This window comes from Humulus lupulus, chromosome 2, assembly GCF_963169125.1.
Source record: "Humulus lupulus chromosome 2, drHumLupu1.1, whole genome shotgun sequence".
Taxonomy (NCBI): Eukaryota; Viridiplantae; Streptophyta; class Magnoliopsida; order Rosales; family Cannabaceae; genus Humulus; species Humulus lupulus.
The window spans coordinates 46460530-46532618 of record NC_084794.1 but is presented as its reverse complement, the minus strand read 5'-3'; the positions used below and the strand labels follow the sequence as shown (position 1 = coordinate 46532618).

General features: G+C 36.7%; 4 protein-coding genes across 6 annotated transcripts; 1 reads left to right on the top strand and 3 right to left on the bottom strand.

Annotated features, from left to right (window-relative positions):
- Positions 1-36606: 36606 nt before the first annotated feature.
- On the bottom strand, positions 36607-37194 carry LOC133817753 (small polypeptide DEVIL 3-like). Its single transcript, XM_062250351.1, has one exon. The coding sequence runs from the start codon at positions 36914-36916 to the stop codon at positions 36764-36766; it is 153 nt and encodes a 50-aa protein (XP_062106335.1). The 5' UTR covers positions 36917-37194; the 3' UTR covers positions 36607-36763.
- A 6573-nt stretch (positions 37195-43767) lies between these two features.
- Positions 43768-47816, top strand: LOC133817751 (uncharacterized). 2 transcript variants are annotated; one of them, XM_062250349.1, is made up of 9 exons: positions 43773-44210; positions 44301-44347; positions 44438-44540; positions 44824-44910; positions 45770-45853; positions 46811-46864; positions 47202-47282; positions 47415-47460; positions 47600-47816. In XM_062250349.1, the coding sequence occupies exons 1-9, from the start codon at positions 43887-43889 to the stop codon at positions 47668-47670; spliced, it is 897 nt and encodes a 298-aa protein (XP_062106333.1). In that variant the 5' UTR covers positions 43773-43886; the 3' UTR covers positions 47671-47816. The 2 variants fall into 2 exon arrangements, 1 of the variants encoding a protein (XP_062106333.1); XR_009885708.1 differs by lacking the exon at positions 47600-47816 and having other exon boundaries at positions 43768-44210; positions 46696-46864; positions 47415-47457.
- A 759-nt stretch (positions 47817-48575) lies between these two features.
- LOC133817752 (uncharacterized) lies at positions 48576-52136 on the bottom strand. The gene is made up of 5 exons (XM_062250350.1): positions 51742-52136; positions 51608-51652; positions 51129-51434; positions 50867-51048; positions 48576-49383 (listed from the first exon to the last, which is right to left on the bottom strand). Exons 1-5 carry the CDS (start codon positions 51953-51955, stop codon positions 49183-49185), a joined length of 948 nt encoding a protein of 315 aa, XP_062106334.1. The 5' UTR covers positions 51956-52136; the 3' UTR covers positions 48576-49182.
- A 2574-nt stretch (positions 52137-54710) lies between these two features.
- LOC133817750 (uncharacterized) lies at positions 54711-59741 on the bottom strand. 2 transcript variants are annotated; one of them, XM_062250347.1, is made up of 8 exons: positions 58675-59741; positions 56894-57202; positions 56499-56624; positions 56269-56349; positions 55761-55819; positions 55580-55654; positions 55370-55497; positions 54711-55227 (listed from the first exon to the last, which is right to left on the bottom strand). In XM_062250347.1, exons 1-5 carry the CDS (start codon positions 59552-59554, stop codon positions 55791-55793), a joined length of 1425 nt encoding a protein of 474 aa, XP_062106331.1. In that variant the 5' UTR covers positions 59555-59741; the 3' UTR covers positions 54711-55227; positions 55370-55497; positions 55580-55654; positions 55761-55790. The 2 variants fall into 2 exon arrangements, with proteins under 2 accessions (XP_062106331.1, XP_062106332.1); XM_062250348.1 differs by having other exon boundaries at positions 56894-57187; positions 58675-59729.
- Between the last annotated feature and the right edge of the window lie 12348 nt (positions 59742-72089).

Below are 72089 nucleotides of genomic sequence, written 5' to 3'. Positions count from 1 at the left end.
TACAAGGAACTAAGTGTTTTAAGGATACAATACAATGAGGGTGTTTACCCAAAAATCGCTGCTGATGACGTGGCAATGATTTCTCACACGTGGATGACACGTGGCAGAATTGAAATAAAGTGGTGTTGTTCGGTTATCGACCAGCTACACATTGCTTCATCAAGCCTGACTATTAGTTACGACCAGGCTGGTCGTATGGTTCAATTTATTCCCTTATAAGATTGTGATCTTGTAATAAATACATTTATTATTTCATCTTTATTACCTTGATACTCGGATATTAAGGAGAGTTAAGGCCCAATGGCCCATGTAACCCCCCTTGAGCCTATAAATATGCATGAAATAGCTCAAGGAGGGGACTTTTGATCTTTGAAGCTTTTTTCTGAATATTGAAAGAGAGAGCGTATAGTGCGATTATCCATCATCTTATTGTAATTCTCCCCAGATTTGTGAAACTCATGAACCCTAGTTCTTTGATCACGGTATTGGGATTCAATTTTAATAATAGCACTAAGTGGACGTAGGTCATTACCATCCATTCGGGCCGAACCACTATAAATTGTTGGTGTTTCCTCTTTACCATTAGATTAAACTCTTAATTGTCGTCTCATTTCCTGTCGTATCTTTGACTCCGCGTCGTTGGCAAAATCGAGGGTCAACAGAGGGGTAAAACAGTATTTTAGTCCTATCTCATTATAGACCGTCTATAGAGGATTGAGTGACAATTATGGTTGTAACAATGGATAATTAATAGCGTATCTATATTTGTTATAGAGCCTTCTATGAATTCAAGAGTGCAATTCCGAGTCTATAGTGGAGTCACGAGGAATTAATAAGTTAGTAAATTTATTTGTTAGATTTATGATAACTTAATGGAGCTTGATTTCATAGGCCCATGGTCCCCATTGTACCTTGGATAAAATCATCTAGATAGTCTCAATTAATTGATTTAATTATCAATTAGAATTATCAAAGTTGACCAGGTCAATTTTGGATAGTTTCACAGAGTTGTGTAATTTTGAGAAGAAAAGGGAAATCATGGCAGATTTATTAATTAAGATAAATTGGTATCTAAATTAATAAATAATTTTAAATCAAGATTCAATTATAAATAATTAATTTGATAAAGGATTTAAATAATTATTTAATTAATTAAATCAATAGAAAATAATGCAGTCCTTGATTTTAAGTCCAATGGGCTTATAATCAAATGGGAAATTTCACGAGCCTAAAGCCCATGATAATTTCAACCTACAGCTATTAATTGGCTATTATTTCATTGATTTTTTAATTAAATTAAATGGCCTAATTGAGTCTATAAAATGAGTGCTTAGAGAGAAGTCAAGACAGAAGTTTAATCACTGGTTTTCTGATAGTCTTAGATTCTCTCTAAACACAAGTCATTTTTCTAAGCCTCTTTGTTATTTTCTCTTCTTCTCTCTATATCTATCTCATGTGTTGAGAATTGCCCACACTAGTCTAGGTGATTCTAAGGATACATTGGAAGATTGTGAAGAAAATAGAAGATCGGTTCAGTTTCTTGAGAATACTCTGCGACATAAAGGATACAAGAGTTAAAGAAACTGAAAGAATGACTCTTTAATTCCGCTGCATATACTGTAAGTATTCTATTCATTGCTTCTCTTTTAATTCAATTTTAAAAACATGTTTTAGGCTATCTCATATTAATTTGTTTAATATTAGATATACATGAAAATAAATAAAGATCATGTATAAGTTTTCCTAACACCCTATCGATCAAGCCAAGTCAGTTATCCTCTTGAAGCCCATCTAAATAGGAATTCAGCGTCTGGCTAAATGACGTTAATGGCAGCGCCTTTGGGAGGCATCCCATACCCTTTGCTTGCTTTCTTTACTTTTTGCTTATTTATGAACAATTTTTAAGTTTGAATTTTTTACTTGTAATTTTAAAAATTTTGAATTCTTTTTGTAAATTTCGTACCGTGGAAAGCGTGAAAACTATAATATATATATATATGAAAAAAAAGGACTTAAGGGCCACGACACAACTCTGGGGGGTTGCGGCTAGCCTAGTACAGAGAGTTGCATGATTTTTTTCGAAGCAACATAGGTCGCGACACAGCCTTGGAGGGTCGCGGTGCTCAAGCCCAGAAAAATCCTAGGAATTTGAGGCGGGTTGCTGTGCTACTTCGGGCATGGTCATTAAATCCCTAAAATTCCAAAAAAAATTCCCATTCTCTCATCCTCACCACCATAAAAACCTCATCCACACTCATTAATCATTTCCCCTACATACAATCAACACCCACAACCTTTTACCCATCATTATTTCTACTTTCTTTCTCCTCCACCCATTCCCATAGCCTAACCCTAAAATCCAAAAATTGTTGCTTGGAAAGGGAGGAGAAGTGTAATACAAGTGTATCTCACACAAGTAAGTCAAATTTCATCATTCTTTGTGAAGGTTTTGTGCTAAGTTTGAAAGTTTTGGATTAATTGTTGTGTGGAGAATTTTGGAGAAATTTTGTGGGATTGTTGATTTTTTGGTGTGCAATTGGAGTACTCTTGGTGACATTTTGTTGTGGGAAACCAAGAAAAACATTGGGAAGTGCTGGCCAAATTTCTTTTGCGGGGTTTGGTAAATGAAGACAATTGTGGAAGTTTGCTATGGGTCCTAAAAGGAATCCCCCACGCGTTGCCCATTCCAAAAAGGCGTCCAACGCCTCATCCTCCCAAAATGTGCCTCCACCTCCTCCGCCACAAGTTGACTTTAATACAGCCAATTTTAAAACCAAGGAAGCCTCGAATTCGTTTAAAAGATTGAATGGGATATCAATTGTGTTGGAAAGGGGAATGGAATATCAAGCAGATTCATATACGAATGACCCCACATATGAGACAATTCAAGCTGAGATTGCGAGGCGAAATTGGCGGCTACTTTGTGAGCCATTGCAAGTGGACAGTGTAAATTACTCTCAATTGTATGAGTTCCACGCCAATTTCACTAGTCAAGACGAAGAGTACAAAGTCTTCATCCGAGGGAAAGATGTACCATCGAACATTGGTTCATTTAATTCTCTTCTTCAACTACCTGCTCTTTCGGCGCTTGAAGATGAGTATCATCAGTTGACACATTTTATTGAATTTGATTATGTAGAGGTGGTTGAAACATTGAGCATGATTGGGGCTCAGTTCACTTATGCCCATGGGGAGGCCAAACACATGTTCCGGTGGTAGTTGAATCCCATTGCTCGTTCCTGAGCTTAGTTTGTAAGTGCTTGTCTCTTACCTATTACTCATTTATCCTCTATTTATTGGGAGAGGTTATTGCTTGTGTATGTCATTATGAAAGGTATGATAATGAATGTGGGAAGGGTGATCCGGTACAGTATCTGGAATATTTGTAGGCTTAATACAACTAGTGGTCTAGGGCATGGAACATTTATTACTGATTTCTGCAAAGTTTATGAGGTGCCCGTCATTGAAGGAGACCTCATTTGGAAAGTCATGAAACCGATCACCCAAGCTATGGTTCATCAATTTCCCACGACCTCTCTAGAACCACCACAACCTGGCAATGTGCCTAAGTGCCAGCGGGATGAAGAACAAGAAGAGAATTCTCCTTTGGGCATTATTGAAACTGATGAGGTTGGGTTGAGTCGTGGTGCGCACTCTTTGGCTCTTGGTGGGCCTATTGACTCTCATACTCAGCAAACTCATGATCGATTGGATTATATTATTCAACAATATCAATATACGATCCAATCACATCATGCTCAGAATCAACATTAGAATAAGTACATGGAGAAAAGAATCATGAGGTTCATCATGTGGATCAACTCAGTCAATTGTTGTATCGTTGGACGATGAATGATGATCAGCTGAATTATTTTGGCTATCCTCCGCAGCACTCGCCATACCAACTGCAACCGCCGCCACCACCATTTTGAGATAGATTGTTGGGATTTTGGCAAGTCTTTTTTTTCTTTCTTTATTTTACACATTAGGGACAATGTGTTAATGAAGTGAGGGGGAGGAGTCTTATTTATTTGTGTTATTAGTGTTTAGTTGTTTGTTTGTTGTTAGTGTCTTAGTTGGGTAATTAACTTTAATGTCATGTTGTTTTTGTGTAGGTTGTGTTGTGTCTAGGGTGTTTAGAGTGTCTGTTCATTCAAGTTGATAACAATTAACCGATGATAAGTAATGAATGAATTGTTTGTATAGTTTGATGAAATGAAAGCCATAAAATATATAAAATATGTGTGCTTGGTTGAATGTTTCTTTGAGTTGCTTGGGTCCATTTAAATATTTGAGAGCTTGATCATGATTTTTGAATACATTTTGTGCATTTTATGACATTTATGCTTGCTAAATATTGGTTCAGGGAAAAGATGTATGATTATTCTTAGAACTTGCCTGCTTGCTACTTGAGACGAAATCCTAAATGATGCATGTTTAGGAAGATAATTTAGGCAATTTTTGGAACGATTGAACCTTTCAAGCCAACCTTGATTAATTTAATCCCTAGTTACCTTTTTCGAGCTTAAAGTGAATTTCTTTGTTGTTGACACCTATTTTGAGCCTACTTGAAACACTTCACTATTTTTCCTTCCCTTGGATTTTACCATAAGCATATAAGTATTTGATTGAGGATTGGTTTTGCAATGGGGTGTATTTTGGATTGGGTGTTATCAATAAATGATTGAGAAAAATTCAAAAGAAAAAAATAAATGAAAAAAAAAAATAGAAAAATAGAAAGAAAAAAAAAAGTTAGATATTGAAAGTAAACTACATTCTCTTTGTACATACATTGAAAAACAAGTTTGGAAGAGTGTAGTTTGGAAAAAATAATTTGTAAGTGTGAATTTTCTCAATCTTAGAAAAGAAAAGAAAAAAAATTGGGATTGTCTTTGGGTTGTAATGTGGATATCAAGTTTGGTTTGTGTAGTTTGTATGCTTATGGTAATTTTGAGCTTAAATGACATTTTATATCCTACGCTTATCGCTATAACCTATAAAAGTCTTATTGATTATTGAGCATGTGTTGTCTACAATAGTGGAGAGTAGTCAGTGATGCAAACATATGAGATAATAAAATTTGATGGTTTGTGGTGAGTAATTTGGTAAGTTTAAATGGATTGAAATGCATGCTATTTATTGATCATGATTAGGAGAGCATATATTTGTTTGGACCTGAGTGAGTTAAAGATATATTTTGACCAAAATTATGGATTATCATGATGGATACACTTTTGAATACTATATGAGCATGACAGACATAATTTGGAGGTTTGATTTGTTGTTGTCAACTTGATTCGTCTTTGTTTGGTTGTTTTTTTTATTTTATTATTATTAGGATTGTTTAGAGTTCTTTACTCGAGAGTGAGTAAATGTTAAGTTTGGGGGAGTTTGTTGAGTCTAGTTTTGTGTTGTTTTTAAGTCATGTTTTAGGTAGTTTTTATTAATCTTTTTAGTTGTTTAGTGTAGTATTATGCTTTGTTTTTGCTTGTTTACAGGTTTTAGCTTTCAAATAAAGGAAAAGAGCAATTGGAGCAAATTGGTGAAAAAGATGACAAAATCTGGCTTTTTGGTGTTGAATCCATATTAGGATGGACTCTGAGTCATTTAACGGCTTCGGTGAATTTTTGGACTCAGAAATGTAAAAATTGGGAAAGTTCTTAAGGGTCGCGGCCAGGTCCAAGGCAGAAAGCTTGTCTTTTTTTCAAGGGTCTACACGGGCTGCGGCACAGGGATGAAGAGTCGCGGCGCTGAAGGCTTTGTCTACCCAGAAATTGATCCAAAGTCGCGGCGCTGAAAAGGTTGGGTCCCTAACATCCACACGAAGCCCAAATGACACAGGCCGCGGCACTTAAAGTTCTGGGTCGCGGCCCGCATTGCTTTTGAAGTAAAAAAATTAGGTTTTAATCCTAATTTTGAAAGGAGAGAAGCAGACAAAAAGGAGAATGAAAATTAGAAGTGGAGAACACCTCGGAGAGCATCTCAATTCGTTCTAAACAGTTTTCATTCTTATGTTTAGCTTAAGTGCTTTTGATAATTTTAGAATGATGTTGAACTAAATCTTTTGTCAGGGTTTTTAATGGATTCACTTGAACTCCTATCATGAGATAATGCAATGTTAATCTTCTTCTTAATTTATTGATTTTGTTTCAATTTGTGCTTATTGCATGAAATATGATTGGCCATGTATTGTCATTATTTGTTTGTGTTTGAATCAAAATTCTGAAAGGTGAGTTTTAAACAAGCTTTGATTGAATCAATACAAATTTAATCTAGAATGAAAGTATTAATATTATTTGTGTAGCATCTAGGTTGTGTATTCATTGCCTCCTAACTATTGAATTTATCATAGAAATATAGAAAATTCGCACTTAGGTTGCGTTTTATAATTCCTAATTCGATTATGAGATGTATTTTTCTACTTTGGTAGTTTAATAAGAAGAAGAATTGTTGATATTGCGTTAGTAATTGGTAGGAGGGAGAGTTGATGAAATTAAAGTCCCAAATTATTTTATTTCTTGAAATTTATTCTTATTTATTCATTTACTAGTTTGCATTATTTTAAATAGTGTTATTTTAATTATCAAAGAACGAAACCAAATTTCGTTAGCCAAATAGAAACCAAGAATTAATTATTTGATAATTGATAATTCAGTCATTGTGGGATGATACTTAGTCTTGCCAACAAATTTATTACAAATTGCAATTGTGTAGACTTGCCTAGCATAAAAATTCGCAATAGTAACATAGTTACTATTTTAAATTGTATTTATGTTATACAATTATATATATATATAAATATATATATTTCATTATGTTTTTTAAATTTATAGTCTCTAAATTATATATGACATATTAAAGACATTATAAAATAATTACTATTATAAAATTACTACTAGAGGCCAAACACAACTATAATGTTTCTAAAACTTTATAATTAAATATGAAAAACAAACTACTGAATTAAAATTGTATTACAACAAACATATATCAAGTATTGTATTGTGACAAAATTTGTTCTTTACATGTATTTTATTTTTATTTTTCCTCTGATTGATCATGAGGTATTGTTGGATCTTGGAAATATCTTGTTTGGCTTGAAGCTCCTTGATATTGTATTCCTTTGATTGAATGTTGAATCTGATTACAACAAAAATATATTTTGCAATTCCATTTTTAAACATACGTATGTATATAATATACATAACAAAAATAATAATTACCATGAGTATTGTATATAACCGGGTTCCAAAAACTGGTCTAAAGTTGTAAAATTCTAATAACTCAAAGTAAGTTTCATCTAATTGTTTCACACATATTACTTCACTTAAAAGTGATATATAAAGTGTAGCCGTTTGTAGATGCTACTACTAGAAGAGTTATATTATAAATAAATTTCGATGTAAACATATATTGAAAAATGAATTTGGAATAATTATTCACCTTCAAGGTAAATTTTTCTTGCTTATTATCTACAATACTTTTTTTGGTAGAAATTAAGGAGACTTCTTTTCTTTTTTTAGCTATATCATCAAGAACCCATTCTTCACTTATAATAACCTTTAAGAAAATTACAAAACAAAAGTTAGTGTATTTCAGTTTATAAATATAAATTAAAAAGTTCACAAATATTTGGTTTTCTCTAATTTTCTACACAAATACTATGTAATGTAATGAGGTAAAAAGAAAATAAATAAAAAAAGACAAATGAAAAAAAGACAAAAGTTACTTATAAGTTTTCTTCTACGACTTCAATGGAATCCCTCTGTGATACATATTAGACCAGAAAAAAAAAAACAAAAATAAAAGGAAAGAAATATAAACCCAACAATATCACTGGGTGCGTGGGATAATAAATAATGAATAAAATATTAAAAATATAAATTACACTCACTTACATATTAAATATGAAATTAAAATGGCATTTATTGATTTTTGGCATTTAGAGTGCCACCTGATAGGGTGTGCACCTGTAGTACAATACTCCATAAGTATAGTCCAATGGTAATACAATTTTCTTCATACAAAAAGATGTCAAATTCAAATTCTCATCCCCTATAAAAAAAAAAAACTATTCTTGTTTTGATGCTAATATTATTTTTAGTCGTTCTTCTATTGTCTCCTACAAAATATAGGTTTGATTTCCTTGTCTTCATATAATTTCTCTTGTGGAATTTCAAACTAATCACATATTTAAGGAGAAAAATTGTGTGGTTGTACGCCTGTCTCTAATGCTTCTTTTCTAGTTTCTAGTTTCCCGTGAATTTACTTTTTATTCTTTTGTTGATAATATACATATGGATATCCACAATTATACTAGTTTTCTACTTTTTTTCCTCAGCCCAACATGGCTTTATGGTTTGGTTATTTGGGCTTGCTTAATTATCCAACTTGTATGTTTTGTCTTTTATGATATTTTACTATATAAAAAAATTTAAGTGTCTTTTTAAAAACATTATTTTATCTCATATTTTGGCATTTAGATAACACTAGTGACTTATATACTATCAAAGATAAATATTCATTTGATATCTTGTGTTTTATCAAAATACACACTTGGCACCTTATGTTTAAAATAATGATCATTTAGTACCCTCTATTTACAACTCGTACCAATTTAGTACCAATCTGGTCAACTCATATTTCAAATATGACCATATCGTCTCTCTTTTTAATGAATTATTTGATTTTCTTTTTCTTTTTGTTATTTTAAAATGCTTTAAAAATAGTTTTTCAATTAATGAAGCAAAAAAATGTATCATTAAAACTTTAAAATACTTTTAATAAACAAAAATAAAAAATTAAATCTAACCCCTAAACTTAAACCAAAAAATTAAAAACAACACCCTAAACTTAAAAGCCAAAGTTTAAACTAAATTCAAATAAAAATAGTTTAATTAAAACTTAAAAAATTTATTAGAGTTTTAATTTGCTTTAATTAATTTAAAAACATTGATTTTAATTTTTTTAAATTTATATTTGAAATTAAACATATCTATGTTTATTTAATTAATTAAAATAGTTTTATTAAATATTTTTATTTTTAAATTAATTTATATTATTTTTTATTTAAAAATATACATTTAATTGATTAATTTTCTTAAAACAATTTTTGTTTCTTTATGTTATATCAATTCAAAAGTATTCTTGAATCATTTTAAAATAATAAAAAAAATTAAATAAATTATTAAAAAGAAATGTAACATGGTCATATTTGAAATATGAGTTGACCATATTCTAACGAAGTGTACCAAACTAATACGAATTGCAAACAAAAAGTACAAAATTATCATTATTATAAATATAGAGTACCAAATATATATTTCTATAAAACACATAATATCAAATGTGTATTTAATATATTATTGAAATGTGATATAATTGAGTTGAGAATACATATCAAGCTAATATATGAGTGTGTGTAAAATAAAGTTTTGCTGGTGCTCCTCAATGGACTACTTATTTTTTCTTTGTTTGTATCTTTTTATGGGTTTTTATTTTCTTTCTTTCTTCATTACATGATTAATGGCTTGAAATTAAAATACGAATTATTGAAAACAAATAGAGAGGTTAGGATTCCGAAGAATAATGGAGAACCAACACTCTTTTGTCTTGCTCTTAAAATCTTAAGCCCAGTCAGTCCAATGTATCTTTGCTGGGCCTATAGTTCCACTCCTTTTTGCAGTTTCGTCATATAGGAAAAAAACAACAACAAAAACAATTTCAGGTTTGATACAGTTTTATACAATTAACAAAGAATTACTTGAATATCTGACTAATCAAAATAATTATTTTCACTAACATTAAATACCAAGTTATTTTTTGTTACATTGTTATTAATGTTATTACTATCCAGTTACAAATCTGTATAATGAAAACTTGTTTTTTTATTGAAAAATGAATAGTTTTTTTTAGAAAGAAAAATTAATAGTTCAAAATTGAAAAAAGGATATCGGTAAGAATATTGCAATGAGACATTCTATGGTACCTAACACCATTTGGCGCTGCATGTCGTCATTGGTGTAATATGATATCGAGTCCTCTTAATTTAAATTGGAATATATGGCCCCTAATATTTAATTACAACAATCACGTTATGGAACTTCAAGTGGTGTTGAACACCATAGAGTGTCTTACAACAATACTCATTTCATTATGGGAATTGGTGGCTAAACTCCATGTTCTTTCAAGACTGATGCAGTTAAGTCCCCATTCTTTTTTTTTTTTCAACAAATAGTCCACTTCATCACTATTTTGGTTCAACCGTCCCCCTTTGATCGTTAAATTTGACTACTAATCCACGTGGCAAAATCCTATTCTAACATAATTTTTAATTTAAAAATTAGAAAAATTAATAAAAAATCAACAAAAAAAATATAAAATTATTTCTAAATATATATTTTTTGAATGTGAGTTTGGACCTAAGTTTGGCTTGTAGATTTGTGAAGAAGAAGAAGAAGAAGAAGATGATGATGATGATGATGATGATGATGATGATGATGATGAAGAAGGGATGAGAACTTTTTAAAGGAGAAGGATGATGATGTTGATGATGAATTTATGTTTTATATATTTTTAAATTAATTCATATATTTATTAACTAAATACATTTTTTATTAATATTTTTATTTTAAGATCAATTAAAATTATTTTTTTAAAATAATTAATGAGTTGGACCAATTTTTTATACGTAGATGCTGAATCAACATTTAGGAGATTTGTTAATGAGTGACTATATATGTAATGCCCTGGACAACCAAGACTGTTACACTGTGTATTTTAAAATAATGCAAGACTTGCTGTTATCCCGAAAATCAGAAGTGAGTGACATGGCAGGCATTAATTACACGTGGCTGACACCTGGCAGAATCTGTGTTCGACTATCGACCAGGAAGACATCCAGTATCATGCGATCGGTTTCTTCATACGACCAGCCTGGTCGTACGCATATTATACACAGAGGAAATCTTAGGCAGTTATGATGGAATCCGAAATTATCTCCCATGATTTCTTGAGTATCCGATTATTTAGGAAAGAATATCTGTAACAAATCAATGTAAATCTTCCCTGAGCTTATAAATAGAGGAAGAGGGCTCAGGGAAGGGGATCCTTTTCTTTTGGGCAAAAAAGATCATTTGAGATTAGAGAGAGATTACACGAGAATAATTGTATTTTCTTCTTCAGAGGATAGTGAAACTCATTGAACCCCAGTTCTTTGATCACCCCTTTGAATCTTATTTCAATAACAATTCAAGTGGATGTAGGTTATTACCAGATCCTGGGGCCGAACCACTATAAAATCTTGTGTTCTTATTATTTTCGTCATCACATTATTTTCAACGTATTCATTCACATCAAGCGTATTTTGACTCCGTGTCAGTTGGCCAAAATCTAGGTCAACATTCTAGTGCTTTCATTGAGAGCTTGATATAGCATCGTTGAGAAAACCAATGGAGAAAACTACCAGGAAAACTGGACAGGCGGCCGGCGCTGCACCATCTAACCCGCCTCCGCCTCCTCCTCCAAACGCGGCTGAAGATGAGCAACATTTGGAATTTGATGAGGAAGAAATGGACGACGCGACGCTGAAGAGTACCCTAGGGGCACTACATGAGGAGCTGGCCAATCTGAGGGCCAGCCAGGAAAGTGCCACCGAAATCATGGCGCGGCAACAGCAGGAAATTGAGCGGCAGCGCCTGGAGCTGAGTGAAAGGCAGGCGGAGATGGACCGCCGTTAGAGGGAAGCCATGTCAGCCCTCGAAGCAGCCCTACAGTTGGCTAGGAATCAGGCTACACCTGCCTCGCAGCCTGATCAACCCACGGATGGGCCACCCCAGAGGGGTCCCAATCCTAGCCCGCCTATCCAACCCTCGAGCCCACAAAGGCCCGAGTAGCCGACTGTGCCTCAGGAACATCTCTCGCCAAGGGATACTGAAGCACAGCCTATCTCGCAGGCTGGTCGCGGAAATCCCCCGCAGCAGAGGCAGAATAGGACCAGGCAGCAGCCTCGTAGTCCTAGACGCCATAGGGGCGATGAGCCAAACCTTCCGAACAAAGGACAGCATCCTCCTAGTAACAGGAGGAACTCAGAGTTAGGCTCTGCGGTCCGAGGCCCCCCACGGCATGATAATGCACGGGGACCTAACGACCAACGCAGACCACCCTCTAATGCTCGGGAGGTTCCAGCCCGAGAGGGCAATCGAGGGAACAGTCGATCCTACCATAGCCAATCAAGATTTAGAGATGGCCATGGTTATAATGAGGCCGACTCAGGCAGAGGGAATGCCGGTCGGAGAAATGAAGAAAAAGGTGGAGGCAGGAGCCAGCTACCTCAGGATGACCAGCCCGACAGACGGGACGCTGGGGGGCAGCCCAGACAAAATAACGTCTTCAACCGGCTCGGAGCTAGCGAGCAGCGAAGACGAGAAGAGGACTTGAGAGATGTACTCAACGATCGCCGCGAGCGGCACGATGAGTACGTCCCCCCAACAGTAGAGGCCCTGGCAATTCCTAGCGTCGTGCAGGCTCAGATAGATGCCCTTAACCAGGCAGTGCAGCAGCTGATCGGGGGAAGAACATCTTATATCGACCATGATAGGAGAAAAGGTACTCCTTTCATCCAGAGGATAGCCATGGCGGAAACTCCTAGCAAGTTTAAGATGCCTACGCTTCCAAAATTTGACGGGTATGGTGACCCGGTATCTCATGTCAATAAGTTTGAGATACAAATGGACATTCAGAAAGTGTCTGAAGATGCTCGGTGCAGGATCTTCCCTGCAACACTTTCTGACACTGCATAGGAGTGGTTTTTTAAATTCCCTCCTGCAAGTATAATTTCCTGGGAAATGTTCGTGAAAGATTTTTACGGGCAGTTCTATGCGGGTCGCGTGCACCCTACCGAGGCAAATCAGCTGGTCGAGATATGCCAGCAAAATGGAGAATTGCTGAAAGACTACGTTCAGCGTTTTATGCGAGCAGCCGCCAGAGCAAAAATGGTGGGTGATGAAGGCAAAATGATGGCCATAACGGCAGGAGTTAAGCGTCGTACCCCTCTCTGGGAGAGCCTCAGAAAACATGGGGTTAGAATTACCCAGGAATTCTTAGATCGAGCTGATCACTACATCAAGCTCAAAGACGCCATCGCCAATGAAGGAAAGCCCCCAGGCAAAGATAAGGAGACAGCCAAGCCCGCCAAAGCCGCCAATGGGTCCAAGCCCAACGGCAACGGCAATGGCAAGAATGGTGGAAAACGGCCACACAACGAGCCTTCCACCTCTGACAACAAAAGGACCAAGGGTAATCGTTATGAACCTCGGTTCACTAAGTATACTGCCCTTATTGAGTCTCGGGGAGAGGTATATTAGGCCACGAGTTCCAATGTGCCTTACAAGAAGCCTGCCCCCATTCGAAAGGATATTTCGAGGAGAGACACTACCAAATTCTGTCGTTATCACAACGACTACGGACATGACACCAATGAATGCAACCAGTTGAAGGATGAGATCGAGTTCCTTATCAGACAAGGACACTTGAGAAGATATATACGGGCCTCGGAAAATTCCCAACGAGAAGCTCCAGGTGGCAACGAGCAAGCGCCCACATGCCAACGCTCGCCACCTTTGCAGCCTGATCCCGTAGCCGGCACCCTATTAACCATCTGTGGAGGCCCGCACCTCGCGGGAAACAGCGACAAGGCCAGGGAACGATATGCTCGGACCCTACGCCACGACCAGGACATCGAGATGATTGATGTGGAGGACCGCGCGCCGAAAAAGGCTCGATCAGAAGAGGGCGAGATAACCTTCTCTGATAGCGATGCCCAGCATGTCCGGTTCCCACACTCCGATCCGCTAGTCGTGGACATCCAAATGGGCAATATGATGGTGAAGAGAGTGCTAGTTGATACAGGAAGTTCAGTGAACATCCTGTACAAATCTTCTCTGGAACGCATGAAGTTGTCCGTTAAGGACTTGGAGCCTTGCAACCAAACAATATATGGCTTCTCTGGCGAGGGACTCGCCCCCGCAGGGTCAATCAGACTTCCAATAACAGCAAGTACAGCGCCTGCTACCAGGACATTACTCGCTACTTTCATAGTGGTCGATTGTCCATCGCGCGTACAATGCCGTCATTGGAAGACCCATACTGGTTGACCTATGGGCCCTCACCTCCATATGGCACTTAGCCATGAAATTCCCGACAGATGCAGGGGTAGGACACGTGTTAGGAAACCAGAGGGAAGCCAAGGAATGCTACAACGCCTCAATCACAAAGGCGAAGAAGGGAACGTCAAAAAGCACTCCCTCTGAAAGGTTGCAGATGGAAATTGATATGCAAGCCCAATCCGGTGAAGGAGTCACCAAATAGGGTGTTGCCCAAAGTGAGGATAGAGATTTGGATCCTCGGTTTGGGGATTTTGAGGAAAATGTTGGACCTGTCGAGGACCTGGAAGAGGTCCAACTTGACGAGAAGGACCCGACTAGAGTCGTGAAGGTCGGGAAAAACTTAGAGCCCACTACGAAACATGCACTGGTGGAATTTTTGCGGAAGAACCAGGAAGTCTTCGCCTGGTCGCACAAAGACATGGCTGGGATAGATCCTGCAGTCATAAGCCATGTCCTGAATATAGACAAGAGTTTTTCGCCCGTGCAACAGAAAAAAAGGCTTCTCAATAAGGATCGGTCGAGAGCCTTAAAAGAAGAAGTTGAGAGATTAAAGGAGAATGGGTTCATCAGGGTGGCGTTTTATCCATCGTGGGTCTCCAATCCAGTACTGTTTCCCAAGCCTAACGGCAAGTGGCGAACCTGTGTGGATTTTACAGACCTCAATAAAGCCTGCCCGAAGGATTGTTTCCCACTCCCAAGGATCGACCAGTTGGTCGATGCTACTGCAGGACACGAGATCCTCTCTTTCATGGATGCATATTCGGGCTACAATCAGATCAGCATGCATCCCCCTGACGAGGATCACACCAGCTTTCGGGCCGATACGGGATTATACTGTTATAAAGTAATGCCCTTCGGACTGAAAAACGCAGGTGCTACTTACCAGCAACTAGTTAACCACATGTTTAAAGAGTTGATCGGCGTAAACATGGAGGTATACGTGGACGACATGCTGGTAAATTCGAAAAAGGTGGAAGGACATGTGAAGGATTTACAAGAGTGTTTCGATGTATTGAACAAGTACCAGATGAAACTAAATCTTCTCAAATGTTCCTTCGGAGTTGGATCAGGGAAGTTTTTGGGGTTTATTGTTAATTCAAGAGGAATTGAGGCCAACCCCGACAAGATAAAAGCCCTGATCGATATGAAATCGCCAGAAAAGATCAAGGATGTACAAAGTTTGACTGGGAGAATTGCGGCCCTAAGTAGATTTATTTCCAAATCAACGGAAAAGTGTGTCCCTTTCTTCAATCTACTTAAGGGCAACAAGAAATTTGAATGGACAGGAGACTGCGAGCAAGCTTTTCAGGCCTTGAAAGCCCATATGGCACAACCTCCTATTTTATCGAAACCTATCGAAGGAGAAACTTTGTTCATTTACCTGGCGATCACTGAAGTTGCTGCTAGTGCGGTCCTAGTACGAGAAGAAGAAGGCGTGCAAAAGGCAGTTTACTATGTAAGCAAGAGACTATTCGGAGCAGAACTGAGGTATCCTCCCATCGAGAGGTTAGCATACTATTTAATCCTGGCCTCAAGGAAGCTACGTCCTTACTTCCAAGCCCATCCTATCACAGTTTTAACCGACCAGCCCCTTCGGCAAGTCCTCCAGAAACCAGAGGCGGCTGGGCATCTATTAAAATGGGCAGTCGAACTAGGGCAGTTCGATATTACGTATTCACCGCGAGCAGCAGTAAAGGGACAAGTCTTGGCCGATCTCATTGCAGAGTTTACCGAACTCCCAGACGACGAGCAATACAAAAAATCTAATGCGCCTGAGCCTCATGATCAAGCTCCCTCATGGAAGTTGTTTACGGATGGGTCGTCAAACGAATCTCACGTGGGAGCAGGAGTGATATTGATAACGCCAGAAGGGCATCGATTTCATTGCGCCATTAGGTTTGACTTCGTAGCCTCGAACAATGAAGCAGAATACGAGGCCCTCCTCGCTGGAATACGATTGGCAAAAGACATGGATATAAAAGTGCTCGATATTTACAGCGATTCACAGCTGGTGGTGAATCAAGTTCTAGGGGAATATCAAGCACGAGGTCTCAAAATGGGAGCCTACCTAAATAAAACTATAGATCTATTGGCACAGTTCCAGAAGTATACCCTCCAACAGATACCTCGAGACCAGAATTCGAATGCAGATGCCTTAGCCAAACTCGCAAGCGTGAAAGATGCTGACACTTTGAACATTGTGCCAGTAGAAAGATTGAGCGAGCCGAGCATACGAACAGATGTGACTAGCATGGAAATCCGGATGGAAGACACATGGATGGCGCCATACTTGGAGTATCTGACCAGCGATACACTGCTGACAAATAGGAACAAAGCCATAACTCTTCAAAGGCAGGCCGCGAGATATATACTGGTCAATGGTGTTTTATACCGAAGGGGATATTCCATGCCATTGCTCAGATGTATTACGCCCGAGAAAGCTAAGGAACTGATGAAGGAAGTACATGAAGGCTTTTGCGGAGATCATGCTGGGGGGCAAAGTTTGGCGAAAAAGATCCTGAGGCAGGGTTATTTCTGGCCGACTATGAACGAAGACTCTGCGGAGTACGTGCGGAAGTGCAATAAGTGTCAAAGATTTTCCAAAATCCCACGAGCAGCTCCAAATGAATTAAAACAGATGCAGAGTCCTTGACCTTTTGCAGTATGGGGAATAGACTTGATTGGATCCTTGCCAACGGGGAAAGGTGGAGTGAAGTATGCAGTCGTAGCAGTTGACTACTTCACCAAATGGGCCGAAGCTGAACCACTCGCTACCATAACGACCAAGAAATTTCTTGACTTTGTCATCAAGAACATTGTTTGCCGATATGGTTTGCCTTGAAAAATCGTCTCAGACAACGACACCCAATTTGACAGTGATTTGTTCACCGACTTCTGCGAAAGACACGGGATTATCAAAAGCTTTTCTTAAGTTGCTCATCCACAAGCGAGCGGGCAGGTCGAAGCAGTGAATAAAACACTTAAGGACACCCTGAAGAAAAGACTTGAAAACGCTAAAGGAGCGTGGCCAGAACAGCTACCTGAAGTCCTATGGTCGTATAGAACTTCTCACCGAACAGCGACAGGTCATACTCCGTTTTCCTTAACATACGGATATGAAGCCATGTTGCCAGTCGAGTTAGATCCGCCCTCGCATCGACGAATTACATACAACTAGGATCAGAACAGTCAATTGATGATGGAGTCCCTAGACTCAATAGAAGAAAAACGAGAAAAAGCCCAACTCCGAGTAGCTGCGTACCAGCAAAAATTCGCTCGGTACTTTAATTGAAAAGTAAAAGAAAGAAAATTCAACGTCGGAGATCTAGTGCTACAACGAGTTTTCTTGAATACCCGCGACCCCACTGCTGGAGTACTCGGACCAAACTGGGAAGGACCGTACTAGATCGAAGAAGTCCTTCACCCGGGCACCTATAAACTTGCACGCTTAAATGGAGATCTCGTTCCACGCTACTGGAATGGAGAACACCTGCGCAAATACTACCAATGAACAGTCCTTCTTAAAGGACTGGCTTGTATTAATTCTTACTTTTTACAAGTTTCGAAAAAGGGTTAGCCACGTTGTATGGCTAATCGCTTATAAGTGTAAGATCTTTTTTAAGATCCCTCGTACAGACATGTTTAGTCCATTTTAATACGAGATTATAAGGGACTATGCGCAGCCAGTCATTCTTGCCAACCTTTGTAAATTTATTTTTACAAGTATTTGTTCATTACGTGTGTTGTTTTGCTGTATTACAAGTGTTGAATTCTATAACGAGCAGTAATGTTCGAACAGGTCGTGGTCAGGGCAAGTGACCAAGGACCTAAAGCTCCTCGATCACTTAGGGGGCATATAAGGTACATCGATAGCAAAGCGTACCATAAGGTATGTAAACACATGAACAAAATGAGCGAAAGCATGCTACGGTACTTAGAGCATTTTGCAAAATTTATGTTTTGTAAAATCAAACCAAAGTACTATGCTAAGTTCGGTCATACGAACAGGTATTATAATAAAAGAAACATTATAATATCAGTAAGGCAATCGTTTACACCGCGAGCATTAGTGCTCGGATGTAAATATGTATTTAAAAGGAAAAACCTTTTAACCGTGAGCAGTACTGCTCGGATGTAATCGTTCAAGTATAAGTAAAAAGCTGCCCTCGCAGCAATAAAAAGTAAATTGTCTTTACAAATAGACCCGTGGGTCATAAAAATTGTGAGATAAAAAGAGAATTACTGGGGAGCAGGAGGGTCTTCTGGATGAGGAACGCTCTTATCAGCCGGAGGATCAGCCTTAGCATCAGCAGTAGGGGTCTTGGCCTTAGCTCTCTCCTCTGCCTCCAACCGAGCAGTGCTGTAACACCCTACTTCCTTAGAGCCGTTACTAAGTGATTTTTAAGACAAAACAGTGTGCAATGAACTCGCTAACCGAGGTTTTGAGACAAAAGTGTGACTAATTAAAATTTAAAGCTGTAATCTTAGAAAATGCGTCGTTTCATTTAAAACTGCTAGTATTAGACATTTGGGATCCCAAAATAAGGTTTGAAAACTATTTACATCTTGAAATAAGTTTACAGTTGATCAGTTCTAAAAATCATAGATTATTACAGCCATTTTCAAATAAACCCCCAACCAAAGCAGTCGGGCAGGCCAAACATGTACGCGTCGCTTCACGCTCTCCGTACTCATGGTTGGTTGACTCAGTCATTGCCCTTTCCTGCAACACAGAGCACCCGTGAGCCGAAGCCCAGCAAGAAAACTCATGCAGAACATAAGATATGCAATTTATACCATTTATCATAACAGATAATCCACATATAAACAAGTCAACCATTAGACTAAGCAAACACGGCCATGCCGCCCCAGAAGCCTTACCAAAGCTTGGGGTTTCGGTTCTCACCGCGAGGATAACTCATGTATCCCTTGGGTCCCACCCTGAATATAGCATAACACATGTATCCACCGGGCCCCGCCCTGACTATAGCATCCCATGTGCTAGGTGTTACTTCCGGCCCCGCTACCGTACCCGGCCTACGCCGCTCTCGGCCCTTGCCGTTCATTCCATTATAATCACACATATAATATAACACAACAACATGCAATCAAATATTAATTCATTAAGTCTGCACCCTAACATGTGATGCAATATAGGGCCGCGCCCCGCAATCATACTATGGGCCCATGCCCTATCCTACGGGTGTTATAGTTTTCTTACCTGACAATTCGATAGTTAAAATCACCTGACTCCTTGAGCACGATCCCACCCGAGCCTTAGCGCACACCTAGGCACAAACATAGGTCAAAGTCAACACCGAACCCCAAGTCCGAACACCTAGCCTCGGGACCAATCCCGAGCCCCCGGGAAGTCCTAAATCCCCAAAACAAAGTGGCGGAATCAAGCCCCGAACCCTAGGTCAAAATCCCTCATCAAAACTCAAAAATTCCCCTCTGAACAGTGCAGCGCTACAACGCTCTAAAGAGGGCGCTGTAGCGCTACAAGCAGAATGCACCCCCCCCAGAAACAGGGACTAGCGCTACAGCGCCCACTGACTAGCGCTGTAGCGCTAGTTGCAGCCCAGAAAACCCAAAATCGCATTTCTGCGATTTCTTCCAACCAATCTCAATCCAAACTTCCCCAAATCTTTACCAAACTCAAAATCAAGCTTATGAACACTCTCCATTCATCCCAAGCATCCCAAATCCTCAAATCCCAAGAACATTTATCACAAATCTCAAAATCTACCATGAACAACCCTAAACCAGAAATTCATGCAAACCACAAGGATAGAGTCTTAGAAATCATACCATTAATGCAAATTTCGACTTTGATTCAACCCTAGACCTCCTTAGCTTGATCATCATCAAAGCTTGACCTGCTTTTCCCCAAAGTCCCATCCATTTAGCTCAAAAACACAGCTCAAACCATCAAAACCCTTAAAACTGAAATCTCTAAAACTTACCTCAAAAGTTGATGTGTTCTTGCCAAATCTTCAAGACTAACCCAAGGTCCTCGATGCTCAGCCTATCCTAGCTCTCCACCGAGCTTTGCCCCAAGAAGAATGGAGCGGAATGGTGCAAAATGCACAAACCGACCCATTGGAAAACCCACCTGTTTTTCTCTCTTTTCTTTCTTTCCTTTTTTCCTTTCTTTTTCAGCCCCTTTACTCTATTCTACAAAATCCACTAAGTATAAAGCCTCATTTATTCTATCTTCAAAAGCCAATTGACCAAAATGCCCTCCCTATGAATTCTAAACCCTTTTTATCCAAGTAGGGCCATTTTAGTCATTTACCCAATTCCCGCTAATCCTCAAGTGTCTCTAATATTTTCCCGTTGCTTTCCAACACCTGATAAACCACCAAAAAAAATATTCCCCATCATCAAAATAAATCTCAATCTATTCTCTGAATTCCTGTTCATACCCCCAGGCTCGCCCCGAGCCGGGCATAAATTCCCGTCATGACTTTCCGCTAGCCTGCTCACTGAGATCGCCTCGAGTCACAAAGCACAGACACACCCACATACCACTGTGGTCTCAACAATCAACACATATCAATACAGTTATGCCCAATCATGGCCACAATTACAATTATGCCCTTCTAACACGAACCGGGCCTACATGCATACTAATATACATAGTCATGCATCTCAGATAAACAAATAGTCATATAACATGCTTTAAATCATAACAATGCATTTAACTCATAAAATCACACATAAATCCCATCGTGCCCTCCTGGCACGCTAATCAAGGCCCTTAAGCCTTATTAGCGAATTTGGGTCGTTACAAGTGCACTGCGCCATCAGCGTCCTTTGCAACTTCTCGGAGAGGAAGTTAATTTTGGCCCCCCGGTTGTGTTTCCAGAAATCGTAGAAACCGAGGAAGGTGGCTTCCTTGTACTTCTTTAGATTTCTGGCCCCGTCCTCCTCGAGCTCCTGAATGTGCCCTTCAAGCTCTTGAATGCGCCCCTCAAGTTTCTGCACCCGTCCCTCGAGCCTCTTTGTCTCCTTCCTACTGCCAGTCAGGTCAAGTTTGGCCTGCTTACATTCTTGAGTGACGAGTACAGCTGTAACGCCCTGGATAACCAAGACCGTTACACTGTGTGTTTGAAATAGTGCAAGACTTGCTAATCAAGTCATTTAGTTTGAACTGTGTATCTAATGACGCAAAGGATTAGGTTAAACAGAGTTTGATTATAAACGGTTAAACTTTATTGAAAACAGACTTTTATTATATGGGATCCCAAATCAGGGTTTAAATAACGTAAATGCAAAATTCTTAATTACAAATAATTGACCAAGCCACTCTAATGGCAAAATATACGTTTTAGGTTTCCGTTCCTGTACAGATCCTCGACCGTGGTGGCCGAGCAGCTGACAATGTACACCTCGCCTCCAGAGCTCTCCAACCCATGGATAACATGCCTTACCTACACCATGTAGCACCCGTGAGCCGAAGCCCAGCAAGAAAACATAATATCATATCATAACAGTGTTAACATCTAAACAGTTCACAGAGCATAATCCAATAATCACAAAGCATTACTCAGTTCTTTCAAGCCATTAAGTCCATTCAAGACAACACACTAGTCAATAATCAATAATCCAGCTCCAGATACTCATTAAGTCATAGACAATATTCTACAACAGATATTCAGCACATACATTCAAATTCAAGAGACAATTAATCACATAATACACTCATACCACATAATATCCAGGGCCGACGACTTAGGCCGCACCCTCTGTTTAACCCACTGACTCCGGCCCGCTTAAACCGAGCTCAGTGCATAATAAGCTGTCCTCGGATACCAGTGTTCGAGCTGCGCCCTGTGCGCAAGTGTGGATTTCGGCACCCTTAGGCCGTTACCACATGTCCCCATGGCGTAATACCACCTTATGACATTCATACCATTATAGGGAACGCTTCGTCCCAACATATTCACATGGTGTATCACAATCACATAACAATACATTCTGATATAGGGAACACTTAGTCCCGTCTTATCCACATACACAGGTGCAGTTTTCTTACCTTAAATCCAAATGCTTTAATTAGAGAGGACGACCCCCGAGCACGATCCATTCCCGAGCCCTATCTTATCACCTAGTCACAACCAAGATAATGAATTCCATTAATACTCGGATATAGGTTTCAGGTTATAAAACTAACTCCCGGGCAACCGAATTCCACCAAGCACGGTGGTGAAACCAATCCCGAGCACACTAGACTACCTTCCCGTGCTTTAAACCCTCAAAAACCCATGTGTGTAACCAAGGGCTGCAGCCCTTGAAGCTTAGCCGCGACCCTTCTCCAAAACAGAGCCAACACCACACCTGAAGGGGACACGCGCCGCGGCGCTTGCCTTTGGTTGAGCCTTCTTGGCTCCCTTGCAAGCTAGGGCTGCAGCGCTCTAGAACAGAGTCGCGGCCCTTCCCGTCGAACCCAGAATTTCCACCATTTCCAACCTCCAAACCTTACCTAAAACCACTCCAAAGCTCCCTATTTCCATATCAATCATTCCCAACACTTTTAAGACAACTTTAACATCTTAATTCAACAGAAAACTAAGCTTAAAACTTATAGAAATCCCATCTTCAATTTCTGAAACCCAAGAACACAAACACCCAAAACCAACCAGTCAAAACCTAAATTTAAACTTTGAAATCATGAATTAGAGTTTAACTCTTCCATTGAGCACCTTCTCTAAGCCAAACCCCAGCTAGTTCCCAAGCTTTCAGCTCAAATTCAACCTTAAATATCAAAGTTACAATTATCTCAACACCCAGCTAGAACTCAGAATTTTCTAACCAAAAGAAAGGAATCCACTGCTTACCTTAGTGCTGATTCAGTTCCTTGGATAACCCTTGAGTTAAACCTCAAAATCCCCTCTTCAATTCCCAGAAATCCTTAGCTCAATCCCCTCAAAATCCCACTTGATTTTCTCTGTTTATTTCCCTTGTGTTTCCCTTGAGAGGGAGAAGAGAGCTGAGAAAGAAAAGGTCGGTTTATTGTGGTTCTACTGTTTTCTATTCTTAGTAAGTCTAACCTTATCATTTAGGTCAAGCCCAAGGCTCGGGGTGCCGGAACCGTCCTCGAGACCAAAATGGTAAAATCTCCCATTATTCCCACCTAGACACCCTGACCTCAAATATATCTCCATATATTTATTTTCATAACCCGATAGTCTAATTAACTACCCGATACCTATAATATCCCTGACTTATCCAAAGCCAACTATTAAGCCCCGTTGTGACTTTCCCCGCTACCTGCTCCCTAGGATCGCCTCGTGCCGCTAATTACAAACGCACACACCTGTACACGCACATATATTTATCCATCCATCCACATAATAATGTGGTCTCAACAATTATCACACACATTCACATTTACGCCCTAACGGGCCAAGATTACCATTATGCCTTACCAGCCAAACAGGGCCCGCATACTTATTCAATACCCATTTCACGCTTTCTTACCATTAATTCTCTTAACCTCCAATTGTGCCCTCCCGGCACACTAATCAAGGCCCTTAAGCCTTATTAGTAATTTTGGGTCGTTACAACAGCACTCTCCCTCCATGTCTTACGCTCCTCGTTGGCCTTCTTCAATGCCTCTTGGGACTCCTAAAGCTCCTGGGTGAGAGTGGCTTGGTCCTCGCACAGTTTCTCGTTCAGCTTGGATAGCTCCTTGTTCTCCATAAGCAGCTTATTGTTATCCTCGAGCAGCTTAGTGTTATCAGCCTTAAGCGCTTGCTTGGCTTGGGCCAGCCTGGAGTCGTAGTTCTTTTCTCGGGAGACCAGCGCCCCAGCACGGCGCCAGCTAGCAGTCAAAGACAGCAGCCCCTGAAGAAAAAATGAGAAGGTTAGGGAAAGAAGTATAATATAGACCATGAAGTAGCAAAAGATGACTTACGATGGCTATCTCATTCAACCCTCTGTTGATGATTTGGTCGACGTCCATAGTAGCAGTGTCATTGATGGTGGTCTGGCTACATCTATGCTTCGAGAGCCGATATATTCTCTCCCTGGCCATGCCAACTATGTGGCTGGACAGGGAGCCTTCGGACAAGTGGTCCAAAGTCTCTTTGTCTGCGGCCTTTGAGGAAGGCTGAGGATTGGCGGGCGCGAGGGTCGTCTGCTCAGAGGGGGGCGGAGGGGGTAAGTCCTCCTTGGAAGGGGCGTCAATGGGAGCATCTTCTGTTCGGGCCTTCTTCGAAGGGGTCTTGCTACTTTCCCCACGAGCCCTTTTACTGTCCTTCTTCGGGACAGAAGAGTCAGCGGCAGCTTGGTAATGGTCAAAGAAGTCCCTGGAGTCCATACCTGCACAAAGAGTAACAATTCAAACGATGAGATAAAAGGGTCGTGGGAAAACAGAGATTAGAGTAGAAGGATAACAAAAGTAAGGTACCCGAGCTACACCTACTGGTCGTAACATTATCTACTGAACTACCTAGTTCCTGGAAGAAATCTGAATTTAAAGAAGGGGCCACCCTTGAAAGAATGAATGAAGAGGCAGGGTGGCACCCGCCTCGATATGGTACCTCGACCAGGCGCTATAAGCCCCCCCTGGCAGGTTGGCTCGCTGGTCGATGGAAGGTCTGACCAGGGTCACCCCCGTCAGATTGTATTTGTTTAAATAGTTGGTGATCATGCGAAGTGTCACCGAACTTGGGGAAACAACGTCCCACTTGACAGCCGGCTGGTCGGCATGACGAGGACGGGTAGGCCTCTGAACTTCGGTTTCAGGGGGGAATTCACCTCGACCACTGGTCGAGGGGGCATCAGCAGAAGGCTGACTTGGAGAGTTAAGGTTGCGTCTTTTTCTAGCTTTGGTTTTTGTTCTGGCCATTTTCTTATTGGGAATTGGTGGAGGATTTGGGTTAGGACGTGAAAAGGGGATTTCTGGAATCAGTGTGTATGGATTCTCTTCCCCTTCGAGCAGTTGGGCCAAGAGTTCGTCTTCAATAGGTCTTTCTCCCCCCCAAGGGTCTTGCATATGAACTGCAAACAGACAATGGAGGAGATAAGACACAATCTGTGAAGTAGTGTGGAAGATTAGGATAACGTTGCTCGTGCCTAAATAACCAGCAGCATCCTAATCCTACGCTAACTTCAACGTGGGTAGTTTGAAAGACGGATAAAAACAAAAAGGAAAGTAAACTGTTTTATGAAAAGAGAACTTTTTCGACTCCTGAGGGGCGGGAAAAAATTTCAGTTTTTTCACCTTGCTTGAAGGTTGAATCGTTCGTCAACCTAACTTCCCAAACCAGAGATCCTAACTATCAAACTATAGTCTTAACCTATACAAAGCATAAAAACGCACTTTTACCAAGCAATAGGTGGTTTATACCAATAAACCCTTAAAACCCTAGTCAAGAACACAGAATTCGCAGAGCATAAAAACGGCATGCATGGCGTAATAGAGAGCTTAAAGAATGGAGTTCTTACCTGGGCGAAGATGGAGATTCGGAAGAAGATGAAAAATCGAACCGGAAGACCTTCGGCTAGACGTCAGACTGGTTTTCGAAGCTCTGAACTCTGGTGCAAGCTCTTGAAAATATTGGCAAAGATGGTGAATAAAAATTTCTTAAAGGGGAAGAAAAGCCTACTTATAGGGATCGAAGGGATGGCCAAAAGGCAGTAATCATCACTTCCCACTTTCGAAACGTGGGGAAGTGTATAAGCCGTCAAATTGCCTTTTTGGAAACTGAAAATGCTTGATTAGACATAATTATGTCACAGTTTTCAAAAATGCACGGGGATTGTAACAGACATCATGGGGATGTGAACGGTTGTTCCTTTAAGTTTCTTTATTGATGGTCGCACTAAACAAACTTGGGGGGCAAATGTTATCCCTAAAATCAGAAGTGAGTGACATGGCAGACATTAATTACACGTGGCTGACACTTGGCAGAATCTGTGTTCGACTATCGACCAGGAAGACATTCAGTATCATGCGATCGGTTTCTTCATACGACCAGCCTGGTCGTACGCATATTATACGCGGAGGAAATCTTAGGCAGTTATGATGGAATCCGAAATTATCTCCCATGATTTCCTGAGTATCCGATTATTTAGGAAAGAATATCTGTAACAAATCAATGTAAATCTTCCCTGAGCTTATAAATAGAGGAAGAGGGCTCAGGGAAGGGGATCCTTTTCTTTTGGGCAAAAAAGATCATTTGAGATTAGAGAGAGATTACACGAGAATAATTGTATTTTCTTCTTCAGAGGATAGTGAAACTCATTGAACCCCAGTTCTTTGATCACCCTTTTGAATCTTATTTCAATAACAATTCAAGTGGACGTAGGTTATTACCAGATCCTGGGGCCGAACCACTATAAAATATTGTGTTCTTATTATTTTCTTCATCACATTCTTTTCAACGTATTCATTCACATCAAGCGTATTTTGACTCCGTGTCAGTTGGCCAAAATTTGGGTCAACATTTGCTAATCAAGTTGTTTGAACAATAATGTGATCCTAAGGTCAACTATCAAGTTAGGGTTAAAATATTTTGGTGATGTTTGATATATGGGATCCCAAAAACAAGGTATAAGTGGTAATTTACAATCCTCAAAAGTTTATACAACCAAAAGTCACTCTAATGGCAAAATACAAGTTTTAGGGCTATGTCCTTCTATTTTCCCTCAGTCGTGGCAGACGAGTAGCTGACTATGTACACTTCGTCCCCAGAGCTCTCCAACTCATGGTTGGTCCAACTTCCATTTGCCTTTACCTGCACCGCGTAACACCCGTGAGCCAAGGCTCAGCAAGAAAACCATAAACAGGAAGCACATATAGCAACAATAGTTTTCAATCAATCTTAACTCAACAAGTCCAATTATATAACATAATACAAGCATTAAACTAACCAATGGTAAACATATAATCTCAAATTCATATCTTAGCCAGTTACACATATGTTCAGGGTTGGCACACTTAGGCCGAGCCCTCTGTTTATTTAGTTGACCCCGGCTCGCTTAAGCTAAGCTGTGTTCAATATGCTTATTGTCAGCCCCGACACCCTTAGGTCGTTCTTTCTCATATAACATAACATTCGTACAATCACACAGTACACGTATTCAATTATTGGGAGTCTCAGTCCCGTTCACAATCATAAGGGTGCATTTTTCTTACCTCAAATCCTGAGTGAAGAATAAAGAACAGTCTCGAGCACGATCCTCAGTCCTGAGCCTTAGAGATAAACCTAGTCACAGTATCAATGGATAACCATCAATTCCTAATCCAAATAAATGATTAGGAAGCAAAAACTGGCCTCTGGGACCTCGAATTTTACTAAACCAGGTTGTAGAATTCATCCTAAGCGCTTAGGTTCGAACCCTCGAGCCTTCCCAAGCCTAAAAATTATCCTAGGCCAAAATTTTCTAGGTGGGCTGCAACCTGGCCTTGAAGGTCGTGACGCGCCTCAAGCTTCTTGGGGGGAGGCGGGCTGCGACTTGCCCCCTGGGGCCGCGACACACCCTCAAGTGAGCAAGCCCTCCCAAGGTATTCTGGGCACGCGGGCCGCGACACCCATGAGCTGGGTCACGGCGCGCCTCCGCGAACCCAGAATTCCCTAGGTTTCCTCAGCATTCTACCTAGCCATAACCTCAAAAATCCATCTAATTATGCTCCCAACTTCCAACCAAACTTCAGGAGCGAGTCCAGGACTCCTAACCATATATTTTAAGCATATTATATGATAGAAAACTCTACTGAAACTACCAATCCAACCATCAACAATCCACCACTTAAGAACCTAAACCAATTGATCATAAAACCTGAATTCTCAACAAAAACCAGACAAAATCCTTACCTCAATGGTAGTTAAACCCTCAGCTTCAATCTTTCAATCCTTGAGCTTAAATTTCCAAGCTTCTGAGCTGAATTCCCTGGTTTTATCCTTCAGTTTATCAAGAATTCTTCAAGCACAAGAGAGGGGGAGGGAAATCGTGTAAGAGGGAAGGGAGAAAGTGTTTGGGGTCTTCCTAATGTTTCTAGTGGGTTCTGATTACTCTTAGAGCCTTAGCTGATCTCACCCTTAATCTAAACAATGACTAAAATGTCTCCCCCCCCCCCCCCTCCTTTAATTACTTAGCCTTTTAATTTGTTATAAGGGTAAAATAGTATTTTCCTCGGTTCCCGCTAATTCCTCAAGTGTTCCTAACATTTACCAGTTAATCTCGTCATATCCAATTAATTACCAAATACTTATTCATTACTCAATAAATCCCAAAACATTCTCTAAATTTCTAAAATACTTTTAGGCTCCCCTGAGCCGGGTATTAAACCCCGCTGTGACTATTTCGCTAATCCGCTCCCTAGGACCGTCTCGATCTAAATACTGCAAATATATCCACATAATAATGTGGTCTCAAGCATTTATCACATAAAATCACATTTATGTCCTCAACGGGCCAAAATTACAAATATGCCCTTATGAACAATAAAGGGCCCACATGCATATCTAATACTCATAAACATGCATATAATATATTCACACAATCATATTAATCATGCATGACACATAGTCACACATCTAATCAATTAAACACACATATATATATATCCAATTATGTCATCCCAACACGCTAATCAAGACCCTAAACTTTATTAGCAATTTTGGGTCGTTACAATATATTACCACAAAAAATAATATAGACTTTAGCCGCCAATTCACTCATTTCGATAATGTTAGACAAAAGAAATACAAAATATAATAAGTATTTAAATTTCACATTAGAAAAATGTAATAAAATATGTACAAATCAAATAATGCTTTACATTAATTTTCATTTATCTCAAAAAAAAAAAAAATTGACACCTCCCCTACATCCCTACAGTACACCTTTCAATCTACATATCTCCCCAAAAGACAAATTTATTGATAAAGACGGGTCTTAATTAATATTCCACCACATCCCACATCCAATATATATCTTTTTAATAGAAAATTATATAAATATATGTATAAATTTATATAATACCTTTGAAGCCTTATTCTTTGTTTATTTTTGTTTAATGTGATCTAGATATGTAATCCTTTTGGTCACATACACATTATAGAGTATGTGAGTCGTCCTCTTCATGTCACCATAATGGGGAAGAGGAGGCATTCATGCATCTATGGTTAGGGGACAGTTTGATGCTGAAGAGGACCCTTTGCCTATACCTCAATTGCCAATCAAGTGGCAATATAAATATCAGTTTATTGATTTGAATTTAAACATGAAAAATAATTAACTAATTACAATACACTGACACACTAATAATAATAATAATAATAATAATAATAATAATAATTCATTTCTAAATTTATTAAAGTGTAATGTCCAGGACTCAAATCAAATTCGATCAATCCAATATATAATTTTTATGTTACTAAAATTAATGTTAAAAAAATCTTAAAAATGCTAAACTAATTAATATTCATTTAGTATGTTGGATATTTTAGATGTGTACTAAAAATAGATTTTTTGTTCATAATATTTAATAAGGATATTTATATTAATTTAATAATTATATATTTAATTAGGTGATATTTATATTTCATATTTTTTTACATATCTCTTCGATATAAAAAAAATGTGTAGATAACGGAATTTTTTTTTTTAAGGGTTTTTAATTTTTTTACCGTTAACTTTAACTGAATATTCTTAATTTAATAATAGATTCTAAACATGACTTAAACTTAAATAAAATTAAATAAATTAAAATATGATATTTTTGAGATATTTTACAATGATAATTATTTAAAAATAATAAAATCATACATTTTATAACTTAAATAAAATTTAATTAAACTTAATATTATATTAAACATATAATATATAATATTTTGTTGTCATTTCCCAATTAAAAAACTAGAATAAACATAAACTTAAACAAAAATGAATTAATTAATTAATTAATTAAAATATGATATTTTAAAGATATTTTATGATAATTTATGTAACGCCCCTATTACCCTAGGACAGTTACGGTGAACAGTGAACTATAAATTTAACTCGCTACCCGAGTTCTTTGGTTAAAAACGTGCTTCTAGGTGTTATTAATAGGTTAAGGTGAAAAACAAATCAAAAAGGAATGATATATTTTATTTATAACATAAAACTGTTCATGGGCTCATTAAAACGTTTACACGTTATTTACAACTCAAAATGGTCATTACTGTTAAAATTTACAACCCGCCGACCTAAGCGGCAAAGATAGAGTAAACTCCCTAGTTCCTCTGAGAACTTCTTGGTCGTGGTGGTCAAGCGGCCGCATATGTACACAGCACCACCTAAGCTCTCCACTCAAGGCTGGGTGAGCTTTTCTTTCCCTTTACCTACACCACATAGCACCCATGAGCCAAAGCCCAGCAAGAAAACACAATAACACATTAATATAATACCAAAAATGATCATAATAATCATTCAAGACTTTCAGTCCAAAATTAAGGAGCAACAATTGGGACAGTCACTAAAGTGGGTTCCGTTCCCATTAGCTATGTGACGATAGGGTTACCCGGGCTTTACAAATAAGTGATCCTATCACTAGCTTATCAAGATAGGTTCTCGATGAACTAGTCACCAATATAATCTACCGCATGACCATAGAGTCACAACCATGGGATTCCGCTCCCTAGCCACGTGACAAGCAGTCACCTAGGCCTTAGGCCCTGACTCTGAGTAACTAGTCCTAGACTAGTCAAGCGCTTATAATTTTCATTGACCTTAGGGTCGGTCCAGCATTAATACTCCTAGAGACATTCAATGCTGATATCAATTAGATCTAATCTTTCATCGGCCCTACGTTCACGACGCTTATGCCGTTTCTGACTCTCAGGTCGGTAATACACGACCAATGCCGATTCTGAATAGTCAGTACCATACACAAGTAAACAAAATCTGCTAGCATTTAATATGCAATCCATGTCCACATTTAACAACCAACATGTCTCTATAACAATCACGCATGTCATATACACAGGGTGCATTTTTCTTACCTCTGGTTCGAGCGAGAAATAGAACAGGAACGACCCCTGAGAACGATCAACCTTTTGATTCCTTAGCGGTTACCTAATCATAACCAATTATAACCTCCATTAATGAAAATAAAAAATGAAAGGGTCTTTACCTAAACCCCACTCTCGGGACCTCGAAACGTACCCACACGGTGAGTAGATACAATCCCGGGCCTTAAGGATTGAAACCCCGAGCCAAAAACCCTTAAAAACACTCAAAATGGGATTATGAAGGAACAGAGTAGCGCTACAACGCTACTCACTAGCGCCCCAACGCTATTCTCAGAACCAAAAACTGCCCATCACAACCCTGGGTAGCGTTGTAGCGTTACACCCAGCTAGATCAGCCCCTGAATCCTCTTCCTTCGACTCCTTCAATTACAACTCGATTCCAATGCTTCCAAACCTCATTTTTGGTGCCAAATGAACCCAAAAACCATCCCCACAAGCCCTAAACATCACAACCACAAGAACCCTAGCCAAAAACTCCCAACAAAACCAATCAACCAACCTAGAAATCCCAACTGAATTCCAAAGCTAAAACAGAGCAAACCATGAATTTTAATGGCTAGAAACTTACCTCAAGTTCAGATTATGATGCTCTTCAATGGTGGAACACACTCCCAAGCTCTCAAGACTTATTTCCCAAGCTTGATTCCTCAACTTAAGCTCAAAAATCCAAGAAGAAAATGAGAGAAAATAGGTACGGGAGAAGGTTTGTTCTATGCTCTGTTTTTCCCTTCCTTCTACAGCCTTCAATGGCTTAATACTATCCTAGGGGTGAAAAGACCAAAATACCCCTAGGCCAAATAAAGATTTCTAAAAGCTCCCAAGGGAAAAATTGACATTTTCCACCTATTTCGTTAATCATAATTAACGATCTCTAATTCTCGTTAATCTCAAAACACTCAAACACCAATAATTCATATCTCGTTACCTTTTAATTTCCAGCAACACTCTAATCATTAAAATCACCCCGAGACTCACCCCGAGCCCCGAACTGAACCTGTTATGACTAAACCGATAATTTTATTCAAAGATCGTCTCATGCCGAATAGCTCGAACAAATCCACATTATAATGTGGTCTCAACAATATGTCACCGACATGCATACAAATATACAATTATGCCATCAACGGGTCAAATTACCAAAACACCCCTGTAAAGAAATGTGGACCTACATGCATGCATTTTACATCATATTATAATATAATTCACATAAACATGCATATAATCATTTAATGGCATAATTAAACAATTATGGCCCTCCCAGCCCACTAATCCAGCTATTAAACTGCGTTAGGGATTTCGGGGCATTACAATTAAATAATTAAATCATATTTATTTAAAAATAATAAGGACATACATATTATTTGTTTATCTTATAAATTTGTGTGATACTTTATTTTTTATCAAGTGATTGAAGTTCTTTTTCTTCAATCAAATTCACCAAAAGACATTGCGAGATATATTAGAAACTAAAAATAGTTTAAGCATATATACTACTGTCCACACTATAACTTTTTCTATTCTTATTTTATTTCTATTATTATTTTTTTTAAAATATTATTGTATTTTATATATAAGTCATGTAATCATGTAAATATATATGTTTAGATGTCATATATGTAGAGATTTATTGATATAAATATTTATATATATATATATTATAGAAGAATAATTCATTCTATTATATATATATATATTTAAAAAAAATAGTAAACCAGTTTTTATTAAAATTAGGGTTTATACTTTTTTGGACCCTGTGTTTTTTCCCATTACCTGTTTGGATCCTTGTGTTTTGACAAATTACTTTTTGGACCCTATGTTTTGTAAAATAGTTAAAATAGAACCCTAAACTCAATTTTGATGAAGAAAAACTTGAATATAACAGCACAGTTTTTAAGCAGAATGATTTTATTTTTGTTCTGAATTGTTAGTTTGATAAATTATTTTTGATTTTAGTTGAAAAAACATTGACCAAAATCGGGTTTAGGGTTCTATTTTAACTATTTTACAAAACATAGGGTCCAAAAAGTAATTTGTCAAAACACAGGGTCCAAACAGGTAATGGGAAAAAATACAGGGTCCAAAAGGGTATAAACCCTTAAAATTATAGACAATGTTTACAACTTTAAAACTAAGCTAATGTGAATTTCACATTGTTTCTACCTAGTTTTGAAAAATATGGTATTTCCATTTTGTTTATGTTTATGTTTGTATTTTTAAGATTTCAAATATATAAGAATTTTTTTCCATATAAATGTAACTTTAAGAACCATAGTTTATGGGTTAATTAAGTTATATTATGGGAAAATATGAAAGTTAATTGGTAAAAAAAAGTCCATATAAAAAAATATGACTTTTAAAACTTATGTTGGAAAAAGTTATTAATATGGGCAATCTATATTTATTAAAATTAGAAAACCATTTTCATAAAATTAAAGTCGCACCTTTTCTAAATTTATTAAAGTCCACAGAACTTGGTAGACCCACTTATCATTGATACACTTCACATGAAATTAATCCATTTTATATTATAATATATCAAAGGATTAAATATAATGAACTGATTGAACATAATATATGAAAGAGAAACTAATTTAGATTCAAAATTGTACATTTTTATTAATTTTGGTAAATAATTTTTTTTTCACAAAAAATTTATACACATAGTATTAATTGAAAACTGTATGACCAAGTTGATTGCAAGAGAAAGAAATTTGGTGAGTGGTGGTATTGCTCAATCTACATGAGATTTTCATGCATTAAATTAAAACAAGTAAGTGATATATATAAGAATTAATGAATTTGGAATAATGGGTATGTTCACACATGATGATGAGAATAGATATATGTGGGGACATTGATATTGTTGTATTAATGACTTGCACGTGGGCATGATAAGGCTGCTCTGTTGACCAATCAAACCCTCACGGGTCCTCTGTATCATGAGATGGCAACTACTCATTGGCCCCAAAAGAATTTAATTCAAACACGTTGAGGAACTTATTTTGGACCATTCCCACTCATATTTTTTTTCCCTTTTTCTTCTTCTAATTAACTCTCTGTGCATACATATACATATGTTCTTTATGTATACATTACATGGTCCAAATTTTCATTTCCAGTGACCAAAGCAAAACAGTAGTAGGGAATCAAAACTGTGGGAATTGGACATGTCCATCATGATTACACAAAGTTTGCACGTGCAAATAGGGTTAAAAAAATTTTGGGCACATCATGATTCATAATCAATTATGCTCGATATTATTTATATATATATGTTCACTCTAGTCTTCTGATGAGTAGTGTACGTACTGTCTGTGTTTTGATCACATTTGTCGAAAAGAGCCGAAAGTGTTTACTATTTGCCCACTATTTCATGTTTCACCCTCTCAAATAATAATAACATGTATGGTCCGGTCCCTCTTACTACTTGGTCCACCTTAACGGCTTGACTACTCTTCTTTCTTTAACACTTGTGTAGTAGTAGATCTCATCAAACCTGGTTATGGAAAGAGAAAGATATGGTATCTATCTTCTTAAACTCAATACAACTATTAGCTAGAGAGTTTATATATAATTGTAAGTATTATTGTTATTAATAATGCATGCATATATATATATATATGTCGGTTATTCCAATTATTTAATTAAACTGTGTACCTATTGTGTGGTCGATTTGCATGTGTCGGCCGGTTACATATTAGTCTCCTAACTGTGTTAGTTTTTTCTCTCCTTAAAAAAAAACAAATAAAAAGGAAAAATGTTTGTAAGTGAAAAAATTACTTTCCAGCAACTTTTTGAGTTGAGGTGATATGTGAATAGTTTATATGTCTTTTTAAAGTGGGATTACTGTGTTATGTATATTTTGTCCATATTCTAAAACGAGTATGCGCTTACCAAATTCAAATTCTAATAATTAAGTGGAATATTATTATTATTTGTGGAATTTAAAACTTGTGTATCTTTTATTCATCATACGATTGATATTTGTATATAATTTGGCTACTAGGTTTCCTAAACTAGGTGCTTAATCTTCTTTTTCTCTTTTCCAATACAGAAAAGGGCTCCTTTTTTCTTGGATGGGATCATGTAGAACACAATTGAGGTAGATTTAGGGTGAAAAAGCCAATGATTATTAAGTAGCTAGCTAGTAGCCTAGTTAGAAAGGAGTAAACACTCTTATATAGCCTTTATATATATGGATCATTATTCAACTGTAACTAATATCATACATTAAAGAACAATTAATTAAGACATTTTTTTACAATTAACTTGGACTTTAATAGAAGAAAGAACACTAAAAGTAATATATAAATTTCCACAAAGAAGTAATTAACAAAGGGTCAAATCATCGGGTACAGCTTGCATGTGCTCACAATACAAACACAGTCTCATCTATTTCTCTCTCTCTCTCTCTTCTTTTTTAGTTGAATTTGTATGGAGGTGCAGTTCAGAGGTAGCTGAGTTGACAAGACCACAACCAAAGCTATAAGCTAAGCTATAGCCTACAAAAAACGACACAATCATCAGCCATTCATCCCCACTTTCTTCCGGGAATATCTCTCCACAGAGCACACTCAGATCTCCACAGAGCACACTACTCATCTAACCCTCTTCTTCTTCGCATTACTTTCTTCATTCAGAGTAATCATTTAAAATACTTTGGTAAATACGAGTATTGCAAAAATCTGTACCGAATTATAACAAATATTGTATATATATATATTTTTAAATAATTTGTTAATTTTGAAAATATGTATATGCATTTTAGAATTAATTTTTGTATGATTTGCATCAATAAATATGATTTTAACTAACTTTAATTAATTAAATAGATTGTTGTATTGTAACTATGCATGTGACTGCATAGCAAACTGTGAACAAAATAAGCATATTTGGAATAATTTTCATATATAGTTCATAGAACATTTTTGCCACACAAAATAGATTTGGAGACAAAACTATAGAATGCTAAAGTTTGAAGAAAAAAAATTGATATTTGTCCTTTAATTATCAACTTTTTAATATATTTTATTTATGAAAATAAAAATGTATAATAAAAGAGAGATAGAGAGCTTTTCAGTAGAGGAGAGAGAGAAATTATTAAAAAAACTAATTTGACTAAGTTAATATTGTAGCTAGATTTAAGTACTATTCAGTATTCACTATGTAAGATAAAAAGCAATAATAATATCTACGGAGGTGTTTTTTTTAGACTTTTTCTTAGCTATTTTAGCTATTCTATACGAGGGCTCTTAGTTAGAAAAATTACTTATAAAGTTTCAAACATTATTCTTTCTTTCAAAAGCAGATTATTATTAACAGAAAATTATTGTCTATAGCTACTATAGTTTAATTAATTAAGATTGGTGTTACTATAATAAATGATCAAAAGAGACTGAATATATAAGTTTAAGGGACCAAAAATAAAGGATGATTAATTCAATATTTCTCAATGCTATTTACATTTCGATCTGGGGAATTAATCTTATAAAGCCCCATAAACAAACTGAGTAAATAAATATACACTAAAATTAATTAACTCAAAACTACTATAAATTATTATAATTAGTCATGCCAGCACAGAAGAATGACAACGCATCTCCTGATAATGTAAAGCCTTCCTTTCTGTTGCTTAAGATAGCCACCAAGCCTTCTGCATGGGTCTTTCCTTTTGGATTGCTCGGCTGCCATGGCTACACTACTGTTCATCATCTTCATTATGTGTTGAAATAGATTGTAGAAGTAGTGTTTGGCTTGTGAGAAAATGAAGGAAACTAAGAGAGAAAAAATATAGTTGTTGGGTTTGGGTTAGAACCTGGAGCGATAGAGAGAGACAAAATTATACAATAAGAGACTGAGAGAGAGTTGAGTTTGAATATGATATGAAAGTGTGGCAGAAGGGGTTTATATAAATAGAGGTGAGAGTGGTCCATGCCAGTGCTAAGCTTTCAAACAAAATATATATAAACACATATATATTATCAGGCCCCCTCCTCCTCCATCCACCACATCATCATGGATATATTACGATGCGCATATATCTATAAATATATATATATATATATATAGAGGACAATTCAACCCCAAAAAAAGAATCTTATAATATATATGTATATATATAGATCTTTAGTATTATACAAGAGAGAGGAGGGACTAGGAAGTATCATTGGCTTTTTACTATGCTGTGTACTAGAAGACAGAATGATTATTATTACATATAGTAACTAATAAAGTATCATTATTTAGTATAAACTCAACTTCGACTTTATATTAGTGTTAACATATTATATTATGTGAGACAAGAGAGCTTAAAAGTGGTACGTGTACTTAGTTTGTGATATAATGAAATTTAATATATATATAAATATAGTGCTTTTTATTTGATTTTATTTTTCATTTTTACTCTAACTGCCACGTCATCCTTTAAACAAGTAGAAGCATTTATTTGGCGGAGCAACTACCAAGGCTATTGTCGGCCATATATAATCAAGAAATTGAGGAATTAAGGAAATAAAAAAAAACAAATAGTTAGAAGAGATTCGGGAAATTGAAAAATTGAAAATTGAGAATTAGAAATTGGGTTGCCATGTCTCTTTATTGTAGAGTATCTTTAAGACATTGTTCAACCATTATTATTAAATAAATAAATAGTGTTAAATTATAGTATTTTAAGTAGAATTATAAAATAAATTAATATATATGTACATATGCTTAAGTATAATATTAGTAAGCATGGTATATATTATTCTCTTGATAATTGAATGGATGTTACTAGTAATTGATTTAGTTTGTAGATAAGGCGATAATCTGATATCTGAAACAGCCAATTGGAGGCCAATTGTGTCAGAAAGTTTGGATTATTTGGCACATATTTTTTCTCTCCTAATTACAATGGATAATGTAGGATTACGAGTTTTCTTTGACTAAACAAAATGGATATATATATATATATAAGGTATATCTTAAATATAACAATAAAAAAATTATGGATATTATAACGCTTCTACATTTATATTTCATATATATGGACACTAGATAGATACGCAAAAAAGATTGCATTGTCGATGCTTGCAAATTTTAATATGATATAACTCTGTACAAAACCAATCATATTGCTATTGGATGTTTCACGTACATACATGAATTAATGGAAAATTAACTCTAATAAATTAAATATTAATGTACAAATTATATTATTACTACATAGAGTGACAATACGGCTTTGCTAGCTGTACTCAGATTAGTTAATTAGTATATATTATACTGTGAATGTTTAATATTAATGAAGCTCAAAACTCAAGGCTAGCTCACAATTAATAAAATCTGAATAACTTGTTTATATATATACCCAACAAAAGCTGAAGCTAATTAATTCACTGTTTTAGCCTAAACCCCTAAACTAAAGCATAATCAAACATGTTTTGTCTCGTGCTCCTCAAGAATCATGTAAAACGTCAACTGAACCAGACATGAACCTGGTCTTTCCTCATTTCATTACAAGGGAAGAAAGCTAATTAATTAAACACACACTAATACTACTTACTAATATATATATTTGATCTAACAATTAATTAATTTATAACTAAGTAATTAATTAATTTATAACTAAGTCAATAACTAATATTTATTAATTAAGTGAATTGATTGGTTCGAAATTCGGACCTTAAATTTAATTAGTATGTAGTTTCCTTTCCACACAAATTAGTTACATATCGACTCGAGATTTTGTATGTCATTTCCAATTAAACTATAGCTATTTTCTTCCAAATTTAATTGACTACAAATATATTTATATTTATATACCTACCCAGAGAAAAAATGATATCCGAGAGTCTTTTCTAATCATGGGGTTCGACCCATCAAAGCTAGCAAATTACGATCACAAAAAATTTCCAAGGATATCAAAACCATTTAGTAGTAGTAGTAGTCTCATGAAAATGTTATGTTATTAGTTTAGATAAAAACGAATCTGTAAAAAACGACACAGTTTGATTAATTTTACATATAGCACAAAGACATGGTTGCGTGAATAGCTCGTGTGAGGCATGGCTGCTGCCTTTCCTATACTAAACACAACAATATATAACCAATATTTTTGGCACTCGTGTTCTTTCTTGTGGGAGCCTCTTGTCTACATGTTCCATCATCATAATTTTTCTTAATTCATAAAATATAAATATTTAATTTTAATTATATATACATACGGTTAATAATATCAATGTATATATATATATATATTTGCATTATGCTTGGAACTGGATGATGATATCATATCTTTGTCTTGAGTTAATCAAAGATTGTGTTTGTCCGTATATTATACTCCAAGGTTGTACGGTTCATTGTATTAAGCTGTGGTCTTGAATGGATATTCCAATGATGAAATCCGAATTAGGAATTGTGTTTTCTCTAATTAATTATTTAATCCATAATTAATACTATAATATATGTGTACGGGTTTTGCAAGAGATTCTTCTTATATGGTGTGATGTGTATGAATTTGGTTCGCTTCATGCATGAAGTAATTATAAGTAAATGTTAATACAGTTCTATTTTTTTTAATGCATTTCTCTAATGATGTGTTTTTTTGGGTTTGTGAAGCTGTACTTGAATGTACCAAATCCTTAGAAGAAATTGTGAGTGTTCTGTTATCTAAAGATTTGTGCCCCTCATAACACTCTTTTTCCTGATGCATTAACTTGCTATAACTATGTTCAACAGGAAAGAACATGCTATTTTTGCAATAATATTTTAAAAAAAAAATGTAATAATAGATTGATATTTGGGCCTGCTAGCTGCAAAAACTAAATTATATGGGCTTGTTATGCTTTCAACTTCCGTGGAGTTATCCTCGTGCTATAGGGCCTTGTTTAAGCCCACTTTGAATTCTCTTCTAGTGCCATGCAACAATCATATGAATATGGGATTTTTTTTAAAATAACTAATTTTTATTTTAGGGAAATTTTCATATATATACATATAATACAAATTAATTACAAAAATATACTAAAATTTTTTATTTACATATATGACGTGTCACATCGGTGCCTACATACCGAAATTCAAACTTATTCATACTTGAATTTAAAAAAAAAAGGAAAAAATCTCATTTCTCGTATTTTTTCAGTTTTTTTTTTGGTTCATAAAAGAAATTTTTTTGTTACTTACAATATCAATATACCAATTGATTACTTTTTCATAAAAAAAAATAGTTTTTAAACTATATTATTTAAAATATTATTATTTAGTATACCACATAATAATTTTAAAATATAAAATTAATATATACTTTTTAATCAAAAGAAACTAAAATGTTATTTTTTATTCCGGTTATCTTCTTCCTCGACGGCAGAAAAACCCATGGACATGTTTGACATTGTTTTCTTTATTTTGTTTTTAAAATTGTGTTTTCAGAAATGAGAACATAAAACAATTTTTGTAGTTTTAAAAAAACAACAGGTGTTTGGTTAATGTTTTTTAAAAATAATCTTTTAGTTTTATTTAAAAAAAATCTTAAATAAAAATTTAATAAATATATTTACAAAGAGAATTTTTTTAAAAAAGTTTGTAATAAATAAAGAGATAAAGTAATGTAAAATAAAAAGTGATGAAAAATAAGGAGAGAGAAAGTAAAGAAAGAAAATTTGAGGAAGAAAATTTGAGAAGAAAGAAATTGATGCAAAAAAAATAGAAAAAGTAATGAAAGAGAAAATGGCGAGTTAGAAAAAATAAGGAGAGAGAAATGATGATATATGAAGTGATGAGATATAAAATGATGAGATAATAAGTGATGAAAGAAAAAATAAGGAGATAAAAAGTGATGTAAGAGAAAGTGAGGAGAGAAAAAATGATGTGAGATAATAATAATTAAAAATATTATGTAAGAAAAAAAATTGACAAATTTTTTTTTAGAACAACTAAAAACAACATTTTGTTGTTATCAAAATTTTCTGTTTTTTGCAACTTTGTTTTTAAAAATTGTTTTTTGAAAACAATGTCAAACAACCATACTTGTTTTCAGAAAACAGTTTTTAAGTTTTAAAAACAAAAATCAATTTTTTTAGTTAAGGAGCCAAACACCCTCTATATTTCCCACATATTAAAATGACTACTCTTAAATATTAGGTTGTCATTGTTTTATTTTAGTATACTATATAGTTACTTTTTTAAATATATATAATACATGATTTGGTCACCCCATATTTTTTACATGTAAATTATAGAGGTATATGATTAACTAAGTAAAAAAAAAAACTTTCAAGTCAATTTAAAAGCATAGTAAATAATGTACATTTTTGTGACTATTTGATTTAACTTTTATTTAATTAAATTAAAAAGCAACTATAAAGTTACTTTTCATACATAATATAAACCAATTAACCAAATTTAAAATATAAGCTTGGAGTTAAAACTAAAATAAAGTATTTTGTGAAAAGATAACTAATCAATATCTAACTGGTATTTATAAGCAACAAAATAGTAACTTTTGATTTCGGTGATGGCGAGAAAATATATGCTTTTAACATATCAAAATGATTATCTTAAAGAGTATGTCGCGTTGTACCACTTTTGAGCCCAAACGATCAACGGTGTGGTCAAATTTTTTTTTTTTGAAGTTATGGAAAAGAGAGAATTAAATTATTATTTTAGTGTTGACAATTCTTATATGAGTATGTATTATTTTTATGGGTTTATACATTTTTGGACCATGTATTTTTTCTCATTATTTGTTTGGACCCTGTGTTTTGACAAATTACTTTTTAGACCTTATAGTTTGTAAAATGGTTAAAATAGAACCCTAAACTCAATTTTGATGAAGAAAAAATTGAATATAATAACACAGTTTTTAAGCAGAATGATTTTATTTTTGTTCTGAATTGTTAGTTTGATAAATTATTTATGATTTTAGTTGAGAAAACATTGACCAAAATCGGGTTTAGGGTTCTATTTTAACTATTTTACAAAATATAAGGTCTAAAAAATAATTTATCAAAACGTAGAGTCCAAATAGGTAATGAGAAAAAACACAGGGTCCAAAAAAGTATAAACCTTATTTTTATATGCATTATAAAAAAAAAATTATTTTTGTAATTAAAATTTTTGAAGTTAAATTTGTAAATAAAATCATTTATAGATTGTGATATGTAATTTTCTCCTTATTTTATTTTTTCAATTTTACGGTGCTAATTATTTTTTAAAAGTATATATATATATATATAAATTAATTTTATGGCTTGTTTGGAACAATTGATGTTTCAATTTTTCTAAGAAGCTGTTGATATTTTAATTTTTTGAGAAAATAATTGATGTTTCATCAAAAGAAAAAAAATACTAAACCTCATATGAGTACTACATCAACCAAAATGGATCTATAAAAAACATAACAGCAACTGAAAAGAGAAACATCAACCAAAATTTATCATTATGTAAATAATATATATATACTAAGAAATATTGGTCCATAAATCATTGCAACCAAAATACATTAAAATTTTTCTATAATAATAATGTTGGGACTAACATATTTAATTATTAGGAGAACTTAATATAATTATGTCTATAATATAATGTAAATATATATATTTAAATCTAAATTAAATAATAATTGATATAACATGTCAAATTCAATATATAATTATTAAAACGAAAATGATATAAATATTTAGCTACAATGTACATATCAATATAATGTCGAAAATATATAAAGTTAATTTACAAATCTAAATTGATAATTAATTTTATCGTGAATTTTTAGTATATATAAGACAATTATTACTACATAGAAGCATATTTTCTAAAAGCGGAATCAATAAATATTATAACTTATTACAATATGAAATTTATTTTTATTTATAACTGATCCCAAATTGTGACGAAAACATTTTATGACTTATTTCATTATAGAGTAACACTTTATTGTTTTACTGTATCTAGAATATATACAATATATCTACAAGATAAATCATATATTGACTAAATGAAACTAAAATCTTTTAAACATATATCAAAATCTCAACGTTACTATTTGAGGTTTTATTGTATTTATTTCTAAGAATACGGAGGAGCAACTTGAATTGATTCACCAATCTGCTTTCTAGATGTAAACAACTGCAAGTTTATGAAATGGATGGATTTATAGAACACCAGACCAAATGGTTGCAAATAGTCAATTCTCATGTTTCATTTTTGTAGACATTTAAAAAAGCGTAATACAAAAATTGTTTGTTCCATTTTTTTTATAATTACTTTCCATTATGCGAAATAATATGTCAAAAAAAACTTTTTCTAATATAAGAAATTGAAAGTCTCTAGCATGAAATCTGTTGTGAAAAAATGCACATTATTATTGTAATTTATTGTTTAAATTTTGATTTCCGCATTATTAAGAATTTTTTGAAAACTAGTTTCCAACTCTATCATATAAAATAATATAATTTATCTCCCGACGAAAAAGTCCCTCGGCTTAGTGACATACTATTTTAGAATTTCCCTTAATAGTAGTGGATAATTTAAAAGAAACTTTTTTTAATTTAGTTTTTAAAAGAAAGGGATGAGAAGGAGACACGTAATGAGAAAATTTGGCGGTTGAGAAGGGAATTTGTAAGTCGCTTCTCTTCTCTTCTCCGAGGCACAGTTGAAGTTGAAGTGTGCTCTCTTAGTCCGAGTCTCAGAACTACCAAAACCTTTTAAAATGGCGATAAGAGCAGCACCAATGGCTAGTGGAATCTTTCTAAGCTCCGACCCACCATTCTTCCGACGGATCAACAGTCGTCACTGCTTTCTCTCCCTCCACTCACCTCCTCGTCCTCACCACCGTAACCCCACCCGCTCCACTCCCAACACCGCCCTCTTCATCCACCTAGAACCCGTTGGCCTTGGCCTTGGGCCCACCTCTCGCCGCCATTCTCAGCTCTTATCCACTGTCCCTAAAGCCGCCGATTCAACTCAACCCTCTTCTGTCTCGTCCTCCGCCGATAAAACCATTATTCCCGACGACCAATTCTCCCTCGCCAAGGTATTCATTTTTTTCTCTGTTATTTTTCATGTAAATATAATATATAATTCACGGCTGCAGAAGATTGAGTAGTGTTTTTGGTTCTTGCAGGTTTCATTTGGTGTAATCGGTCTAAGTCTTGGAGTTTCACTCTTGGGGTATATTATTTTTCGTCTTTTACTGTGTTTTTTTGGTTATATGTATGAATACATATTAATTATAATGTTTTACTGCAACAATATACATAGGTATGGTTTTGGAGCATATTTCAATATCCTTCCAGGGTCAGAATGGTCTGCCATCATGCTCACATATGGGTTTCCTCTTGCAATTATTGGCATGGCTCTCAAGGTAATGGCTTCATTTTTTTCTTTAATTGTGGGCTTTGATAATCCACTCATTGTGTCAATTTGTTTTTAGCTAATAATATCAATTGAGATAAGAAATCAACAAAATTTTGCTTACATTTAAACTCAATAAATTAACTATTTTAGGGTATGCCAATAATGTGAAGATAATAGAGGAAAGTAAAAAGAAAGCTGACATACGGAATGAATTGAGAAAGAGACATATTTTGCTTTGGAATGGTCTGTTTAGGCCAAAAACAGTAATGCCTTTTAACTTTGTGTTGCAGTACGCAGAACTCAAACCAGTTCCATGCCTGACTTATTCAAATGCTCTACAATTGAGGGACACATCAGCTACTCCAATACTTAAACAGGTACTTTTGTTGAAGTCTTTGTAAGCTTAATTTACAATAATGATTCTGCATATTTTCTGGATCATTTGGTTTTTGTTTGAAAATTTTCAAGCTAACTATTTAGTTCCCTTTTTTAAGTAAACTAGTCCTTCGAGTTCTGTTTTACCCAAATGCCTGTACTGGCCTTTGCCATCGTCAATTGGTTTCAGTCTGTCTTTTTGTAGAGGATGCAGTGTAAACAGTGAAAGGCTCTAGTCTAGTACGTTGGCCTTATCATAGAATACATTTGCACTTTTCTGTGGAAATGCTGCTTTAGATATATATATATATAAAAAAAACCCTTTGCTCGTTGGAATATCTTCCTGAATTTATCTATTATACCTGGTCTCCGTCCATGGAAAGCATATGTACCTTTGGCCGTTGGTGGTGCAAATTAAAGTTTTCCATAAAAAAGGGGAATAAGTAAATAAGGACCTTATTCTTGTGGACTACTTAAAACTATACTTTTCTCAGGTATACGGGTCCGTCACTTTATCATTGTCTTTCCTGATATAATATATATATATTTATATATATTTATACGTGTGTGTATTTAAATTTAAAATTTTTGTTGTTCAGTGAGGTGGAAGAATCATTATTTCAATTCCTTAAAACTCATTTTCCATTTGGAGGATACCATAGCGAATCTCAATTAACATGTTTCCCAGGAATGTTGGACATATACATTGTTGTGCTGAATTATTAATTGCTTCTTCAGCTTCACATACTTAAAGCATGCTATGCTCTGTGTTTTTAGTGCCGTTACTAATAGACTGACCTACTACATCTTGTTCCTCATGGAAGATGTCTCTTATACTGGATAATTTTTCCAATGCATTAGGTGAGGAATGATGTAATCAGATACCGCTATGGGGATGAGCAGCATTTGGAGGAGGCATTGAAACGGATATTCCAGTATGGTCTGGTATATTTTCCAATATTCTGATGCTCCTTTTTTTAGGGTGGTCGTAGGAATTAATTTGGGCTGCCTGCTGTGCATTAATCTAGCAAAGTGTGAAAGCCATATTTAGCAGATAAATAATAGATAAAATAAAACCATGCATCGATAATTGGATTGGACGGACAATAATTGAATTATTCTTGCAATATCAATACTTAAATACACCAGTGTCTTTCTTCTGGTGTGATTATGTCCAATTGTGAAAACTGTGGAACCCCCCTATTGGCTAATTGACAGAGTGGAAATTGTTTGAGTTGGTCCACATATAACAGTAATGCATGAACAAGAAAAAAATTCCATAAAGTACATTACTTATATATAGTGAATGTATGTTTAGGAAAAGCTTTGGGTCATCTTTCAACTTTGCATTCCTGTTGGTTGCTCTGCTTGGAGCATCTTCCTTTTAGCACATAGAATAGTATGTGTGACTTTATCCAGTGTTTGGACCTTAGGGAATGAATTACAGAAGCATAAATTTATAGAAAATAATCTGATGTATATTTTGTTTAAAAAATAAGAGAGAAAATACTTTATTTAATCATTTTAGTTTAGCACTGTCTTCATTTTTTTTAAAGTTTTTTAATTAAGAAGAGCCAATATCGCTGACAAATACATTGCAATAGTCCTTGCATTTTGTTCTTGTAACCCAAGAGGAGTAGCTCAAATGGTTAGGTAGAGTCCCTCTTGGGCACCTAAATAGCAATTGCTATAGTCTCCAAATACTGCAGGGTTAGGTAGGGGAGCCTAGTTTTTTATTATTTATTTTATTTAATTTTTGAAGTTGTTCTTTTTTTGGTCTTTGTTAGAAAAATTACTTGCTCGGCTGGATAGTCGCTAAAGAGCTCCAGAAATATAGTATCGCTTCCCCACTCACTCAGAAAAGTGTGCTCACTTTTTCTATGTACACATTCCACTTTTCAGGGTGGAGGAATTCCACGAAGAAGTGCTCCAACTCTGCAAATGATTCGTGAAGAAGTATGTTTCTCATACATGAATTTAATTTCAATAGAAAGTTCATTTACTCACTCTTCATCTAATGCGTGGTAACTTGAGTTGTCAAGTAATGCACGTAGCTTATATTTTTCATCTGTTGTTGCAAATGGAAAATGAGCTTCACTGTATCATCACATGCAAGAACAAATTGATAACTATAAAAGACTGTATTGCACAAAAAAAAAAGGCAGTATCCTTTACAACTTGTTGCAGGGCGTTCTGATATGACTACCAGGGTCTGTACTTATATTATCTGGGTTATGTCGACAAAAACTTTGCCCTGCTGAATTGTCAATTATCCATCTGTTACTTGTACCAGGTCTCGGAAGATGGTAAATACTGTTTAGTGCTAGTGTTTGAGGCAAAAGCTTTGCAGTTGTCAGATTTTGAACGCAGACAGGTAGAACTATACATTAGTATAAGCCTAAAAGCATTCTTATTAATTTATCATTCTCTTTTGATGATAATTACTTTGGCATAATCTCAATTTTTTTTAAATCAGTATGATATTGATGCTTGAACATTCTTCCAGGCTAAATTCACTTCATTTTTCGGACCGGGGATTACAGCTGAAATCGGTGAGTTTATTCTTTAACTACTTTACTAAGTTGAAATATTTCATAGAGAGCATGCGTGCACGTGTAGACATTAGTCTAGAAATTATTTACCGATCAGTTTCTTGGAGTAATGCTTGTGATGAACTATTATTGGGTGCAGCAAAGGGAGAGGGGGATCTATATGAAGTACGGCTTATCTCCAATGCTAACACCAGCACATCGCCTTCTTAACATGTATCATTCGTTGTTTGTTTTCATTCTCTATACAAGCTTAAGTAACCTATAGTTACTTGTAAAATTTCCGATTGAGTTGAAAAAAAATCACAATAAATTTTATATAAATATTGAAGAGATAACAACCCGCAAAAGTTCAAAAATATTGACTCTATGGTTAAGGCCTTGTTTGGGAAAATGTTTTTCACAAATTTGATTAGATATTTTTTCTGTAGATATTTATAGTTGTAAATTTTAAAAAGTTATATTACATTTAAGTTTTAATTTTTCTAGAAAAAGAATTCTTAATTTATTTATTCAATCCAAACATGGGAAAATAGCATACTTTGGATTTCATTTTTTTTTTCCTCTTAAAATCTAAAGTACAAACAATGCCTTAGTGTTTTGAATATTGCCCTGGTTTGAACTTCAAACTATGGACAATATCATGGAAATTGGAAAGAGCGGTGTAAGTCTGCTTGTGAGCTATACCACAGGAACAAAATTATAACTAGAGTTTAGGGAACATGTAGTTTACGATGCTCACATTGTTTCTAATGAAATGGCGATTTTATAATAATGTTGATTGAGATTGACTCTGTATAACTCACCCTATCCATAACAAGGGAAAAATAAAGAATTTGAGATTGCTAGAAAAATAAAGAGCTTGTTAGATATTGATATTCAAATTTTGTTTTCTCTGAAAAATAATTAGGGGGTGCTTGGTATTGTCTTAAAAGAACGGTTTTGAAAATAGAGTTAAAAGAGATGAAGTATCAACTGCGATTCCTTGGTACTTTGAGACAGTGCTGAAGAGGTTCAGTTTGCTTGGCTTTTAGTTTGAAATTTTAACAGACTATTTCTGTGGTCATTGGAAGGTGAGATAAGATGGATTACTTTCATAACAAACAGTAAACCAAATGTGAAAAAAAAACATGTACTTTGAAAAGGCTAAATATAGTTCTAACAAATATTATCTCTCGAGGAAGAACAGGTTCTGATAACAGTTCATTAATTGTAGTGAGAGGTTACTTGTAGTAGAGTGCCAAAACATCTCTCTCTCTTAAATGGGCTCCACCAAAACCAGCTAATGCTACGTACAAATCTCGTAAAGCCGCTGTCATTGTTAAGCCAATTGTTTTTTTTTCCTTCATATATATTGATCCTTGGCAAAGTTTAAACATACATTCCAAAATGGTGAAGGTGTGGTGAGTGAGGGAGAGTTTGAAAGAGTGAGCTAACAATTAAAAGCATGCACGTGAATTCAAAGCTGTCGGGCCAAGTTTTCACCACAAGAAGAATAAAACATAAAGATCAGTGGGCGCTACTGCCTCAGAAGAAAGTCAGAAAAAACCAACAATCATAGACCCCATAGTCCTCCATGATTGTTCTCCATTTTCTTTTTTTCCACCTATCATGAACTCTTTTTTTTTTCCACTAGCTAGCTAATATCTAATCTAGCTAGCCGAGCAAGATTCTTGGTTAAGATATGAGAGAGAATAAGAGGAGAGAATCTTTGTAGCCCTTGTTTTAGCACCCTTTTAGATTATTAGAAAGAAAGAACTTGCTTCTCAATTTGTGTTTATCTCTTTTCCTTTTACTCATCCACGACCATGACAAGCAACCCCCAATATGCCTGCTCTTTTGCTTATCTTTTTCCTTTGTCTTTTCCTCTTCTTCTCGTCTCACTTCTTCTTCTTCCTCTCTTGTTTCTTTCACTTTCACATTCACCTGCACTCCATGCATGCTCACATCAATATATGCATATGTAATGATATCATTAATATCATGACATTAAATTTAAGCATAAGGTTTTGGTTTTTAATGATGGACTTGTCTATGAATTTCAGCAAAAATTAACATAAATAAGGAAACTTCTATAGATGAACACAACATAAGAAGAACAAAAAAACAATGGTGCTAAGGTTTTAATTACAAGGACGCTTTTTGTTATTATATTATCCAAACAGACAACTCCTCACCTTTCTCAAAAATTCAGATTTTAGGAACCTGAAGTAAATGAAGGAAGAGAGTCCAAGGTTCAAAATTCCACCTTATCTTATCCTACTACAATCCAAGAATGGTTAAAGTAGACGTAAAAGATGTAATGTCCATAACTTTGTCACTTTCTTGTAATAACTATCAGTCACACATGTGTGTGCGCGCGCATATATATATATATATATATATATTGTATAAAAGATATACACATTCTCCTAAAAATGCAGTACGAAAATTACATACTATTTATTAGAATATCAATGAACAGTATCAAGGCACGCGCCTTTATAAGATTCGAAAAAACGATGCAACAAGAACTATGTATGCGAAAATACAATCATCTTCTGTGATGAGCCCTGAAACACATGACCATCTTTTCCAAAAAGAAGAAAGAAAGTATTGACATGGCTTTTTCATAGAGAGAACCTCGAGAAAGCTAAAGTGGAAAAAAAAAGAAGTGAAAGTGACCTCATTATAGCATTTTTTGGTCACAGAATCTTTGGTGGGCTTGTGTAAAACAAAAACAATGGAGCAAGCAAAACTCTAATAAGAGGTAAAGCAAAAGTAGGATCCAATTATCAAAGGTGGTTTAATTAAAGTAATTGATTTGAAGAATGGAGAATGTGCTCTACTACATATGCTTGTTATGTGACTCTCCCTAAATGCTTCTTTTTACAGGAAAAAATGTCACTCTAGTATGAAACCAAGACTAATAAATAAGGCTGTGAGTGTGTGACTGCCGTAACTAGAAGAACCACTTTGGTATATGAGTCCCCCTTGGGGCCACACACACCTAGGAATGCATGACCATGGGGTCATGTTATAGGACTCTCTCTCTCCACCCTTTCTGATTGTCTCATCCCAAGAAAGGAAATCCTGCTCTAGTAACTTTCTCAGGGTAAGAAGCTTTTTACATAGACAGAAGGTTGGTGACATATTTGTTAACAATAAATTACTTTTCTTTTCCTTTTTTGAATTGTCGATCAATGTATTATGTCCAAGCACTTGGCTACTTAATTTACTATGAGAAAAAGAAGTCCTAGAGGATAAGGCATTGAGAAGAGGATTGGATTAACAACGCTTTTTGTGTGCTTATTGTTAATGATGTGACATTACATAATCATGAACATAGACATTGAAATGAATATTTGAACTTCTAAATCCAATGTAAACATATGGAAAACACTGCAAAAAAAACAAAAAAAAAACATACCAGTTCTTCTGGTTTTACTTTGGCATTTGAATTGGGAAAATCTCCTCCTCCTTCAATCCCAAAACGTTTTAACGATCTCTCTGTAATGGGTGGGGTTGAAGCAGGGCTAAGGCTGCTCGAACTAAGGTCTGGTGGGGTGCTTTGAGTGCCCACATCCCTAGTCATGGCTTCCATTTTCTTTTCTGTATAGAGAAAAAAAAAATCAAACACAAGAAAGAAAAACATTGTCTGAATTTGCAAGTGTGGAAAGAGCTAAGGTAACCTGGAATAGGAAACTGATGAAGTGTATCTTCTAAGGCAGTATTAGTATTAGAAGGCCTTGTTTGGATATGCCGAGAGAATGAAGAAGAAGAAGAGTAAATGAGAGGAGCTGACATTGTTATTCTACTTGTTACGTTACGAAAGGATCTTCCACTGAGTGTTTTTGCAGACAAACACTCCATTGGAAACTCCCCTGAAAGAGGGTTACATATGTATTTCTCTGCTTCATTCCACTTCGAATTTAAAGCAAACCCATCTGGGGATAAGCAGTCCCAACAGTTATAAGCAGCTGACCTTGCCTGCAAAGCTGCAATCAATAAAAACAACAAACACCCTTTTCATTTCACAATGTTCTGATAAACATTTTCATGATCATTCATTATGACAGTTAATAAAGAAAACTTTCTTGTGTTTTTATGGCAAAAAAAGAGAGTTCATTTTTGAAACAGAAGAAAAGTACTGAAAGCAGAAACTCTTTACCTTGGATTGCTGTGGTGAATGAATATGTAGATGGGTCTATTTCATCTGCCACAAAAGTTGGAAGAAATTAGCTCAATAGTGAATTTTCTAAACTGGGTTATGATTGAAACAGAGAAAAAAGAAAAAAAGTTTACCTCTTAAGGAGTAACCAGGGGAAGAGGCTGTGCTGGAAATGGTTATGTTTGATCTAAAAGACTTGGTATCTTCCCTAAAACTTCTTATAAATGAAGCAGAATATCTCCTTGAATTGGTATTTTCGCGGCTAATTCTAGCTTTGAGACCCCATTCTCTCAAGTTGAACTCTCCTTCTTCTGGTCTCTTGAAGCCATGTTGAGGTGAATGGTCCATGGTGAAGAAAAGAAGCTCATGCAGAATAGAAGAGAGAAATCTAAAAAATTCTTCTTCTTCTTCTTCTTCTTCTGCTTTTCTTCTCAATGTGGACTTGTGTGTTGGTTTAGTTTTAAATGAGTATCTAAATTCTGCAATAACTTCAGATGCCACATCGGTAAATTGTGTTTGGCGGTTTGCTTTGCTTTTGTTCCTTTTCACTTTAATATGCCCAAGATAAGAAAGACAAGAAAATGTACAGTGATCTAAATAGGGGTTAATTTTTTTTTTAAAAGAAATACTTGTTAAAGTTTATGTTTTGGTTGGTTAATGATTGTAGTTGGAAGTTTGGAACAAGGGTTGGTGTTTTTTTATTTTTAATTTTATATTCAAAATTTCCATAGAAATCAAATTATAGTAGTATAATAATAAAAGATTGTGCACGTAAAGAAATCATATATACTGAGATTAAAAAAATTATCAATCTATGAAATACACTCTCTCACCACACATGCATAGAGACAAAACAACATACGTGTACTATCCTAAAAGTGACAAAATCATCAATAACAATAACAACACATGATATCAACCTAGGTTGCACCTATGTAACCGCAAAGCTAGTATTAGGATGAACATGTATGCATATATTCTCAATTACAACTTCAATTATCTAACAAGTAACAAGTACTGTTTTTTTTTTAATTTAATGTTAGAGTTTTCGACATGTTTTTATTTTATTTTTTGCATTAAATAATTTATTGAACATAATTATAGTGTATTATAACAAGGAAGAAAAAGGAAACTCCTCCCAACAAATTTGCTGTCCACCGAAAAGTATGCATAAGTATTCTAATATTGGAAAATTGAATATTAAACTCAAAATATTTTCTAGTAATAATTCGAAATTAGTGAGAAACAAGGATCATCCAAGTATAGTATTGACCACTAAGAAAAAGTTAAATTTAACAGCAAAATCTGATTCGTCCTAAATTTTTAAAAAGTAGTAATTAACTTTGTATTATTAAAGTTTTAATAATATATATATATTTATCATTTTACTAATTGAATCCGTCCAAAATTTACAGTATAGCCTTTGAATTTATTAATAACTAACATGCAAGTCTCCTAAAAAAGTACTATAGTTATCAAAATTTTGAAAATTAGAGTTAGTTGCTTACTAAATCAAATTTAATGACTTTATTATATATAAAAAAATTAAGAATCATTTTACTAATTTGCAAAAACTTTAAAATGCAATTATATGCTAGCTAATAATCCTAAATTTGATGATGTAGAAACTTTATAATTGTGATTTATCCCTAAAGAAAGCAATAGCATTAACAAGGTATAGTTTTTCAATTAATTGGTGAAAGAAGGCTAATTAGTGAATAGTATAAATAACGATATGATTTGTGGGTCAGCAATTTGTTGTAGGACTCTCAATCCCAAATGGTACGATGTAATGATGTATAGTATAGTCGTTTGTTGTTGGAATGTGTTAATACATAGTCATATATGTCCCAACCCAACTTTCCCTTATCTTGTTTAATTAATTAATATAATATTTTGAGAGTGCCTCCCCCAAATCATAATGAACAAATGATCTATTTGTGGTTATTCATGAAATGACATGGTATTGTTAATATATTTAATGGTGCATGTGCATATGTTAGTGACCACTTGTCCTTTGACGACCTACTACACTCATAATCAATCGTATGTGTTGTCCAATATCAAGTTAGAAAATAAATGTTTAAAAATCTCAGATGGAGACAGTAAATGATGTCTCAAGCTAGAAAATACTCGGATATTTGAGGGAGTGACAAGAGTAGATGCTCCTATAAATACAGACCAATGAGTAAGAAACACTGATAAATGTACAAAATGTTTGACCTGAATCATGTATTAATTGTTCATACACTAATAAACTATAAGTTGAACATAATTATTGATTTGATAAAAATGTAGTTCAACATTTGCTTAATACCTTATTTACAGCAAGTTTAACAAATGAGCAATGCTAAATTTATGAGTATCCTATAAGTTTAACACAAGTGAAGATTTTGATATTTTACTGGGAAGCAGGAGCCACAAGATATACTAAAGAAAATATGTGTATTAAGTTTTGAACTGTCTTCAAAAAGTACAAAAAAAAAATTATTCTTGTGCTTTTGTTGGACTTATGGAGGTGTAAAGCCGAACCAAAACTTGCCACATGGGCATTGCCAACAGAAGTGAGGCCCATATGAATATAAGATTAGTCTGATTAAGAAGAAAAGGATATGGATTCTAACAAGTTGATCTATCAGATCTCAATGTTAAGTTGTTTTCAGTGTGGGTTGGATGGGAGAGAGAATTTTAAACGAACAAAATTGTGGATAGCAAGAAACTGGGGAAGGAAAGGAGGGGGGCTGGGCTAGGAGATTGTGTGTGGCAGTGCATTTGCATGTGATGGGGTTATTATCATCATCCTGTTGAAAGAGAAGTGTGTGCGTGTGTGGGACCCTACTCTAATGGGAGTAGGTGGCCCCCACTTCCTACAACCTCATCATGGCCGTTTATTTTGTCTGATCTGTATGCAATGTAGGTTTCATGAAAGGGAGAGCTTCTCTCTCTCCCCCCCTTGGGGTCCATCTGACTTCATTTATTCCCTGAAAGGTTTTCTTCCTTTTCTTTTAATCTCAAGGTAGTTTTTGTATCTTACACCGACGTGTATATACGATAACAACATTCTCAATCACTTGGAACGATTTTAAGTTGAGATGAAAAGAAATTGATCAAGCCTTATAATGTAGTATCAGTATTACTTCGCCAAAAGGTACCAGTCAAGGTATGAATCTTCAGATACATTTTGATGTTACAGCGGATGACTACTAACCCCCCAAGTTGTGTAGGAGAGACTAGCGTAGAGAGGCGAGTGTGAGTTACATACCATGCATGCAATGCATAATTATTTAGTCTCAATGTCAGAACAAACTTTGGGGCATTACTTTAAATAAACAGTGTCTAGCATGTGGGGCAACTCAAAGCTATATATCTAAAATCCCAAGTGGTTGGTTATCAACTTTAGCTGAATTGCTGATTGGTCCCTCCAGCAGGAAGTTTAACCCAGGACTTCATACAAGGGGCAAGACATATGATGATGAAGAATCAACGGCCAAAAAGTTCATATTATATTTCATTCACCACAAAGTAGTCTTGGATTCAGATTGTACGGCTGAGTTGTTCAACTCTGACTGCACCACTCCATGATGATAAGTATCCAATTGGTCCTCTCCTGATTCTATTACCTGAAATGTAATAAGGGTAAAATGATCAAAACAATTTTATAGGATAGGCAATCTGTTGCCTATGGTGTACATCAAACCCTCATGAAGCTCATATTGTCCAATCCAAACCTTGAATATGCTTTTGTACATTATTAACACATACCTCCAAGAGCTCAGTGTACTTCCCAACGACTTCTTCACAACTAAATTTATGAAGAAACTGTAGCTCATGGACTTGACAACAAAATAGCACACAGAACCATTATAATCAGAGAACACGTGAAGGGAAACCTGAGAATAAAGACATAATGAGTCCAGTACAAAGTATATGATTGGTGGCACACTCATTCACGTTGACAAGAGGAATACTTACATTTTAAAAAGAACAGCAATCAAGGAACCTCTGTCAAACTGCCATAAACATCTAGTATGGCCTCATCTTAAGATTCTAAGATTAAAGGGAAAAAAAAAAATTAGCTCATGGCAGCTGAAATATATATCTAGAGGAAGGAAATATATAAACCCAAAGAAACATATTATATTAATCTTCTAACCATTGCAAAAGAACTGAAAGCTGAGCAACTTCAAGAAATTTCATATGCGTATAAACTACCTGTAAAACAGGGTGGAAAACACAGATGTCAGAAGGCACAAATGAAGAATGAAGCATATGTCAGAGATTAACTTTGATATTCTGCTAAATAAAGGAATGTTGTATGAAATTGAATTACTGTTCAAAACATTTGCCCCTAAATCAGTTTAAAACATCTAAATAAGAATGTTTACAGCAAGCTTTGGACATCAATTTTCAGTAAACATGATCATTACTAAATAATCTCATATTGTGTAGTATTATTAGTAGGCCTATAAAAATATTATTAAATATTTCCATGAAATAACAAACTTATAAATAAGCTCTCATTCCTATCTTCTTGTGGTGGCATTGGGCGAGGTTGGTAATTGATTAACAAGTAATCTAACTAATAGTTATAATTATGACTAGAAGTCCAACAACAAACATGAATGAAGAAGTAAATTTCGTTAAAGAATACTATATATTACCTTGTCCGAGAACCAAAGTAGAATTTGCAGCCAAAGGAATAACATCTTCAATCTTTTCACTAGAAAAAATTGCTCGTATAACTAGCAGAGAAGATGAAGATAAATAAGCTAAAGAAAAGTAGCAATAAGTAAACATGTCGGTTTCAAATGAATGTCGTTTAAAAAATAATACAATTCTGATTTATTAATTCAACTAGTTTAACTAGCAAACAATGGGACTACGAAAAAACCTGAGATTTGCATTAGCTTTTCCTCGTTCTCTGTCCTATCATTTTCATCAACCACGGTTTCCATGTCTGATGCTGCTATCATGTGCAAGGAATGGTATCCATCTGACACCCATATAGTTTGAGTTCCTGCAAAAAAGATTGCAAGCATCCTTTAGCAACAAAGGATGATGAGCAGTGGTATAATGAAAAATCGGCTCATAGTTGAAGCTAAGTCAAAAGGAATATACTAAAGATTCCAAATGTGACAACATGAAGAAACAACACAAAAACCATGCACAGTATTCCTCCCCCTGAGGAGCAAACTGGCTGGTTAACCAATTTTTGAGAAGACCTCCAGACATCGACCACTTAAATATTCACAAATTATTCATAAAAAAAGAAAGAAAGATTAATACTTATAGAAGAATCAGCAAGAACAGCCAGCCTTTGCACATTCATTACTCGAGGCAACCGTCGCATGTGACTGGCCATATCTAGTCCAGGTACATGGTTGGACCAGCACAAAAGGTGTAAATCTCCAGTTGAGTCCAAAATTATAAACTTTTTTAGAGACAATGCCTGAATTGAAATTGCCTTCACAGACATCTTCACCCTTGCACTTAATTCTTCAGCATCCTTGCCACTGAATGCCACAAAGCATGCACCAGGCTCACACGAGTCTTGTCTCAATCTAATAGCCCTCTGTTTTCCTGCAAGATCAAATACTTAATTAGCAAAAAGAAAAAAAAAACTAATTAGTTTCCTCACAAATCTCAAAACTAAAAATTTGATGTAAGCATCTTCAGCTAAAAAGGAAACGTGAATTGCATAGAGAGTACTAAAATACAATCTTTTATATCACAAACTTACACAGAATTAGAGTAACATATCTACCAATTGCAAATTTCTGAGTAACATATCTACCAATTGCAAATTTCAAATTCATATAAGAGAAGAGACAATCCCTGACTAAAGCTTTTTTTTTTCTAACAATTAGTAATTTACCATCTAGAGGCATCCTTATGAATTTAACCAAAGGATAGCGCCTTGCTTAATATGAGTATCACCCATGTCCTGGTCAAAAGAAATATCTAAGAAAGAGCTGTCAGAGGAAATTACAAGAAACTATAAAAAACTTTAGCAACTAGTTTGAAAAAGGTCAAGACTGGCAATTAATTTAAAACCAAATGATGGGGTACCAAGCTAAAATAGTTTTAAAGCCGATTGACAGATACATCACACAAGTGTGTTGACAGTATATTCTCTTTTTCTTTCTTTGTTCGTTTTTGCACCTTCCCTCAAAGCACAATGTTAAAATAAACTGCCTTCTTTCCTCCTTATCTATTATCCTAAAAGGCAAGAAATGATAAATTGCTGTGGCGTGCACTAAATACATTTAATGAAGGCAATTATGAGTATAAATGTCAAATTTAAGAGGCCCCACCGGTGTACCACAAGAACTCAAGTTATGCGACATGAAAATTCACCAATAACTATCCAAGAGCATTTCCATTTAACCCAAAGTAAACTACTATCCCATGAAAAAAGAATTTAAATAGTAATGTGATCGTATGATGATCAAACAACGCTCCATTACCCCATAAGAGTGTTGGCAGTTTTAGGGGTAGGCTGCGCTATGCAAACAACGAAATTGAAATACTGAATAAATATTATATACCAGTTCAAAAATTTTCACATAAATCTAGTACCTGAACAAAAACCATCCATTTAGTTGTATTCATTAAAAATTATAGAGGAAGAATACGTATGTTAGGTAAAAACTACGATTATTAGAGGTTAGTAGTACAATCCATATCGATTCTCGGGTACTGTGATTTAGATTCAAAGAAAAAATTTACGCGTTCTACTACATACCACCAACAAACTCTTACGGCATAATGATCAACAAATTACAATATACAGCATTTGCATTGGCAAAAGATTAAGACTGTAAATTTCCACTATCCAAGTCTCCAAATCAAGTTATAAATCGGCAAAAGATCAAGACTGCAAATTTCCACTATCCAAAGCCTACTAACTAAAGAATCAAGATATATATTGGCAAATGATCAAGGCTATAAATTTCCAGTATCCAAGCCTAACTAAAGAATCAAGATATACAAATCCTAATTCCTAACAACTAATTAAATTTAGACTACTTGCATGTAAAAAAAAAACTTCCAACACGGGTACTTACCAGATAAAAGATGCTTCTGCTTCCTCCCATCCAAATAACAATGACAAGTTATCTCCCAAGTCCCTTCAACAACGTCGCATTTGCCACACCGATCACCACGAACATCTGCTTGAACAACTCCATTTGGCAAGCCCAATTTGCGAACATTCGAATTCAACTGCGAACGCTTGGCCTTGCTATCCCGTCCTTTCAAGAGCTGCCTCAAATTGAAAGCCCTAACTCCGTTTTCCTCCCCTAAAATAAGCAATCCGAAGGAAACACTAATCGAAAAAAGGGGTTTACAGCACTCAATCCCGGCGCATCTCATTAATTTCACAGCGATCCCATCGCCATTATCATCACCCACCAGTTTCAACGCGAAAACCCAAACCTTTGAGCTCGAGGCCGAGTACATCGCCATGAAATTGACCGACCCAGCAAGCTTGATCGAAACCCCATGAACAGAATCAACCAAAACCCCCAATCTCTGATCAAATCGAAGATCCTTCTGATTGCAAACCACTCGGGCCCTAGAGAAAACCTTCTTTTGCCTCTGCAAAATATATAAACGAAGAAGGATACGAGACCCGCCGGCATAAGGACCCGAAACAACGAACACGACGCGGGAGTCAGATTCAGAGCCAGATTTCGAATTCGTGGAGTTAGGGTTTTTGAGGAGAACAAAAGCGGATGAGGAAGAAGGAGCAGGAACCAGGGTTTGAGGAGGAGGAAGGGAGGAGAGTTGGTGAAGAGGAGAAAGAGAAGGGTAGAGAGAAAAAGAGGAGTCGGAGTGCATGAGAGCTAGAGAGAGAGAGCTGGGTTCGAAGAGAATAGAGGATACGTGAGAAGAAGAGAGAGAAGGGTTAGGGAGGCTGAGCTTGGAAGCTTGAACAACAACCATTAGAGAGGAAAGAAACACCACGGCGACCACCGCCGCCGCCACCAACACCGCCGGCTGAGATTTGGTGTTGTCGTGTTTCTTGGTTTAGCATAGGCATTGACAGTATAGAAGAAGAAGAAGAAGGTACACGATCATTTAATATTTATTTGTTTTTATTTTTTAAAATATAAATTTGAGTTTTTTTTCTTTCCACTTTTGGGGATTGGGATTTGGGAGATCTAGTCAAAACCTATTTGGGATGTTTAGTTACACTATTTCTAACATTTTTTTTGGGCAATGAAACACTATTTCTAACATTATTCAATGATATAATAGATAAAAGTTTCATTTTAAATTGAGGAATTTATACTATATGAGAATTTCAATTTGTTAATGTTTGTATGATTTTTTTTAGTTTTTTTTTTAAATATATCACTTTTTATCTCCTATGTAAATATATAATTTATAAAATATGTCATAGATTTTTACATAATTAAGTTGTATTATTTTCTAATATAGTTTTGTAATTTTGATTTTGTTGATCTAACTTAACTTTTTTTTAAACATTTTATAAAGTCATTTTTCAAGCTTTTTATTTTAATGTATGTTCACTTTTTATTTTAAATTGTACATAAATAAATATTTAATAATTAAATTATTTTCAAAGTATTTTTATATTAAATTTAGAAAAAAATTATTTTACAATTATTTTTAGTCATTTTTATTTTATTTTGACGCTATATTAAGTCCTTTTAACTTTAGCAATAGTAGTAAGTGTTGTTAATATTTCACTCTCGTCAATTAGTATTTTATGTCATTAGGGAAAGAACAAGGGTTTATTTTCATAAATACACATTTTTTATGTTTTTTTTTTTTTTTACATTTTTACGACCCCTAAAGTTTTTTTTTTCAATTTTACTAACTCAAATTTTAAAAAATACGATTTTAAAGTTTCATAATTATAAAAATACAGTCTCAACTAGACATCAACCCCACAGTAATACAATGTTGAAAAAGCAACCTAAACTCAACTTGAGAACAACCCCACAACAATACAGTGTTGAAAAAACACATACATATAAATTAAACATTTAAATGTTGCATCAACAAAAAATAATCTAAAAAACAACAACAAAACAAAAAATATATGAGAACATATGAACATAAACCCAAAATAAACTAAAAAATAACAAAAACAAAAAACAACATTGAAAAACTTACCACTCCATTGTAAAATGTGTTAAGAAAAACTAAAAATTCACTCAATTAGAAATCAACAAACATCAACCCAAAATATACTTCAAGAAAACTAAACATACCCAAAATCAACCCACACAACAACAATAAAGAATCTGAATTTTTTTATATTTACCAAAAATATATTAAAAGTACAAAATCAACTTGATGTCCGCCTAAAATATACCTTAGATCATCTACACATATACCTTAATTAAACTAAAAAAATCACTAAAAACCAACTCACAGAACAACAACAAAAAAAACTAAAAATATTAATAACTAAATTACACTCAAAATAAACTAAAAGAAAAAATAAAGTTGACAACTCTTAATATAGAAAAACACATTGTATGCCCTAATTTTCCACGGGCTATTAGCGAACTGAAATATGACATAATTATATATCAGCCACGTGGATACCACGTGGCCGGAGCTGCTGTTGTCAGGTCCTACCTCTTTAGCTCGAGGTAGCCAAAGGTTTATCAAGATTATTTAAGGGCTGAATCAGAAATATGAAGACCGCGGGTCAAGAAGGCATCCAGCTCGAGGCACGAGCTGGAGTTGGAAGCTGTGACCCTTTATAAAGTCAACCACACAATGTAAACGTGCGTATATCACACATCATGTGTCTGATATATCCCTGAATTCTCGGACACACAGCAGGAACGTGCGTGTTCAGGCACCCACGACTGGGTTGGGCTGTGCGGCCCATTATCCCCCTTTACCTATTGATTAGACCACACTTCATCTGTCAGGTTTTAGGGATTAATCATGAATGTCACAGAAGTGACATGATGGGTAAGAAGGTCACGGGATGACCCCCCTTACCAACTCCCAGGTGCCCTCTCCTATAAATATGGAGACCCTGTGAGTTACAAATGGTTGGATTCTATTGTGTAACGAAATACCCTGTAAAAGAATACCAGAAATATACCAATAATACTGGCTGGTGGAGTAGAAGGATTTTAACCTTCGAACCACCTAAAAACGTATTCGTGTCATCAGTTCATTTTAAGATCATTCATTTATTTCGGTTCATTATTCAGCACTAATCCCTTTCTCTTATTTTCTTAATTACTTGTTGGTGAAGAACCGCGTCAACACACATATACACGTGAGAGCATTTTTATTATTTTTTTATTAGGAAAAATCAAATCTTTTTATTCTCAATATATTTTAAAAGATTTAACTATTTAAAAGAATTATACATATTTTATATAAAATTTGCATTATGTAAATATTATATGACCCACTAAATGTGTAACGACCCAAATTTCCTAATAAGACTTAGGGCCTTGATTAGGGGGCCATGATGACAAATTTTGGAATTATGTGATTATATGATATTTATGTGTATCATTATGTGATTATATGTGAGTTATATTGTGATATGACTTGATATGCATGCTTAAGTGTACTAAATATGCATGTGGGTCCATTTCTGTTTAATTGGGTAATTTTCATAATTTGGCTCGTTTTGGGTATATTTAGCATATATGTGGTATGTGTGTGGTACTTCATTATTATTTGGTTATGCTTGGGTTACTCAGCACGAGACGATTCTAGGAGGCAAGTCAGTGGGAAAGTCACAATGGGATCCATACTTGACTCGGAGTGAATCAAGGGGTATTTAGCACATTACTGAGATATTGGGTAATGGGAATAAATATTTGATGATAAATTGAGAGTTAGTGAGATTAGGGGGAAATTCTGGGAATTTTGACTATTTTACCCCAGGGGGCGTTTTTGGGACCCCGAGCATTAGGATTTGCTTGAGGTTACTTAAGCTCGAAGTAACCTGTTAAAATTATAAAAGAATGTTCAGTACGTTCTCTCTTTCTCTTGTTCCCTTTTTGACACCCGTTCGCATTTTCGAAGGAAACTCGAGTTTTAGAAATCGGATTCAAGCAAGGATCGAGGCATAGTGATTCTAGGGAAGATTAGAAGCTTATTAGCCGAAGGATTTAGTTGGGAAATAACTCAATCGGTGGTAAACTAAGTTTTAAGTTCTAAGTTTTTACAATTTTTAAGCTTTGATTGGATTTTACGTTTTGATGAGTTTTGGATGGATTGAGACTTGGGTTTTCATGGTTTTGGGAAATTAGGATGTTTGGGATTTGGATATGTTTGGATAGGTTTGTGGAAAATTTTAAGTGGGAAAAACCGTAGAAAATGGCTGGTTTCGTGGTAAAGTCGCGACCTTGTTCTAGCAAGTCGCGACTGGGATGAACCAAGAGCCAAGGAGGCTCTGCTTGGGGGGCGCGTCGTGCTGCCCCTTTGGCACACCCACATGGGACCATTTTGTGAGTGAGCATTCCTTGGTGCTTGATCATTAGTCAAGTCTTGCACCAAGCAACCTCATGGGATAGGGTAGTGGCAATTTTGTAATTATGCATATGTCTCCCAGACAAAAATCATATATGTTACTGGGAAGACCTTGTATCCCGAGAAGGCTCCTTAGGGGGAGGTGACTTGGTGACTTAGGGAAGCACCATGGCCACCAGCCGATAGGGGCCAAAGCTGTGTACTCCCTTGCTCTATCAAGACTATATATTAATAAAATGATGTTTATCCATACTTGCCCTTGTATGCTCCCTTGTTGCCTATGTGTTACTTGTTTGTTATCTTCGTTGGGTCATTGCGTGCCACTTGCCTTGTTGTGTGCTTTGTGTTGTGTGGATGATCCAAGGAATGACTTGCTTTGTGCTTGCTCATACTTCGTTATTGCATGTTGCATGTCCAAGATGTGTGTGTGGCTAACCACTGAGTTTGTTTGCCTGCAGGTGTGTGTTGTAGGCTGACTTGCTAGCTTGAAGTGTCTGTAAGTGCCGCACGTTCCGTCTACTTGGAGTACCCAAATAGCTGGCCCGTGACAGTTGGTATCAGAGCCAAGTTAGAGAAAGCTTGGCAAAACACACTAATGGTGAGCAACACTCAGAGGATCGAAGCACTTGAGAAGTGTGTGGGGGAATTAGATGGCCTGGACGAAAGGGTCAGGGATCTTTCCTCTGCAAGTCATAACTCTGGATCATCAATGCAAGCAATCACATAGCTGGACTAGAGAAGGAAAACGATGTTCTCCTATCTAGAATAATCGCGTTGGAGCAAAGAAACACTCCAACAAGTACTTCGGTTTCCCCTAGGTGGGAAGAGCGCATTGCGGCGATGGAGCGCATGCTGAAGGAACAATAAGTTTCCATAAATGACACTACGGAAGACTGCAGGGAGGCAGTTGGCGTGCTCAGAGAAGAAATGGCTGAGCTAACTGCAAAGGTAAACCTAACCATGCGAGCGGTTGGGAATGCACCTGCAACAGGGGCGATAGGTATGGAATATGGCCGAGTTAAAGTGCCCGAGCCGAGGCCCTATAACAGGGTTAGAGACGCAAAGGACTTGGAAAATTTCCTCTTCGACATGGAACACTATTTTAGAGTTGTGCGGGCTGATTCAGAAGAAGGAAAGATCGCCATGGCTACCATGTACTTGTCTGGGGATGCAAAGGTGTGGTGGAGGACAAAGTATGACGACATAAAGAATGGTAGATGCACCATCACATCTTGGGTAGACCTGAAGAGAGAACTGAAGATGCAATTTCTGCCAGAAAATGTCGCCTACATGGCTCGACGCCAGTTGAGAGAGCTTAAACAAGTCGGGACAATCCGAGAATATATGAAGAAGTTTTCGAGACTAATGCTCGATATAAAGGACATGTTCAAAGTAGACAGGCTCTTCTGCTTCCTCGAGGGATTGAAACCGTGGGCCAAGCAAGAACTTCAGAGACAGCGTGTGTCTGACCTAGTCATCGCTCAAGCTACTGCTGAACGCTTGAAAAACTACACTCCGGAGAGCAGCTTGCCGAAAAGGGCTACCCCTCCAACCAACTCAAGTAGTGCTGGGAGTAAGAAGTCTGGGAAGTCATGGCAGGGCAAGAGTGGGGGAGAGAAGAGGACAGCAGAGTCCAGTTCTTCCAGTGGTACAGATGCTGCTGCAGGGAGGAAGCTGCTAGCTTGTTGGCTCTGCAAAGGACCACATAAGTTGGCAGTTTGCCCTTACAGGGGCAAGTGGAATGCCCTCATTGGCCAAGAAGAACAATGCGAAGGAGAAAAGGAGGATGAAGAGTACGCGCACATGGGCGCTGTCCGCTTGTTGAATGCTCTCAAGAAGCATGGCGAAAAAGGGAAGAAGACCATGGGGAAGGGGCTAATGTTCGTGGATGCCACCATCAATGACAAGCCCGCTAAAAGCGTGATGATTGATAATGGCGCAACCCACAACTTCATCTCAGAACTCGATGCCAAGCGTCTGGGACTAAAACTGGAGAAAGATGCAAGCCACATGAAAGCGGTCAACTCCAAGGCCTTGGCCACAACTGGAGTGGCTAAAGGCGTAAAAGTTAAAATCGACATGTGGGAGGGGCAGACTGACTTAGTGGTGGTCCATATGGACGACTTCGATGTAGTTTTGGGAATGGAATTCCTAACCGAGAAATGTGCCATCCCAATCCCTGCCACTCGGAGTTTGCTCATAATGGGAGAGACTTCTTCAATGGTGCCCGAAAAGGTGAAACCACCCCCTGGTGTGAAGCTTCTATCAGCTTTACAATTTAAGAAGGGTGTGAAGAAACAAGAGCCCACTTATGTAGCAGTACCCACCGTGTTCGAAGAAACAGTGGAAGAGATTGTTCCACTTGAAATTACGAGGATCTTGAAGATGTATGGGGACGTGATGCCTGATAAACTCTCCAAAGCCTTGCCGCCAAGAAAGGGGATTGATCACCAGATAGAACTGGTGTCGAGAACGAAACCTCCAACAAAAGCGCCTTACAGAATGGCACCCCCTGAGCTAGAAGAGTTGAGGAAACATCTATAGGAGTTATTGGAGGCAAGCTTCATCAGACCGTCAAAGGCGCCATTTGGCGCACCTGTGCTATTCCAGAAGAAACACGATGGGAGCTTGAGACTGTGCATTGATTATAGGGCTCTCAACAAGGTGACAGTTCGCAACACCTACCCCATCCCTCTGATCGCTGATTTGTTCAACCAGCTAAGTGGAGCCAAATACTTCACAAAGTTGGACTTGAGATCGGGCTATTATCAGGTGAGGACCGTAGATGGGGATGAACCAAAGACAACGTGTGTTACTCAATATGGAGCATTTGAGTTTCGAGTAATTCTGTTTGGGTTGACAAATGCACCTGCCACTTTCTGCACACTGATGAACCAAGTATTCCACGAGTATCTAGATAAGTTCTTGGTGGTGTACTTGGATGATATTGTGGTTTATAGTGCCATGATTAAAGAGCATCAAGAACACTTGGCTCAAGTGTTTCAGAAGTTGAGAGAGAACCAGCTATATGTGAAGCGCGAGAAATGCTCATTTGCACATGAGAGCATCAAGTTCCTTGGCCATGCTGTGGAATGTGGACGAATTCGTATGGATCTGGAGATGGTGAGGGCAATCCAAGAATGGAAAGCCCCCACAAATGTGAAGGAACTCCGCTCTTTCTTGGGCCTAGCCAACTACTATAGGCGATTTGTGGACGGCTACTCAAGAAGAGTGACACCCTTGATCGAGCTGCTGAAAAAAGGTGTAACTTGGGCATGGACTGACAAGTGTGCTGAAGAATTCAAGAGTTTGAAGGAAGCCATGATGAATGATCCTGTTCTTGCCTTGCCAGATGTTAGCAAGCCCTTCGAAGTACAGACAGATGCCTCAGATTATGCTTTGGGAGGGGTACTAGTACAAGAAGACCACCCGGTAGCATATGAGAGTCGCAAGCTGTTTGAAGCTGAGAGGCGGTATACTGCCCAGGAGAAGGAACTCCTCGCAATTATTCATTGCTTGCGAGTGTGGAGACATTACTTGCTGGGGTCGAAGTTTGTGGTGAAGACGGATAATGCAGCGGTTAGTCATTTCCTTACACAGCCGAAACTGACCCCTAAGCAGGCTCGATGGAGGAATTCGACTTCCATTTTGAGCACAAGGCAGGACGCTTGAACCAGGCAGCTGATGCCTTGAGTCACAAAGCAGAATTGGTGACTCTAAAGATCTTGGCTAGTTTGTCGGCTAGCGTGGTGAACACTCCACTCAAGGAGCGCATCAAAGAAAACCTGGAGAAAGACCCGGTTGTCAGAACCATCCTGAAGCTCGTAAAAGAAGGCAAGACTCGCCAGTTCTGGGTGGAGAATGATCTTCTGTGGGCCAAAGGGGGCCGCTTGTATGTTCCGAAAGCTGGAGATTTGCGGAAGACATTACTAAGCGAATGTCTTGACACCTTGTGGGCAGGTGATCCAGGGTGGCAGAGAACGCATGCCCTTTTGAAGCAGGGATACTACTGGCCACAAATGCGAGATGATGTAGTGGAGTACACCAAGACCTATCTCGTCTGTCAACAAGACAAGGTCGAAAGGAACAAGACACCTGGGTTGTTGGAGCCGTTGCAAGTCCCAGGCTGACCATGGGAGAGTGTGTCGCTTGACTTTATAACCAACCTACCAAAGACAGGGGATTAAAGTGCAATCTTGGTGGTCGTGGACAGATTCTCGAAGTACGCAACATTCATCCTAGTGTCGAAGTACTGTTTGGCAGAGGAGACAACACGACAATTCTTCAAGCATATTGTCAAATATTGGGGAGTGCCCTAGAACATTGTTAGTGACCGAGATGGAAGATTCACTGGGACCTTTTGGTCCGAACTATTCAGTCTCTTGAGGTCACAATTGAACATATCCTCAAGCTACCATCCACAGACAGATGGCCAGATAAAAAGATTCAACGGGATGTTGGAGGAGTACTTGCGCTACTTTGTCAATGCTAATCAGAAGAACTGGCCGCATCTACTCGATGTAGCTCAATTTTTCTTCAACTCTCAAAAGAGTTCTTCATCGAATAAGAGCCATTTTGAAGTTGTTAATGGACAGCAACCACTGTTGCCCTACACAATGGACGAATACCGCGGTCGGAAACCGCGAGCCTTTCACTTCACAAAATACTGGAAGAAAACGACAGAGATTACCCGAGCTTATTTAGAAAAAGCATCAAGAAGAATGAAGAAGTGGGCAGATTAGAAGCGCAGACCACTGGAGTTCAAAGCAGGTGACTTAGTGTTAATCAAGCTGAGGCCCGAACAGTTGAGATTCCGAGGAGACAAAGACATCAGACTCGTTCGCAAGTACGAGGGTCCGGTCTCAATCATCTCAAAAGTTGGCCTAACTTCCTACAAAGTCGACCTACCAGCATGGATGAAGATACACCCGGTCCTTCACGTCAGCAACTTGAAGCCATATCATGAAGATCTAGCACATCCAGAGTGCAACCAGTCAACCAGAGGAGGAGTCATCATTCAGCCAAGGAGCAAGCGTCAACCTGAAGAAATCCTGGTGGAGAGGACAGTCACCACTGATCGTAAAAAGCATAAGGAGTATCTGGTAAAATGGAAGGGGCTCGTAGATGACGAGATCAGCTGGGAGAGGGTGGAAGACTTGAAAAAGCTCACGCAGAAGATTGAAGATCTACAAGCTACTTCATCGAGGACGTCGAAGAATTGAGTGGGGGAGAGTGTGGCGTGCTGCCCCTTTGGCACACCCACATGGGGCCATTTTGTGAGTGAGCATGCCTTGGTGCTTGATCATTAGTCAAGTCTTGCACCAAGCAACCTCATGGGGTATGGTAGTGGCAATTTTGTAATTATGCATGTCTCCCGGACAAAAATCATATATGTTACTGGGAAGACCTTGTATCCCTAGAAGGCTCCTTAGGGGAGGTGACCTAGTGACTTAGGAAAGCACCATGGCCACCACCAGATAGGGGCCAAAGCTGTGTACTCCCTTGCCCTATAAAGGCTATATATTAATAAAACGATGTTTATCCATACTTGCCCTTGTATGCTCCCTTGTTGCCTATGTGTTACTTGTTTGTTATCTTTGTTGGGTCATTGCGTGCCACTTGCCTTGTTGTGTGCTTTGTGTTGTGTGGACGTTCTAAGGAATGACTTGCTTTGTGCTTGCTCATACTTCGTTATTGCCCGTTGCATGTGCGAGATGTGTATGTGGCTAACCACTGAGTTTGTTTGCCTACAGGTGTGTGTTGTAGGCTGACTTGCTAGCTTGAAGTGTCTGTAAGTGTCGCACGTTTCGTCTACTTAGAGTACCCAAATAGCCGGCCCGTGACATGCCGCGACCCAAGAGGGGCCAAGTCGCGGCCCACACCCTGAAGCCTAGGAAAATGCTCTTTGACTTGGGGGCAATTCGCGACTGCTTGTGCATTTTTGCCCAGATTTGGTTTTTAGCCGTGGGAGCTTAATTCTAAGGGCCTGGGATCGATCCTACTACCTAGTTGAGTAGGATTCGACATCCCAGAGGCTAGGTTTGGGTCTGGAAGTATTTATTTACTCATTTTGATGAGGTTTTATATTATGGTTGTGACTTGGTTATCGCTAGGGGCTTGGAAATAGGATCGTGCTTGAGGGTCATTTATTGGTAACCTGTGCTTGGACCAAAGGTAAGAAAACTGCACCCAGTATGTGATGAATGTGATGTATATGATACATGTGATTAGGGCATGACATGAATATTGAATATGGAATTGGTCAGAGCTTGAGTCTTTGTAAATGTGCATGATCATAATTATGCTGGTGATTGTTGAGTAAGCATGTTGAATGCCCTATATTTGGATATTTGACATATGATATATGCCTAGTTGCATTGCTTACTTGTGAGTGGCACTGACTCATTAGTCAGAAACGACAATGGTGTTAGTACTGGTTGTGAAGTGTTGACTTATCAATCATGAACGACAATAGTACTGAGCGCTGGTCATATGGAATTGACCTACGAGTCAAGAGTGACATTAACATATTGAACACAGAGCCAAAATGATTAGATCTAATCAACATGAGCATTAAATGCTTGACCGACCCCAAGGTCAAAGAAAACTAAAAGCGCTTGTCTAGTCTAAAGGCTAGTTACTTAGAGCCAGGGCCAAATGGCTCAGGTTACTGAAACGTCACATGACTTAGGGAGCAGATCCCCAGAGACAGCCCATTAGTAATCTCTTCAAGGAGCGGATCCCCAGAGATGGACTCATTAGTCATCTATCCATGGTGCGGATCCCCAGAGATGGACTCATTAGTCATCTATTCAGGGAGCGGATCCCGAGAGATATACTCATTAGTCATCTATTCAGGGAACGGATCCCTAGAGATGGACTCATTAGTCATCTATTCAGGGAGCGGATCCCCAGAGATAGACTCACTAGTCATCTATTCAGAGAGCAGATCCCCATATTGAATTGACAATCATCTACTCAGGGCATTGGGCCCCATAATCATTTATTTGGACTTGCCTGCATGCATGAATATGGCTATTACTGCTAGGCATGCTTATTATGATTTAGTGATATGTTATTACCTGTTTATGAGCATGTTGAGTTTTCTTGCTGAGCCTCGGCTCACGGGTGCTATGTGGTGCAGGTAAAGGCAAAAGAAAGCTGGACCATCATTGAGTTGGAGAGCTTAGGTGACGATGTGTACATATGCGGCTGCTCGACCACCACAACCGAGGGTTTAAAGAGGAACTGAGTTAAACCCTATTTTGCCGCTTAGGTTAGCTGGTTGTAATTCTTTTATTGTAAATAACCTTTAAAATATATTTTGGGATCCTAATGTATACAGTAAACGTTTTAGTGAAACGTTGTGTCTTTAACCCTAAACTGTTAATCACACTTAGTTACACGATTATGGCCAAATGACTCGGTTAACAGGTTTAGCACTATTTAAAATGCACAACGTAACAGTCCTTGGGTAGTAGGGTGTTACAACTTGGTATCAAAGTGAGCCAAGGTTAAGGGTTCCTGTAGACAAGTTGGGCATGTACACTCGTCACTAAAGACAAGCTTCACTCAGGGTATGGTAACTATTTATGTGGTTATGTGCTTAACTGCTTAAATAGAATGTAAATGATTTACCTGCATATTGTATTAGGGAGCATGAGATTCTGATAGAGTCTGGCTCTTGACTATTGATATGATTATATGATTACTTGCTCAGTGAATATATAAATGTGTTATTTGCATGCTAGAGTTAAAAGCATGGTATGAATGTCGGAAGAGCAAGGATTATGATTGATGTATGAATGTCATGGGCATGTTTTTAGCACTGCAGTGGTTTGTGAATGTAGTGTGGTATGATTGTTCCCATGGGGAAGGATTTTGAATATGCTCATCATGTTTAATGGGTCAAGTTATTGACTGCAGATTTAATCAGCAGGTATGTATCCAAGGCAGATAATGAGACTTGGTGGTGGTTATACCAAGGCTAGGAATTACAGCCAGGGTTTGAGTTCTTCACCTGCCCCTCAGAATTTCCAGCAGGTGTTTATAGATGTGCAATTAAGATTGCAGAGGCAAGAGGAAGAGATTAGGTGTTTGAAACAGCAGCAGAATCTGTCAGGGAACACCTCTTCCTTTGCTATGCCAGGAGTGGCACCAGTATTGGCTTAGCCTAGGGTTGAGAACAGGTGGGAATTTCTTTGTGGAAGATTCCAGGAGTATTACCCTCTAGTCTTTGAGGGAGGCCTAGATTCATTTAGAGCTGAGCAATGGATGGGCATGATCAGTTCCATCCTCGATAGTATGGGGGTGGTAGGTCACGATAGGGTGATCTATGCTATATTTGTATTGCGGGATGATGCCCGGACATGGTGGGAAGTAGTATCCCAGACACGAGATACAACTGTGATGGACTGGAAACAATTTAGGCAACTGTTTAATGAAAGATATTACTGTGATGCAGTCAAGACTGCTAAAATAAATGAGTTTCTGAATCTGGTTCATGGAAATGCAATAGTAACCTAGTATGTTAACATATTCGATGGGTTGGCCAAGTTTGCTTTTGATATGGTACCCATGGATGTAGCTTGGAAGGAAAGGTTTATCCAAGGATTGAATCCCGGAGTAGCTCAGGGCGTTAGAGTCGTCCCAGTGCATGAAATCTCTACCTACACTCAGATGGTACTTGACTCAGGGTGAGTCAAGGGGTATTTAGCACATTACTGGGATATTGGGTAAGGGGAATAAATATTTGATGATAAATTGGGAGTTAGTGAGATCAGGGGGAAATTATGAGAATTTTGACTATTTTACCCCAGGGGGCGTTTTTGGGACCCAGAGCATTAGGATTTGCTTGAGGTTACTTAAGCTCGAAGTAACCTGTTAAAATTATAAAAGAACGTTCAGTGCGTTCTCTCTCTCTCTCCCGTTCCCTTTTTGACACCCGTTCGCATTTTCGAAGGAAACTCGAGTTTTAGGACTCGAATTCAAG

Coding starts and splice junctions, on each gene's coding strand:
- LOC133817752 (XM_062250350.1), bottom strand. CDS start 51,955: ATGGACCATTCACCTCAACATGGCTTCAAGAGACCAGAAGAAGGAGAG. Junction 51,049..51,128: donor TCATCAGTTTCCTATTCCAG/GTTACCTTAGCT, acceptor TTCTCTATACAG/AAAAGAAAATGGAAGCCATG. Junction 49,384..50,866: donor AAGTAAAACCAGAAGAACTG/GTATGTTTTTTT, acceptor CATGGAGTGCAG/GTGAATGTGAAAGTGAAAGA.
- LOC133817751 (XM_062250349.1), top strand. CDS start 43,887: ATGGCGATAAGAGCAGCACCAATGGCTAGTGGAATCTTTCTAAGCTCC. Junction 44,211..44,300: donor ACCAATTCTCCCTCGCCAAG/GTATTCATTTTT, acceptor TGGTTCTTGCAG/GTTTCATTTGGTGTAATCGG. Junction 44,541..44,823: donor TTATTGGCATGGCTCTCAAG/GTAATGGCTTCA, acceptor TTTGTGTTGCAG/TACGCAGAACTCAAACCAGT.
- LOC133817753 (XM_062250351.1), bottom strand. CDS start 36,916: ATGAAGATGATGAACAGTAGTGTAGCCATGGCAGCCGAGCAATCCAAA.
- LOC133817750 (XM_062250347.1), bottom strand. CDS start 59,554: ATGGTTGTTGTTCAAGCTTCCAAGCTCAGCCTCCCTAACCCTTCTCTC. Junction 57,203..58,674: donor GCAGAAGCATCTTTTATCTG/GTAAGTACCCGT, acceptor TTGCTAATTAAG/TATTTGATCTTGCAGGAAAA. Junction 56,350..56,498: donor AAAGCTAATGCAAATCTCAG/GTTTTTTCGTAG, acceptor CTTCTCTGCTAG/TTATACGAGCAATTTTTTCT.